The 60948-nt window shown below is 36.8% G+C and overlaps 3 protein-coding genes across 6 annotated transcripts; 2 read left to right on the forward strand and 1 right to left on the reverse strand.

Moving 5' to 3' along the window:
• Window positions 1-11999: 11999 nt before the first annotated feature.
• Window positions 12000-23692, reverse strand: slc26a2 (solute carrier family 26 member 2). The gene is made up of 4 exons (XM_065266513.2): window positions 23551-23692; window positions 15885-16490; window positions 15071-15810; window positions 12000-13895 (listed from the first exon to the last, which is right to left on the reverse strand). The coding sequence occupies exons 2-4, from the start codon at window positions 16470-16472 to the stop codon at window positions 13121-13123; spliced, it is 2103 nt and encodes a 700-aa protein (XP_065122585.1). The 5' UTR covers window positions 16473-16490; window positions 23551-23692; the 3' UTR covers window positions 12000-13120.
• A 4523-nt stretch (window positions 23693-28215) lies between these two features.
• Window positions 28216-52148, forward strand: shtn3 (shootin 3). Of its 4 annotated transcripts, none has more exons than XM_065266637.2 (18): window positions 28216-28313; window positions 28438-28496; window positions 29350-29410; window positions 35505-35599; window positions 36682-36844; window positions 38321-38418; window positions 40570-40651; window positions 41179-41273; window positions 41891-42037; window positions 43991-44144; window positions 46023-46182; window positions 46285-46355; window positions 46449-46552; window positions 46672-46686; window positions 47115-47180; window positions 47419-47539; window positions 50116-50401; window positions 50484-52148. In XM_065266637.2, the coding sequence occupies exons 1-18, from the start codon at window positions 28280-28282 to the stop codon at window positions 50626-50628; spliced, it is 1956 nt and encodes a 651-aa protein (XP_065122709.1). In that variant the 5' UTR covers window positions 28216-28279; the 3' UTR covers window positions 50629-52148. The 4 variants fall into 4 exon arrangements, with proteins under 4 accessions (XP_065122709.1, XP_065122708.1, XP_065122710.1 ...); XM_065266636.1 differs by having other exon boundaries at window positions 28239-28313; window positions 28435-28496; XM_065266638.1 differs by having other exon boundaries at window positions 28239-28313; window positions 28435-28496; window positions 47118-47180.
• Window positions 52149-53455: 1307 nt separating this feature from the next.
• Window positions 53456-56994, forward strand: thoc3 (THO complex 3). The gene is made up of 6 exons (XM_065271526.2): window positions 53456-53669; window positions 54183-54339; window positions 54416-54620; window positions 54819-54980; window positions 56046-56146; window positions 56229-56994. The coding sequence occupies exons 1-6, from the start codon at window positions 53490-53492 to the stop codon at window positions 56390-56392; spliced, it is 969 nt and encodes a 322-aa protein (XP_065127598.1). The 5' UTR covers window positions 53456-53489; the 3' UTR covers window positions 56393-56994.
• The last annotated feature ends 3954 nt before the right edge of the window (window positions 56995-60948 follow it).

The raw sequence follows: 60948 nt of genomic DNA on the forward strand, positions 1-60948 counted from the left end.
ACTGCTAACGTTAGCATAATTCTTGCTGTTGTTTTAAATAGGCTACAGACGAATGATTGCTGGCTGTCAACAAAATAAATATGCCTGTCTTATCAAAAATCGTGTGTCAAATTTATTTTTGTTCATATCTTTAATATTGATTGTATAAGGTCACGTCAAAGATTGAAATCATAATGAAATGAATGGCTAAAATCAGACTTTGATGCTCATTATCTCAGAATTTGATTTTTAAACTGTAATATGGTTATTACAGACTGGGTCACATATAAAAAAATTGTCATAATTGTGCTGCTTTTTCTCACATATTTAGACATTTGTATTCATTTATAATTGAACTATTGTTAAAAAAGGGCTGGATGAAGGAATACAGTGTGGATACCTGTCTATTATAGACACATATATATAAACAATATCCACTTCAAGTATATAGACAAAATAGTATTGAAATATTTGCCAACTTTTTGCAAATATTTTGCACACTTAATTTTTAGCAAGTGTTACAACTATAGAAACACACTTCAAATGTTCATTTGTAGCAAAGATTTGTGTGTTGCTTGTGTAAAAATATAATTAATCAAAGTCAAATATTTTTTGAATGATTGGGCCAAAACCAAAAAGCGTTAGGTTGTGCCCCGCTCTCCCCTACTTAAGTATTTCTCTATTTATGCAGTAATCTTTACAGAAAACACAATACTAGATGCCTTGGGGGCCAAATGTTTCCGAGAATTTCACGGGTGGGCGAAATAAACTTTTATTTCACGAAAAGCGTGTTGGGACATAGTATCCCGAATTGGTCACATGAATTCTCATTACTGGAATCCAGAGTGATACCAGTAAATAGTTAGTAATGGGATGATAATAAATTGCCCAACAGCTGCAGCCGAACATCTCCACACAATGATAATAGCTAAAACATCAAGACTTTCCAAGCCAAAGCATTCTGGCCCAATCTTCAGCCTGTGTGGATATGCGTGCATGACTTTTCCAAGAAGAAATGTGATGTGCAAAACTGCTGGATCATGACCGTTATAATAAATTCAATCTCTCATCGTGATATGAGATCAGCCAATACCCATCAGACCATCTGCATTTTACCAAAAGCTCACTGCGCTTTTAAAGGTGTAGCAAAGCCTTAGAAGAACCAGTGTTGGTTCCTTAAGGACCAATCAGTCAAAGGTTCTTCAAAGAGACATTTCTTTCTTTACATTAAACCTTTATTCACTACCAAAACCTTTTGTGAAACAGAAAGGATTTTTATGGAACCGTTTCATCCAAAAAAGGTTCTTGTAAGGCATCATGAAGCACCTTTATTTTTAATAGTGCACAGTATCTAGATCATAGAGGGGCATTCCTGGTCTTGGAGGGCCACTGCTCCAACCCTGATCAAACACACCTGAACATCATTTGTAAGTAATACTTAAGACTTTGGCTGTTTCTTTATATGCGTTCTTGTTTGTACTTGTGTTCTTGTGGACTTGTTAAATGTCATCAGTCAAGGCCCAAGTACTGTTTCAATTCCAAGTTCGCATCAAGCCAAGTTTACATAACATCCCCGGATGTGTTCTTGAACTGTCCATTTTATCGAGAATGCATCAGGAGGTGACTTGTGTGAACTTATGACAAGCCAAGTTTCCCAAAATGCATTTTGCGTCAACGGCAATAGAGCTTATTACTCTTTCTGTGTCATAAAATGTAGTTTTAAGAGCTGTTTAATTTGAGAATATAGATGAATAGACTTTAAATTAGTGCTGGGCAAAGATTAATCGCGATTAATCGCATACAAAATAAAAGTGATTTTTGGCATAATATATGAGTATGTGCTGTGTGTAATTATTATGTATAAATAAATACACACACATTCATGTATGTATTTAAGAAAAATTTACATGTTTATATATATTTATTTATATTTTTATATATTCTATATTAAAAATAAATAAAAAAAAATTATATATAAGTAAAACAATTCTAAAAAGAATATATGAATGTGAGTGTGGTTAAATATACACAATAATTAGACACAGTACACGCACATATATTATGCAAAAAAATCACTTTTATTTTGTATGCGATTAATCGCAATTAATCTTTGCCCAGCACTACTTTAAATCTGTGGTCAGTTAGTAAAGATAGTGCCTAAATATTTCCTCCGATGATATGTGAGTTCCAGTTGATCAGCGGGCAATCAGCTACATGTACACTGCAGAGGGACGCCTCATCTCGGGGCTGCTGCTCTGCCCGTCAGAGTCTGATGAATGAACATAAAATATTCCCATTGGATATATCTAACTAGCATTTTTTGGTCTCATCAATTTATTTCTCTTTTTTCATGTGAAGTTTGTTATTTGTTATTATCGTTTTAAGTACAGTTTCATAAATCACACATTTTCTATATAATCTTAACACTGAATCACTGCCTTTGTACTTTAACTAGATTTTTTTCTTTTTTTTTTTGTATTAAAATAAATGTTTTTTATATCATATTTCATTTTGTAATAAATACATTAAAGCTATTCAGAATATGCGCCTGTCGCCTGCCCTGAACCCCATATTCATATTTCAAAAACAAACAGGGCTTTTGCATTTTATATATTAAATTTTTTGGCAAAAATACATTAAAATAAGAATAGCCAGGGCTGCACGTATTGGTTGGACTGAATAACGACCTCAAGTAATCTGCTGTTCCATTTGCAATATAACCCGACTCCCGAGTTTGTTCTTCTGAGTCTGAACTTGCAAGGCCGAACTATGTATAGGACACAAGTCCAATTTGGTATTCTTGGTATTGAAAAACGACTTTTGATTAGATTTTTTTAGGTGTGTTTGATTAGGGTTGGGGCTAAACTTTGCAGGACTTTGGCCCTCCAGGACCAGAAATGCCCACCCTGATCTAGATTAGTGGTTCTGAAATGTTTCAACGTGCGGCCTCCCTTGTGCACGGTAGTCCGCACTTGTGCCCTTCGTACAAAGAAAATATGACTTCAAACAATGTAATTAAACAAAACTTATTAAAATATACAACAAAGTGCTGTTGGTTAGTAGCTGTATTTTTCTGAAATTTAATTAAACAATTTCATAATAAATTAATGTATATTATAAAATGTCATAAAACTGGGGCTTCGAGATTGTGCCAAGGGGTCCCAGTTTTATGACATTTTATAAAATACATTAATTTATCATGCACGGCCCCCAGTTCGAGAACCACTGATCTAGATCATTTAAAAAACACCTGCAGCATTTGTTGACTATAATGACTATCTCACCCTTTCTTTCATAAAATATTTTTTTTTAACCAGCTTACTTTATTTGTATGTTTCTGTCATTACTCACCCCATGTCCTCTCCAGCAGCTGTTTTCAAAAGCATGCCAGCTGTAGACCTCAGAGGTCACATGAGACCCACGGGGCTGAGCCTGGTCACAGCCTTCCTCATCTGATAGAGAGAAACATAGGGAATAGAATGAGATCTCAAATTTGGCCATACTGAACTCTTTGACACTGACAGTCGGTGGGAGATCCCAAAAGGAAGCTGGCCAAGAGAAACTAGTTCATCAGCTGGCCCTCACCGGAGAGATGAACACAATAATTGGCAGAGGGGTGGTCACTTGGCATCTGTCACCATGAGCTCACCCAGACTGCATGAAGAGAGAAGAGTTTTGCGGTCAATTGCTCAAGAGGGAGCAGGCTGGATTTCAGACATTTGCGCCAATGAAATTTGCACTGTGCATCTTTGCTCTGTGACATGTATAGGGTCATTAATCCTGTGCAGCTTATTTTCATGTGCCCATAATGAGATAAACATCTTAATATATGAGGTAAGATATTTAACCATTTTTAATGACATTAGTTGGTTTTATTTTAGCGCAATATCACAATTAATTGAACTACTCTTTGAATTTTAACTCATTGTAGCGCTTTGATATCTTTTAAAATTAAAAATGTTATAGTTTTATGACTCAGAACCGTCTGCAGCACTGCAATAGTCCAAAACCCCTGTTTTTTTGCAAAAAGCATGACCTTTTTATGCATAAAAATAGTACAAAAATATCTGTGTGTATTGTGCAGAAAAAGTTTTCCACATAGCTCTCTCATGAAAATAAATTGCAGTCTTGCTACTTACAAAAAGGCTTCTGGATAGTCTTTTTCCAAGGAGGATTATGCATATACAGCATTTTACAAAGGGAGATAAATGGAGATGCCAATAAGCTCTGCTTATGTCAACAACCTGCTTCAAAGCTTTATTTCTATTCAAGCCTATGTACACCGGCAATGCATACAGAATGACAAAATACTGTTGCATGCATAGTTTTAAACAGCAGGATCTACTTTTGTTAATTTAGTAGGATATTTTTGAGACAGTTTTCATATTGATTGGATGTAATGAGGCTTAGAGCAGCAGATCTTTTGTATAAGTAAACGTGAGATGATCTCAAATAGAGACGAAGATGCTTTCACTCACTGCCGTGAAGAGGAAGATCTGTAGGGATGCACAACTGATGACCAATAATTAACAACACAATTACACATCATTAAAGGGATGAAACTCCCAGCACTCCAAATCCCAATCAATACAGAGACAAAGATGCAGAGACAGCTCTTCAACACACAGTCTGTCTTTCTTTTCTTAAACATTTTGGTCATGATTGTCGAAGCAATATTCTGTTACATTTTATTCTGTTATCAAAGTATACCAATACTGTGTGTGGTAACACTTTCCATAAATATGTAAGCTTATAATGCACTGTACTTTAAATATATCTGTAATGCTGTGTAATGTGTTATTTAATCCAATATATATTTTTATAAAACACTGTTATGTGTTAATGCATTAAATTATATTGTACAGAACCAATGGGTTATACATAAATCAGAGTTGTTGTTACCCAACCAAACAACATTATTATAATAACTATATAATCATTACTTGTGGCATGAGGTTTGATATTAATTAATGCGCTACATACATAACAACACAATCTCACAGCAAATCGTGTTATAGTCACAACATATTTGATTAATTTATTCGTGTTCATAGACACGATCATCCGCTTTTTTATGCCATTGAGCACAAATGTCTTTTTCGTGTCAGTCAACACAAATTTCTATAAATAGTTTTTTGTGTTCGTGGCACAACTTTCTTTTTCGTGTCATTTTATGTATTGTTTCTCATTGTTTTTTTATTTATTTTTAAATCATTGTCACTTGGGGTTGGGGTTAGATTTATGGTTTGGGTTAGGATGTAATTTTATGTATTGGTTTTTTACATGTTTTTCTTCCAATTTTAAAACTACTTTCACTTGGGGTTTGGGTTGAGATGTAATTTCATGTATTGGTTTCTACATGTTTTTTTTTGTTTTGTTTTTTAAACCTATTTTTCGCTTGGGTTGGGGTTAGAGTTGGGGTTTGGTTTAGGATGTCTGAAATGTAACAAAAAGTCATTCTAACCCCAACCCCAAGCAACAAATGGTAAAAAATAGGAGGAAAAACTATAAGAAAACAATACATAAAATGACACGAAAAAGAAAGTCGTGCTACGGACACAAAAAACTATTTATAAAAATTTGTGTTGACTGACACGAAAAAGACATTCATGCTCATTGGCATGAAAAAAGCATATTTTCAATCAAATAGTTTCGTGACTATAACACGACTTGCCGTGAGATTGGGTTGAACCTAACCATAACTAGGTAAGTATTAACATGCTTAAGCAAGAACATACAACTGAATAAAGTATAATGCTTATTAAAATCAATCAAAATGCCTACAGATTTTCTGCAGTGGTCTTTATTTTCATACATTATATTTAGAGGCATGGTACTGTAAGAAATTGCAGACATTTTCTGCTATCTTGACAACTGTTTGTCTTGAGGCATCATTTATCTCTTATTATTACACGGCTCTCTGGAATGCTTGATTCTGATTGGTCAGTTGAGACATTTGCAGGTTCGTTCTTTTCAAATAATAACCGCTCCAAAATAATAACGCATGGCCGGACTACTTGCACGAGTAAAATCGCTCCGCGCCAATAAAGATCAATAAAGATTACTGTCTGTTTGAGATGGGTCTGTCTGCGGACCGCAAGAGAGGGGCGTGCCGTTAAGAGGCGTAACTTTTAGCAGGGGGCGTAACTTTAAGTTGTCCAAGTTACACAGAACCACGCGAGACGTCAGGACGAGATGTTGTCATTCTGTCTTCTCTTCTGCCCGCATAGAGATACGGCGGCTAAATGCGTTATTAAAGTTGCTCATCCAAGCGCCTTCATGTTTGTTCGTACCAATTTTAATGGACGGGAAGCCGACTGACGAACATCCTTTTCCCGAGAAATGGTTCGGCTACGACACATGTTAAGAAGTCACGCCAGGGGCTGAATTAAGGTCGACCGTTTCAGGTAAGCTCGCTAACGTTAGCTATGTGTTGTTAGCCTAATGTTAGATTTGTGAAGTCCGTTCTATGATTACACTTATGATCAGTAACGAGTAGTTAACAAAATGCAACAAATCTTGCATGAGTTTCATTGCTCACCTATATATTTTCCTGTTTACGATAGTAACGTTAGATATTAGTACATTAGAATCTTACAGTTATTCCTGTAAGTTGTCGACATTTCAAATGACAGTAATTCATTAATGACCTATTAAACGTCATAATAACACTGGAGTTAAAGGATGTGTGTACTACTGTCTCGTTTTTAATGTATCTCTCTCAAACCCTATTCTGTTTAAGTATGGGTGCCATTGTATATTCTCATAATGTAAGCTTATTTTAAGTACAAATGTAAAATATGTTTGTTTATGGTTATTATTTTCACAGCTGCATTGATGTGAAGTGATGCAGTGGACAACTTGTGAGGGTGATACCATCCACATGCACCTTAACTGTGATGCAGAAATACAATAGGATGATCCATCTGTCTACACTTCAAAATCACAACTCAACCTTAAACAACCCATATCTGTTATGGTAAAACAATGTGGCGGTTTTCCAGACAGGGCTTATACTGTTCCCGGGCTAAAATGCATGTTTGAGCTACTGTAATTAAGAACACACCTTGTACTGACACATCTCAACATATCAGTGCCATTGTTTTGTTTCAAGGTGCACACCAGTCTTGTTTTTGTAAGGTTTGTTTGTAAAAACTAAAATGTCCTAATATAAGTGCCCAGTCCTGGTTTAATCGAAACCATTGGTGACCAAACCTGTGTCTTGAGATCTACTGTCCTGCAGAGTTCAGCTCCAACCCCAATCAAACACACCTGAACCTGCCAATCAAGCATTTCAGGGCAACCTTAAAATTATAGTCAGGTGTGTTTGTTAAAGCTGGGTTAGAACTAAAATATGCAGGAGGGTAGATCTCCAGGAACAGGGTGGGTCACCCCTGATCTAAACAAAGGGTTTCCAAACTGTGTCCTGCAAAGTTTAGCTCTAACCCTAATCAAACACACCTGAAGCAGCCAATTAATGTCCTACTAAGCATACTAGAAACTTACTGGCAGGTGCTCTGATGCAAGTAAAAGCTAAACTCTGCAGGACACCGGCCCTCCAGGACTGATTTTGGGCACCCCTGACTAAGCCCTGTCTGGGAAACTGCACCAATGTGTTAAGCTGGCACCATTGGACATTACTGCTGCTGAGAAACAACCACATTTCTCAGCTCTACACAGGGTTGACATTGGATGCATTATTATTATAAAATGCATTCATGTGCACTTTACCAATACTGTACATACATCAACAGCTTCCAGCTATACACTTGGGATCAGCTCCTGATGCCTCTCATAATGCTGTGTTATAATTTATTGTAGGGTGATCTTGCTAAAATGATATTTTTATAAACCTTTACAATGTCACCAGATGTTACCTGTTGTGAATTATTATTTTATAAACCTTTACAATCTCACTAGTTGTTACATGTTGTGGATATTTATTTTTATAAACCTTTTCAATGTCACCAGATGTTACCTGTTGTGAATAGTTATTTTTATACACATTTACAATGTTACCTGTTGTGAATAGTTATTTTTATAAACCTTTACAATGTCACCAGATGTTACCTGTTGTGAATTATTATTTTATAAACCTTTACAATCTCACTAGTTGTTACATGTTGTGGATATTTATTTTTATAAACCTTTTCAATGTCACCAGATGTTACCTGTTGTGAATAGTTATTTTTATACACATTTACAATGTTACCTGTTGTGAATAGTTATTTTTATAAACCTTCACAATATCACCAGATGTTACATGTTGTGCATAGTTATTTTTATACACCTTTACAATGTTACCTGTGTGAATAGTTATTTTTATAAACCTTCACAATGTCACCAGATGTTACCTGTTGTGAATAATTATTTTATAAACCTTTACAATGTCACCAGTTGTTACATGTTGTGCATAGTTATTTTATAAACCTTTACAATGTCACCAGATGTTACCTGTTGTGAATAGTTATTTTTATACACCTTTACAATGTTACCTGTTGTGAATAGTTATTTTTATAAACCTTCACAATATCACCAGATGTTATCTGTTAGTAGCCATTTCTTATAAAACCACGTGAGCTCTGTAGATTCCTCTTAAATCTTAAAAAGAATTAAGTTTGCAAGTGAATTTCATCTTGGTTTAATACATATTAAACTGTCTGAGGTGCACATTTACTTAAAAAAAAAGACGAAATCACCCTCACTGTGTAACAGTTCACGATTTAAATATTGGTATGCCTCGGTACTTTAATAATTTTAGGATGGTAAATATGTCCATATATGCCGTATATGGCCATATTGTCTACCCACGTTAACAATGACGATGAATGAGACAATAGGCTATAAGACCATCCGAGCGTCTTATGAAGCGTACAATATTCCAATAGTCCCTAAAGAATATTGTATAGTGTTCGATGCTATACCATCTGGTTTAAAATGTCTGTTTAAAGGATATGTGTATAATGAGAATGTGAGTTTTAAACCTGATATTGCACTTGAAGGAGTGATCATTACTGATAAAAGATGGAATAATTATTTTATTAGGAAGTTACTTACAGAATATAGCCCAATATCTTCTAGAACATTTTGGCATTCTAAATTTGAGTGCATTGAATGGAAATATGCATGGTTGCTGCCGAAAAAATATTGTATAACAAATAAGGTGAGAGAAGTACATTTTAAAATACTTCATTTGGTGTACCCTGTTAAAACACTTTTTCTTAGGTTTAATGATGATGCTGATGTCAGATGTGATTTTTGTGGGACAGAAAAGGAGGATGTTGTACACTTATTTTTCAATTGTATATATAGCAAAATGTTTTGGATAGAATTGGAAGGCCTCCTTTATAAGTGTTTTGGTATTAAAGTTTACCTTTTTGAGAAAGATGTATTTTTTTATTTTAATAGAGAAAAATTGCCACCAAATGAGACTTTTGTTGTTAATCTTTTATTGATTATGGGAAAATACCATATACATAAACAAAAATGGGCTAAAGGAAAACCTAACTTTTTGTTATTTCAGATAGATATGAAACATTATGTAGAGTTACCTCTTGGATTGAAAAATAATAAAGCAAAACGCACTAGGTCCTTATGTGAAGCTTTTATGTTATTTGTATGATGATCTCATGCCCTTATTTTATTTTTATTTTTTTATACTTAATTTGTATGTTTATACTTTTTTATTTGTTTGTTTGTATTGTCTGATTGTAATTTCTATTTTGTATGTTATTATGAGTATTGATGTAATTTCAAGTTAATAAAAAAAAAAAAGAGCGTCTTATGAAGCTTCCTCCGTGCCCTCAATTTAAAACATTTACGGCAGTAACGTTATTTGTCATTACGCTAAAGTTGAAAGAGAGCTATAAACAATCGTCTTACTATTACTAGCGTCAGTTTAGCGGAAGTCGGACATCTCGCGGGATTCTGTGTGACTTGGACAACTTAAATTTCCGCCCCCTGCTAAAAGTTACGCCGCTTAACGGCACGCCCCTCTCTTGCACTCCGCAGACAGACACTATTGGTCTGTTTGGCGCCATCTTGTGACTTACACTCGACAACCACGACAAGACACAGAGAGCTTACTGAGACTGAACTTGACAAAATAGAGCATGACAGCTACGAAGCCAACACACAAAAAAATTCAGAATGGGGATTAAAACTTCTCAAAGACTGGCTAAAAGAGAAAAAATGGAGACAGACAAGTATGAAGCAGAGGATCTTAATAAGGTATTACGATCATTTTATGCATCTGTGCAAAGTGTCGCGGAAGGATAAAAATGTTAATTTAAAACAAATATGCCAATTAATGTTTCAAATTCATATTCATGTCCAGTTTTTTTTCTTATGTGGCAAGTAGCCGTGTAATAAGCGGGATAATGTAGAGGCAGCCGGTAGTTATTGGGAAATAAGCCCCTTCAGTGTGATACAAGACCCTCCGCTTCGCGTCGGGTCCTGATCACACTGTCGGGGCTTATTTCCCAATAACTACCGGCTGCCTCTACATTATCCCTTACCTGTCTTACCAATGTGACATACATAAAATGTTTTTTGACATTAGACATACCTGTACTGTCAAAAGAGTCTAAAATAGCCTTTAGGCATTGGTCTGTGCTTTAACCTTATGTGAGATCTGGGATTGTCTGTTTTCTACATCCAGGGTTTGCAGAAGATCAGATGCTCTGGATGTGTCTATTGCGAGTGATCATATACAGGGCTGACAACTTTTGAGTTCAGCTTAGTGCTGAGTGCAAGTTTTTGGGGCACCCCACCCCATTTAGGGTGCATCCCTTTGCGGCCCCCCAAGAAAATGAATGACATAAAACAATCTCAAACTTAGAATTTGAACAAAACATATCAAATGATACAATGTGGTGCTGTTGGTTAGTAGTAGCCTTATTATTCTGAGGTTTATTTACACATAATTTATAATAATTAATATGATATAAAATTTACGATATTAAATCCCATAAAACCAGGGCCCCAGCTGGCAACATTTTGCACCCCCAAAGTGTGCCCTCACCCTAGTTTCAGAACCACAGGGTAAGAGTGAGTTTTCCAGGATCCAGGATGAAGGGAGTGAATGAATAGTTGGCATCTTAATTGGGGTGGTTGTTAAAATATTATTATTTCCCAAACAACGTAGTTGATATACTAGTGTGGCCTTTTTTGCTACTTGTTGTTTATTAGTGTATTGCAAATTTGTTTACAATTTTTATGAAAATTATACTGTAAACAAGTCATTAATGAGGTGATCAAACCCAACGTAATGTTTAAACCGTTAAAAATATTTATTTTAACGTTTTATTTAGTTTATTAAAATTACTTTTTATGAAAAAAATTAAAACAAGCACGTTTTATAGAACAAGCTGGTTATAATAAACCTGCTGATATAAACGAGACTTAAATAATTGCATCGCTACGTTATTTAGTTTAGTGGATAAATAAGGTGAATTTCTTACCTGACATAGTGAACATCTGGCTGTAGACTTCTAGACAAATTATTTGTAGACAAATAAAAAATGCGCGCGTTTTGGTTTCTACGGTATTTAACGTGGACCAAACTTATGAGGAAAAAGCGCTTTGAAAATCACGAGATTGGATCATTGAGACAGACTTGGCAAATAAGAACAGATAAGTTCAGTGTTGCCAATATATAAATCTTGTTATCAGCTCTAATTAATCATTTTGGTACATTTTATTTGCATCATGGTACGGTGTTGTTTCGATAAGGTAATCCATGTATGTAATCTGCTGCAAGACAATGCTGCACCCTTGTGGTAGTTTAAAGTTAATGCAGCTTAACCAAAGGCATAGCACCATGCATACAGTACATGTACTGTTAATGTTAACACAAAAATGGATTTGATCATGGGCCAGCTTAAAAATTCCAGCATATTTTAATTACAAAAATGACTTAAAGCACATAATAAAATATAGTGCTGGTTAAAGACTAAATGTCAGAGTGAATGTGTAATGTAAAAATTAAAATGGATCCCCAAAAAATTGACAGTTCTGTAAATACTTTATTTTGAACATGTAATAATAAATACAAACCATATTTCTCTAACTAGAAGCAAAAACTCACATCTGTAATAGAATATACACAAGTTATTGATTGAAAAATACAAGTACTTAATACAAGTACTTTACATGTTGACAAAAGTTGCACACATACAAGAATACCTGAATTCGTATGTAGCCTTTTTTTAAATAGTAACAAATCTGTAACAAAGTAAAGCTGATTCTGTTACAACAATTAAGATGCATAGAAACAATCTTTCTTTTAAAGCATTAAGATCATTTACAAAAAGTTTTAATAAATATGATGAAGTCTCAGACTATCACCATTTGCAATGTAAACTACTTCCTAATATCTAATATGCACTACAAGGCATACACAATATATGTGTGTCAAAACTTTATTAAGGCATTCCAGAATGCTCATCTGTATTTATAACCCTTACCCTGCTGTAATTCACCCTACTCCCTGACCTTTAACAATTTGACACGTCCCTTCTGAACATCCTGCTGTGTTTCCTGTTCCTTCAGACCTGTTTAACCAGTCAGACATAAATGCCAAAAATCTTACTCTATAAAAAGAAAATCTCACCAGACTTTATTTGGCTCCTTAACAAAAATCTTTAGTTGAGAAACAAGTGCTGCACATGTTCAAAAACTGCCCCGTGGCATCAATGCCAATGTGTCAAGATTGACACATCAGCAGTACAATCTTTGGTGCTTCTGTCACTGAGGTAAATATCAGGTGACTGGGTGAAAGTGTTGAGCTTTCAACCAGACACGCAACAGTTTTGTGTACTCAGGCTTTATGGTTATTTCAGTATGCACAATTACCCATAAAGCTGTGTAAATGTCACAGTTGTGACTGTATATAAGCAACAAACTGAAAGGATATCAATAAATATAAATATCTAAAAGCTAGTTATTATGAAAAGCCAGCTCATTTATATCAAAAAATACAACCTTGATATCTTTAATATTGACTGAGTATCAAACTTTGATGCTCATAATCTCATAATTAGATTTCTGAGACATAGCAATCATATAGAAATATTTGCATAGTGTCAAAAAAGACTAATGTTCATTGCAAACCGTTTATAAATTCAAACATTATAGAGCATCACAAAACAGTGTCACAATCACCATTCTGTAAATTTAAGCTTTGGGCATATGAGATGGCATCACCAACAGTGTAAAACTGTATTTCTTTGGCTCCGGTCTTCGGGTCATAGTAGCCTCCCCTCCGCAAAGAATCAATAACAGAGGTGCTGCATTGTGCCAAAAGTACACACACACCTAGATCGTTGTAGTCCTTGCATACTTCCTTCAAAGCGTTAACTCCGGCGGTATCTAGAAACATCACTGGGCCGCAGTCTATGATTAATGTGTGAAAGGTCGAATGCTGTAGCAGATACACATCGGTGGATACTTCCATCTTTTGCTTCTGTTCTTCTCGACCCTGTTTCTGCTTCTTCTGCTTATCGAGTTTCTTACGCCTGGCTTTTTCTTTGAGCGGATCCAGGCCCACGTTGCGGTACAGTGACTTCTTAAACAAAGCTTGGTTGGCGTAGTAGATTGGAGCACTGTACCGGAAAACAGCTACTCCTGGTGAGGTCTGAAGGCCCTTATATGATGCAAGGTCCTCAAAGACCTCACGATCTCCTGCTTGGCCAAGCTGCAGGACCTGAGCACCCTGCGTTCGGCCTAACACACAGAATGCAGAAACCAGGACTCCAACCAGTAGGCCCAACTCAGTGTTGATTAAGGCCGAGGTAGCCATTGTTACCAGCCAGATGATAGTGTCCACGCGATTTACACGCCACATTTTGGGAATGTCTCCGAACTTTCGCAGTGCTCCACGGAGGTTGACGATAATGATGACGGCTAAAACACATCTTTAGAGACAAATAACACTGGTTAGAACAAACATTCAACACTGTATGAATGTTAAAGGTCACCTAATGTGGCAATTTTTCAAGTTGTAATATTAGTCTCAGGTGTGTCCCCAGAATGTTTCAGGTCAAAATACCCTATAGATCATTTATAATATCATTTTGAGTGTACAGAAGAAAGTATGTTTTTTGTGTGTGTCTCTTTAAATGCAAATGAGCTGCTGCTTCCCTCCCTGTTACTGTTATCTATACGTTAAAAAACCATACACTGAAAAATATGGGGATTTTTTGACATTATGGGACAAACTGTAGGCATTTTCTGAACAAACTGACATTACTTTGCGCAGGCCCCGCCCACAACCGTCCAAAGACCACAGTTATGTCATAATTATTAACAATAAAGTAAGGTAATACACCGAAAAGCACACACTGTTTTTAATATGCCCGCTTTTATTTTGTAATAATGAACGTAAATAAGATTGCAAATAGAAATTATGACATGGTCTTTGGACAGTTGTGGGTGTGGCCTGCGCAAAGTAATGTCAATTTGTCCAGAAAATGCCAACAGCTTGTCCCATGAGATTGTTAAAGGGAAACACCACCGTTTTTCTACATTTTACTATGTTCTTACCCCAACTCAGATAAATTAATACATACCTATCTTTTTTCAATGTGTGCAGTTTAATCTTTGTACAGCACCTCATGAATGTGTTAGCATTTAGCCTAGCCCCATTCATTCTGTAGGATCCAAACAAAAGTTTTATTTTGTGCCACCATGCTTACTCGTGTAACTACTCATGTAAGAGTCTTTAAATAGGGAAAACATGGAAGTGTTTGGTGGCTTCTAAATTCATCCCTGTTTGGATCCTAAGGAATGAATGGGGCTAAGCTAAATGCTAACACATTCATGAGGTGCTGTACAAAGATTAAAAGTGCACGCATTGAAAAAAATAGGTATGTTTTAATTCGTCTAAGTTGAGGTAAGAACATAGTAAAATATTGAAAACCGGTGGTGTTTTCCTTTAAGGTTTTATGGGAATTTAAACAAGCAAAAAAGTTTTGTATAATTCCAGTGTAACTCTCACAGTGAATCTCTCACATTAGGTGACCTTTAATGATATTTTATACTGTTGTAAAGATACTGTTTGTGCAAGCAAAATGACATGATTCATACATACTTCTGCAATGAGTAGAAAAGAGGGGCAATGACAAGCAGGACAAGCAGCAGCACCAGAGCAGTCACTAACGCTGAGAGCTGAGTCTGGCAACCAGTCGACTCCTTCACAAGAGTCTTGGTCAAGGCAGCACTGGTCGTAAAACAACGGAAGAAGGATGGAATAATATTACAAAATCCAATAGCATACATCTCCTGGTTAGCGTCCACTACATAACCATGCTTCTTGGCAAACATCTCAGACAGAGATACAGTAATGGCAAAACCAACGATGGCTATTGAGAAGGCATCAAGAGCGATGTTGGGTATGAGAGACCAGTTTGGTAGCTGTGGAGCCATAAATCCAGTGGGAATTTCTCCAGCCACATCTGACATATAAGTTTCCTTGAACTGACCAAAATGGGAGGCTAGAGTAGCTATAATGACCACAAAGAGCTCAAAGGGAATTGGAGCCTTGAGCTTTGCCTTGAAACGGTCGTTAAGCTCCTTGGTCGGTACAAGCACGAGCAAGCAGACAATGCTGGTGATGAGATCACATACGTTGGTCTTGCCCAGATTTGTGAACAGGCTGATCCAAGTTCTTATGAGTGAGCCCCAGCCTTGGACCCTGGGAAAACGTAGGCCCAATAAATACTTGACCTGGGATGTGAGGATGGTGAGAGAAGCGCCGGTAGCAAAACCACTCAACAGAGAGTCCGAGAGGAAGACTGACACGAATCCAACTTGTAGGAGACCCATCAACACCTGCAAGACATTTCAGTATATTAACACACTGATGCATTTTGGCAGATCTATGCTATACTATGCCACAGACTGACCTGGTAGACACCTGCTGTGAAAGTCAGTGTTGCTCCCACCATGATTGCATAGCAGCTTCGGTCACAGACTGGACCGGTGCTGTTGTCCATGAGTACCAGAGTCGTCAGATTGGTGCCTGAGTTGTATCCAGCTAGAGTAAGTTCCTTGTCCACTACCTGCCCCACCAGCAGACACAATACACCAAACATCCCCACTGAAATGTGCCTAGAGGAGCCAAGCAAGGCATAAATAATGCTGGAGAAGAAGGACGTATAGAGGCCATAAATAGGGTCTTGTTCTGCCAGTAATGAATAAGCGATGGACTGAGGAACCAGCAAGATGCCCACGATTAGGCCTGACATGGAATCTCCGATAATCCAGTCTTTGAAACGATAGCGTGGGAGCCATTTCAATATTGGGAAAGAATCTTTAATTAGGGCTTTGGCTCGTTCAGTACTGCAGGCACACTTTTTTCGCACCTTCCTTTTTATTACTGATTTCCAGGGCTCCTTCTGTTTATCACACTTTTCTAACATGAAGAGACTGTCTGGCCCCGTCCAAACACCATCCTCTTCTGAAACACCTTCACAGACCTTCTTAAGTGGCATAGTGTCCAGAAGCTTGTGCTGAAAAATACCAAAAAGTATTAATTAATCGAGAATACAAGAAAGGAGAATTAATTATTTGGGATCGGGGAGGCTCGGATGTGAACGGAAGTGGTAAAATAATGGTAATGAACTTGGGCGCACACCAGTCATCAGCTTGAAAAGGTTCATGTGAACTCTGGTAAAGCTTGCAAGGTTAAAAGAAATCCATTCAGCTCACAGAAGTAAACTAGTTATGATGTAAAACTTGCATTTTTGTTTCTCCAGTCATGCTTATAAAATTGTTCTTTTGCTGCTTGTAAATAAATTGCATTTAAAGAACAGCTCACATAATTAGCAATGCATGCACAACACACAAATTTGTTTTGTGACACTAAACTTTTGGTAGTTAATCCATAGACAAACAAATCAGGGTTTCCCGCAGCACTTTTCAGTTTGGGTGGCCCACCTAAGCTGGGATACCCTACCACCTTAACTAGGTCATCCAAAAAAAATTCGCTGCACAAAAGGCTGTCAATTGCATCTCGGAGAATAGCGTGGACGCACTTCACACCGCGAGCGGGCACGCGCAACATGGCCGAAATGAGAGAAAGACATGATCTCACTGTCTGGAGGATAACCAGCCTGTTGATAAAACATTTACTTAATTAATAATCTAGTATGTTTTCATTTTCTGTCATAGTTTCTTCAAAATTGAGTTTAATTTGAGTGTTTTAAATAAAAATATTTTCATCATGACGCGTACGCCCCGCCCCTTTGATTGCCACGCCCCCGGCCCGCCCACCGACACAACCCTACCACCTTAACTAACACATTTTCTGCGGAAACTCTGCAAATGCATGACACCATGAGGCTGACCACTTCTCTAAAGTTGTTATCTAGTTGTTAACAGCTGCTGCTAAAACTTATCTTTGCTTGGCTAACTCAGCTGTGCCTTTTCTTATCCCACTTGAGTTTTTGATCAGAAAGATCTGAATTATTGCCAGTTAAATATATTGGAATGAGGCTGACCTTTGTTTATAAAGAGAAATACAACCCGATATTTTACCACATTAATGTGTAAAGCGGGGTCTAATGCTACTTCATCCTTTCTGACTTTTTTACATTGTTGAGGGCGTGTACACCAAATACAGCTGGGGGAAAAATTGCCTGTGATTCTCCGATTCTCATGCGTTTCTCATCAGTAAATACGGTTCGGGATTAGTAGTAAATCACCATCACCTGCTCTCAGATGAAAAGGTATTTACTACACAGAGCCGTATTTCACTGAGAAGGTAAAAAAAAAGTGTGTTTGACGTGATCATGGGAAATCGCCTCCGATATTGTATGCGATTTTGCATATTTTCTCTGGGAAATATGGCTCTGCGTGAGACATGCATGAGAGTCACAGGCGATTTTTTTTTTGCCCAGCTCTAACACCATAGCGATTAAACGTGGCTGAAAATGCCAGGCGGATATCGACTGTAGGCACTTTTAGTTGAGCGCTTTGGTGTCTAAGATATCAGCCATTGAACAATGCGCTGTTAGGTTGTTGTGATATTTGTCCCGCCCCTCCTCCACTGTGATTGAATGGCCAAGTGAGAAGTGAGATTGACGAGCTGAATGTTCACCCAAAGTTGAAAATTTTTCAACTCTCTGCACTCAGTGCTGAGCACGTTAAAGCGCAAAGTGCCGGCACTAGGCGCGGACAAAATCCACCAGCACCTGGCATTTTTTAAAAGCACGGCGCTTTCATTGGAAACTAGGCTTGGGTATCGAGTATCGATTGGAACCGGGACTAGCTTTGCGATTTTCCTGGAATCGTTCAAAAGTTTAAATTTCGATTCCCAGTTTCGATTCACAGTCCACCAACCGGAAAAACAAACAGCTGAACACCAACGAAGAAGCGTCTACCAGAAGTGTTGACATAACCTAGCGAGTCGAACATGGATAGCGTGCATCGGCGGTCCAAAGTGCGACTTCAATTTCCTAAACAGACACGAAATCTCGACAAAATGCAACATTTGCGGCAAGATTGTTTCGTGCATAGGAGGGTGCAGGGCGAACATGATGACGCACTGCGCCGACTGTCCTCCGCTGCCTCTTCCTCTGGCTCCGATCCCCAGCCTAGCACCGCAGTGACTGCACTGCAGCCCAAATCTGGTATGTAAAACAATACATATACAATAAATAATATGTCTTGCGGCAACATTGAGGCAGCTAACAAATTAGCAAACGTATTTTTTCATAGACAATTTACGAACTGAGATTGCGTTAGCCAGGCTGGTGACTCCACAACTCCGCGATGTGCTGAGCGAACGTGTTTTCTCCAGAACAGGAGATACTATCTGTCTAAAATGCTCACGCATACTGCCTGAGAATGCAAATATTTTTTCTAAACCATAACCGTTTCTGATTTTATAATGTACCTGCTACAAATCTGGACTGGTTTTGTTTCTTATTGTTTATATTCTGCACAAGGTTAGCAAGTATTTCTGTGCCGAATACTCTTTGTTAGGGTTCGTACAAGTTTGTGAAAGTTTTTTCGACTACTCAATATGTTATGTCACTCACGGGTGTACAATGGAAGTCCTTGTATGGGCATTTCTCATTGAAAAATCAGAGCAAGAGCACGCACATCAACTTCGGAACTGCAGGCGGTAAGTAAAACTGCATCAAATGTCTGGGTTTTGTTGGCAATCATAATAGCATATAATGTAAAAAACACGAAAGTATAGTTAATCAAAAGTTATCCAGGGATAATGTAATAATGAGATGTGTATGTTGCGTGCTCGTAACTCACTCCGCCTCCAGCAGCTCGGCTGTGTTCGGAAAGAAACGGGAGAGTTGATATTTCTTCAATAATTCTGAAAAAACTAAAGACTTTGGGGTTTATGAGGGAAGGAATACTTCTCTATAGGTTCCCAAGATTAACATAAGATTGGACGAAACTATGTGGGTTTTGTGTCCTTTAATATTGAGACCTAAATTAGATGTGTGAATAAAATTCCTAAAGATGTTGTTCACAAATCATTTAAAAGAGAAAATACCACATTAACAACCATGATAAAACACCTATTACAATACCTTACATAATCCCTACAGTTATGTGTCACCCAGACTATCAAGAAATATCGGTAAGATTCCTTACTGACAACTCAGACAGCCGACAATCTATAGTAAACATGTGCAGAAGTATTTAAGCACTGTAGTGTTATAACAATGTAGTTAGCATTTTAGCACTTCCAATTCTCTCATCCTTAAATCAATGTTTTGTTTTTAATGGGGTTTTGGTTAAACACCTTAAAGAAGATCTTGGGTTAACACAAGCTCACGTTTTACATAAAACACCAATAACCCCACTCGTGAAGTTTTCAAAAGTCGTTTCACGGAGATGTCTGGGCCTAAACGTCATCATGTATAAAAATCTCAAAAACAATGCAACGTTGGCACAATTCCTCCAAAAGAACTTCATTTTCAGGTTTAACATGTTTTTTTTTGTGAAGTTTAAAAAGAGTTCGATGGTGATGTTGGAGTCAAGAGACCATGGTGTCCCAGATAGCATTGGAAAATGTCTGTAAAACATCTGCTGTGTTAAAACATCTGATAAACGTCTTAGATGTCTTTTCAATTATAATCATCTTAAAGACATCTTTTAAACATCTGACAACGTCCCTTAGATGTAATGCAGATCAGCAAAAAAGTAAATCTTGCAGATGTAAATGCAGACATCAAATAGACGTCTCCGAGATGTGTGCTATCTGGGGAACTACAGGTGTACCTGTGCTGTCTGGGTCGCTTATAGGTTAGCTTTTCATCTCTAGTAAATGCTTTTAGACTTGATAAATTGATAAAAGTGTTTGTTTGTGAATATTATCTTGATGGACAAAATGTGTAAGCATTACAACATTTTGTTGATGACAGAGGTTATTTTTTGCAATACAAAAGCCTAAAAAACAAGAGGGAACCCATGTGAAGCTAACTTCCAGGTAAGCCTACAAAAATGTGTCATCCCTGCAGTTCTCTATATGATTGTGACCTTATGATCTTATTGGTTGGAGGGTGACGGCCATTTAATTGTGTCACACTTTGACTTTCGGTCTGGGAAGCAATTGTGCTCAACACTGTATTAGAGGATTCATTTTTGTCAATACAAGAACTTAATGGAATGGAAGACTTAGTTAAAAATTATGCCAGGAAACTTTAAAATCGTTATGCTGCGAACTCCTGAGTGAAATATGATACCACTATACTACTGAATACCTTTTTTTCCCTTAAAATTTCAAGTCTGGTTAATGTCACATACTGTTTTTTATTATTTTTTAAAAATAATATACTTTTTTTCTTATTTTTTGAAAAAGTTAACTGGAAAAGTAAAGTTTGGAAACAACAAGAGCATCTTCATAGCTTTCTAACTGGATGCACCTCATTGATTCCATCTCATTCAGACCACAGATTATGTATGGAAGGATGCTCATTATAGCTGGACATGTAAGGAAAGCCTACTGATGTGTACAGAGAGAGTATAGCAACCAGAAAAAACATTATCTGTCCCCTTAACTGATTAGTTATTCTAAGACATGGGACCGGTTGCGTAAACATAGCCCACAAGATAAGACTGTTTTTAAAAACTAGTCTGACCAACTAGCAATTAGTGAGGGATAATCAGTCAAATTGATGACCAACTCTAAGACTAGTCTAAACAATTTATGCAACCATTTATGCAATTTCTTTATGCAAATTTTTTATGACCTGCTCTTTGAGGTCCTGCATTGGTTTAGAAGGCCACATCTTATGTATGAAAACACAACTTGTTCTCACCAAAGTACAGTATATTTCGATTTTAGAGGTAATTAAAGTGTTTAAAATAGAAACTTACTATCTAACCTAGCAAAACTACTTAGCACCCAGATATCACCCTGTCATTGAGCAGCGTCTCTTTCATCAACATCGTTTTTTCTTAACCAATCCCTGATTTAAGCAATGGTGGCCATAGAATTAGCAAAATTGAGAAGCGCTTAAATTCTTTTCTGCTTAAAGAGTAACTAAACCCTAAACCAACTTTTTTTAGTTACTGATCTGTAAGAATGATGCTTTATTAGTGCTGTTCATTGATTTTAGTAAGTTTTTTGACATTTGGATATAAAGTGTTTCAATACTGTAATATATGTTGTAAAAACGTCTGAGTGCTGCCCTCTTCAGGTTGAACGGTGGCTACTGCAGTTGAATTTTCCTATTGGATGTTGGGTCCAAAAAATGACTCGTGACGTAAGCAGATTCAAGCTCACCACGCCCTTGTTACGATCTCACCACACACTTGGTACCAGCTTAGTTCGTCCCCTCTATCTCCATTGGGATCTGCCCACTTTTCTTGCATTTTTCAAATATTGCCAGTGGGCGGAGTCAGGCTCTGACCAGGGGTTTAGTTACGCTTTAAAGATGTCACATAGAGATTTAAGTACTAGATTCAACAAGGACATTCAAAACTTAAAGCTGCAATCCATAACTTGTGCCTCTATATCACCATGTCTGTTTGAAACATAAAACAGAGGGTTACTTTATGTACTTCTCCTTACGTTTGTTGAGAAACAACTGACATTTTCCTCGAAACTTCACCACAACTCAACTTATAATTCATTAAAAAAGCTTACCGTTGTTCATTCATTTAACAGATGCTTTTATGCATTAAGTGACTTGCAATGAATGTATCCAAAATGTCAAATGCTCTCTTGGTTTAAGCCCATTTTAAAACTTCCCTGCTTAAACCAAGGATGTGTTGTACATGTGCTAAAAATCTAGCATCAATTTTTAATTTTGCAATTTGTTACAGAGGCCCTTTGAGTGTTACCCTGCCATCTGCTTGGTTAGAGGGGAAAGTAAACTTGCATCAGAACTGTACACAAGGACTTTCAGTCTTGGTCAGCAAAAGCAATCAATACGGACACACAGGACCCTTTGAAAAAAGCACTTCAGTTGAACAGAAAGCAAGGTTTTGAGATAAATGTACTCAATAGTCAAATTGCCACCACTTGCCTCACAGAACTTAAACCTTTAAAATCAGATAGAAGATGTTATAAAGAAAAGTTGTTTTTAAATATGTTTAAGTTTATGTTGTAAAGTAAATAAAATATATTTGTATAATGACTATACAGACTGAGGAAGAACATTTGAAACATATGCATAGAATAAATCATATATAGATAGATGATAGATAGATAGATAGATAGATAGATAGATAGATAGATAGATAGATAGATAGATAGATAGATAGATAGATAGATAGATAGATAGATAGATAGATAAATACATTTCTGACACAAGACAAAACTTGTATGTGACAGTAGTTTATATATATATATATATATATATATATATATATATATATATATATATATATATATGGATTTTGGACAATATCTTTATCAGCACATCAATATCTGAACAAATGAGACATCAGTATCAAGAGATAAAAAGCTAAGTCCACTTTAGTTCATTCATCTTTCAATTATTAGCTTCCATCATTAATTCCACAATATTTTGTACTTTGATAAAAGTTAGTACCTAGCTAAACAATTCAAAACATTTTATCTTTATACGCTTAAAAAAGCATTTTAATTTTATATTGTGTATAGACTTGAGGCACTGAGACAGTTGCTCACCTACAATTCTCAGTCCATGTTAAAATCGCAATATTCACAAATGTGAATCATGATAAAAGCAAGGTTTTATTTTACAATACATAAAAAACACTTCACTGCAATTAAGAATGTTTACAGATGCATTTTCTCTTAATCAAATGAGCAATAGTCATTTAAACAAATGATAAAATACATTTCTGACACAAGAAAAAACTTTACAGTAGTTACATTTTTAAGCAGACGTCTATTGACGATTAATCATAACTCAGTAAAACTGATTAACAGCGATCTCCCACCGTATCATAATAAAAGTGATTCATACAGTACGTTACTTTATGAATGGCACTATTGATAATACAGTACGACTAACGTTACTAAACTGCAACGTGTACAAACGAGCCAATCCATCTGCTGAAAGAAACACAACTGCACAAAGTTGCGCAGATTCAGTGTTGAAAACTTACCTGAGACCGGCGGCGGAGTGAGATCGTTTCATTTAGTCATGCCAATTCACAAGAACAAATAACTACCGGAGAGATTTGCTGCATGTACACACCTATTACCTCATTCCAGGATCTAATGCGTCATACATACAAAGCCATGCTAAGTTTAGGCGTACTCGACAAAAGACGGCGCTGCGCAGACCGATAGAAGTATGACACCAAAATACCGCGAGAGCGGTGCTATAAGACACGCCCATTAAGGTCATGTGACATAAGCGTTTTCTGTTTTTGGCTGTATGCAACATAGATATGTATATAAAGGCTAGATGGCTCGTCCGCGCTGATGGCCAATTGAGTGGAACGTCCGCATTTTGGCGGCCATCTTAGGACAGGGCGCTCGCTCACTCGTAGCATTGAGTTTTAATGATGCAGGTACTTTTAAATGACCATAACTTGCTTAATTTTTTACCGATTTTCAAACGGATTGGTTTGTTATAAACGTCAAAGATGTACCTATGACACTGAATACGTATACTAAAAATAAATAAAAAATTCATGAAACATGTTAAAGCATCCAGAATTATAGCCACGTTAATAACGTTTGTAAAAAACCAAACCGTTTGTAAATCCGTCAAGAATTCAGCAAGTTACGAGCATTTTAGTTGGCGTATGTCACTCACCTTCCGTCCACAGCAGCAGGGAGCAGCACTATGGCAGCACTGACCTAAGATGGCCGCCAAGTGACGACACAGCTGACTCCGCCTTGAGCCATCTAGCCTTTATATGCATATCTATGGTATGCAAAACCTGTCTATGTGCAAAACACACAAAGGGTACGAACGAGTGTGCCTATCTCAGTGGCAAAATTACAAATAGTTCTATGGCAAAAGGTTGATTTTTTTAATTATTATATTTTCCGTTAGGTACGCTTACCTGATTAGCTTAAAGCATATCGTGCCTTGACTAGACCCTTGACTATTTAATATTTATTGCCAGATCCTTTACTATAGTATTCGTAAATTTGGGTAGTTTGGGAAACCTCTGATGTAAGCTATTTTTTAAATTTATTTAATTTATTGTCAACAGGGACGTACTTGTCTCCAGCCAGCTATGTACTTACTGATCAAAAATTCATGTAAAAACCTTAATGAATGTTGCCATAAAGACCTAATCTTAAACTAATAAATAGATTTTCTTGTTTTCTTCTGTTTCTTATTATTTTCTAAAAGAAATACCTGCCTATGTCTTACAGTCTTCTGCTGAATCAGTGTTACAAAACAGTGAATTAACACTAACATGTCAAATCCCACAGTCAAAGGGTAATCAATCATATCTTGTGTTAACAAACCACATTGACATTTCTGAAAGGGAAAAACAACACAATTAGGAAATTAAATACATCAATGTCAGAAATAGCAGAACATTTAGGGTTACTTTGTTACAAAATCTTGACAAATGCAAATACAAAAGCAAAACAAAAACGCATATAACTCATAGCCTTAAATACAATCCTGATTAAAAGTGTTTACATAGAAGGCCAAAATCACTGTCAGAAGTACCTGAAAAGTCTAAAGGTCCAAACACAACAACCTGGGTTTTTCTCTCATTAAGAAGTGAGAATTTTATGGAAAACCATGACTTAACATTAGACAAACATGAGCCTATAGCTTACATCTTAACTTTCATTGTGCTTAAGGGCACTTAAATGTGGGTGAACAAAAATCAGCAAAAATCCAACAAGCTTTGCAATTTCCTAGAAATATTTTTTGTGTAATTGAGTGAAGTAGACCATGTTTGCTTAGCAACAAGTGGATGCTATGAGACCACATGTTAAATCCATGACCTTCACATTCTACACAGGCTTAAGGTAACTAAGCCACGCTCCCATGTGAAGAAACAAAGAATTCAGTGTATGAAAGTTCCTAGAACACAGAGAGGGATTTAATACGGTGCATTTCTAAGTAAGCTTTTTATTCCTGTGACATCACTTAGTTCAGCATTTTATTACCAAAATCATTTTAGATAAATACAATTTAAAATGCATTACATACATTCTACACATATGGCTATATTCTATTTAGCCTGTTAATTGTTGTATATAATGAAAACTACATTTCGATTAATTACATAACTGATCCTAATGGTGTCATCAAACAATACAAATGTATTTTTTACTACATCAAAACAAATTCCAGAAATTGGTTTTCTTGTGTCATTGATGACAACACATTTTGCATAATTAACTTCTGATGTCATGCATGGCAACAGTGTCGTTTGGACACATGCATATTCCTATAAGATGATCACAGAGCTAAGAAGCTTTAGTATTCATGGCACAGCATTGCTCTTTAATGTGACCCGTTTGTGAAATCCAGGTTAAAGTCTCATAACTGTGAGATTAGGAGCATCAAAGTTTAATTTCACTCATTGATTTCCTATTGATTTCCATCTTTGACATGACCTGACTCTGTCAATATTAAAGATATCAAGGTTATATTTTCACAGGTTATTCTTTACCTTATAATCACAAAAACATGACTTTAGCTTGGATTTTACAGGCAGGGTCACAAATATTTACAGTACAATGTATGTTATTGCATGTATAGGCCATGATCGGCTCACAAAACATTTAAAAAAAAAAATTGTTTACAACTTGTTTCAGAACAACCCGAAACGAGAGGGTAAGGTAGGTTAAAAGCGCTTCTCTCTAAGCTTTATTCTGCTGGGACTGATGTGTATAAAGGAGTATAGTTAACATCTCTGCTTTGGAAAAAAATGTCCATGGTGTGGGGGTTATGCAGTACTGTGGTGCTTAGACTTCATGAATGGTGCTATTGAATGCAGGATGGCTACTGCAATGTGTACTGAGTCAATTTCCTTTCCTTACAGAAGAGAAAAGCTGCACAGATTCACCTCTCATACAGATGAACTGAAATCTCCCTGTCTATAAACCAACATTGATTGACATTATCAAAGAGCTGCTGTTGACATAGACAAAGGCAGACTCATCATGATAACATAAAGGATGTCTAATCAGAAATACACAGTAACATCGACTCTTGAATGGCCATTGAGATGAAGGTCAGATAATAGGTAATATAAGTTACAACAGGGGAGGATGTATAAAAAATGAAATTATATGAATAAAGTTGAGTTAATTATGCAAATTTACTGTGCAAACATAAAACAGCTGCCATCTGAAATGAATTTAATGTCAAGGATCTGTTTTAAAATGCCATATTTAAGGTAAAATTAAGCTTTTACTGTAAGAATTTTTATTATTTAAAGGTGACATGTCATGAAAATCTGATTTTTTCCATCTTTAAGTGCTATGATTGGGCCCCCAGTGCTTTTATCAACATAGAAAATGTAAAAAAAATAAAATAACAGTAACTTAGTTTTGGTAAACCATTCTTAACAAGCATGTGAAAAAAATAGGTGAAATTTGGCTCCCCTTGTGATGTCAGAAGGGGATAATACCGCCCCTTAATCTGCACTATTCAACCACGGCACTGCCATTTTGTGCAGAGATCAGCTCATTTGCATTTAAAGGGACACACCCAAAACGGCAAATTTTTTGCCCCAACCTACAAAGTGGCAATTTTAACATGTTACAATAAATTATCTATATGGTATTTTGAGTTAAAACTTCACATACGTACTCTGGGGACACCAAAAATTAATTTCACATCTTAAAAAAGTCTGGTGAATTGTCCCCTTTAATGTTTCCTGGCCCCTAGTGGCCAGTATGCTGGACTGCAGCTCATGCTAACCCAACTTATTTTATGGCACCATAACAAAAATCGTCCAAGCTGTGCCTGACTATCTGCATTTGCTCTTACAGCACAAGAACAGCAGAGAACGAACTGAAAATCTGTCTCTGTTAAGCCACGAGGAAGGTGTATCTTATGCATTTATTGTGTCAAACTTTGATGCTTTTGTGAGTTTGACACTAGGTGGCACTATTGGGTAAGCACGATAGAAGTCATGCTAGACAGTAAATTACTGTACCAAGTTCCAAGCATGATATAATCAAGCAAGGATATAATTTACCTTCAAATGTCTGATTGTAAACTACACAAAAGCTATTTGTTACAGCTTCTAGCTCACATCCTGCTCTACCTCACTCTCACGCTAACTTACTTCCAATGATAAACAAGGACGTCGTCCGTGTTTTTAAGGGTCTTCCTGGGGAAGATAGGCTCCATAAAAGTTGCATCACGTGAGCTATAATATTCATATGCCTTCCAGCAAATCAACTTATGCTACATATGCACAGAAAGAATGTACCGTTTTTTTAAATAAACATTTAGTGTTTATATAGTAGCCTAATATGCATAACGCGTAATGGGATCAGACTGTTGTTACGTCGACATGGTGTTAACAATGTTTCCTAATTTTACTTTATAATTCAGTTAAGCATCACTTATTAATTTAGTGCTTCATAAACTCCTCCCTCTTTTTTTAATGAACTGTGGGTCAATCGTAAAAGTGTGCATGGATTTGCACTAAAATGTGTACCGGAACTATATTATCCCCTCATCCAACAAACTACCATGCTATTCGAATACTATTAAGGACGGATCTGTAAATTGGGCGGCAGGGAAAACATATTAGACAAACGTCACTGAACTTGATTAATATTCATGAGCCAGCTCTTCGCCATAGTATAATTCGTAATGTGGGTTAAGAGGGGGAGGCTGCTGGAGTCCGCCGGGTGGTACACTCGCAGAGGCTGCCGTGTGGAGGGATGGATGCTGCTGGGCGGCTGTCTACCGGCTGTGGTACTGATTTCTTTAGCGTTAACACTTTTTTCATTGCAATTTTACCAAAGAAATAGCATTTATGATTATTTCGAAGCATTTAATTTATTGTTGTATGAATGGTCACTTTGTTCATTGTAAGCAGTGAGTGAGATGGAGGCCGGTAGAACGGAAGAGGGAGAGGCTCGTGAGGAGAGCACCGAGGTGAGAAGATGATAATGCACGCGTAAAAGATCAAATCTTTACTGCCCGTTTAAACCTTAAGCTCTCGCTGTTAGCCTATAACGATCTATATTCATGAATAAAAAATACAGTTTGGTATAAGAGAGAAACAGGGGGAATTGCAGATTAAAATGTGTGAGTTAACCGGCTCTTTTTTCATTCACGCGAAGGTTGACACCCATTTCATCTGACAGCGTCTGAGCATCTTTTGTATTTCGGATGAGAGTTTAAACAGATCGTGCATTTATGACCTTGAATGAAGGATTTTTGTTGACATTCGCCAACACCATTTGTGCTTGTCCTTGATTATGTCTTTTTTAATTGTATTCATTTTTAATTCTTCAATAAACTTTTTATAATTCTTTATGTATGTTCACATTAAATAAAAGAGAATCGGGCGTTTTAAGTCTAGTCACTGACTAAAATAATACATATCTTAACATATAGCCTATCAATGCTATTGTTTTGTCTCAAGATGCACACCAGTATTGTTTTTTGTGTGTAAAATACTTAAATATCCTAATATAAGTAAGACCTAGTCCTGGATTAATCTAAAACCTGTCCTGGAAACTGTCCTTATAAATGCCCACATTCTTCACTGTAAGTTGGCTTAAAATATGATGAAAGCATTTTAGTTTCATGTCATATAAAGATCCAGAACACAAATGAAAATTAGGTTATGCATTGGATTATGCATTTCTGACTGTTATTTGCAGACTGGATGGTAGTTGTTATGAAGTTTGTATGCATTTCTCATGCAATTTCTTGTTTTTTTCTTATAAGATCACGTAAGCTTTGCTTTTATGCCTGATATCAACATCTTTCTGTTTTTTAGTGTCAGAGACTGACAGCAGAGAGAGATGAAGCTGAAAGACAACTCAAGCACATTAAACGAGGTAAACTTATCATTACTGACCATTGTGATTCCATTGCTATTTTCTGGATTTCTATTGATCAGGAATGCTTGTCATTTAAAATGGAAAGGATGACATATCAATTCACAATGGTCGATCTAGATAAGATGTATTTTTTTTGGCATTCTGTTCAGTCACTTGAATCACATTAATGAAACTGCAGCAATTTCACCCATTTTGTGAACTCTGTATAGACCACAGTTAGCAGATAACAGATCGTATCACAATTTAATGCAGCAATGTGAATATATGGGATTATTTAGGCCTGCAGGAAATACTGACTATAGGATGCATAAATTTTACTGTCACAGTTTTGGATAGTGTATTATTCACATTAAATAAACATTTATTTAATCGCATATCCAAGATTTTGGACAATATAAACATTATAAATAACCATTTTTCAGTACTTTTTTGGGGGGGGGATTTGAGACTGTACACAAAAAGGGATGAACCTAACCAGTTAGGTTATAATTTAATCTGTGTTGGGTTGTTTCTTCTTCTTTTATTTCTTTACGCCATTCATCTACAGCCATATTCGTGGCGAGAACAAGTTAATCCATTCACAAGTTTTATTCAGACAACTTGATCCATACACAGGTTGGAGGAGGGACAATTTGGCATTGTTGGGTTGTTTTAACCCAAATTGCTGGGTTGTTTTAACCCATTGTTGGATCAAATCTAAACTTTTATTGGTTAATTTAACACAAGGGATAGGTTTGTCCTCTTTCTGACCCAACACTATTTTACAGTCATTGATTCTACCCTTAACAATGTCTGTCTTCTTATTTATTATCATTTACTTTAAAGTTTGTTAGAACAATTTAACATTGCTGTAACAAACCTAACCCCGCACAATACCTTTTAACACACACACATATATACATATATATATATATACATACATATATATATATATATATATATATATATATATATATATATATATATAGAGAGAGATGTAAAGATGACCTCGCCTGGCTCATCCCACTGAATTGAAGCTTGGTGTTGTCTTATCTCATTTCCTGTAACCTCACTTACCCATATCATCATGACATTACAAAGGGGCTCCTCTGAATGGCCCATTATTCCCAGGTGTTAGCAGGTATTCAGTCTCCATGGCTACTCGGGAGCCAACCATTAAAATGCGTTAGTGTTAAAGTGACCTTCCCTGCTTCCTCTTTGTGATATGTAAGGAAACCCGACAGCAGTTACTTACTAATGTGTTAGCACTCTGACAACACTAGCAGTTGCCAGCTTAAGGAAAATAATCTGGAAACTGAGGTGAGAAAATGTTCATTCATATTCACAATAGCGAAGTGTTTTTTCACCTATACTCTGCATTTAATATATGGTATATCTTTCCTGTATATATAGTGTATGCATTAATGCAGTCCGAATTTAGTGATGCAATGTAAATATTGTAGTATTGAAATAATGAGTATTTTTTATAGAAAATGACTCTGAATGTGTTGATATGCATGTAGATAGTTATAAAATACATGCATTTGTATATCCTAGGAATAGTTTTACAATTTTACATTACATAGGTTTTCTTGTATTGACTCTGTATATTTCTAATATATATTGACTGATATCTATCGTTATATCTATATATCTATATCTATATATCTATATCTATATATATATCTATATATATATCTATATATATATATATATATATATATATATATATATATATATATATATATATATATATATATATATATATATATATATATATATACATTTTTATTTATTTATATTATTTGCTCATAAAGTCATCAAAAACTTTTAATTAGGTAAGGTTAGTGATAAAGTCTTGTAGGATTTCATATATTTACCTAGAAACTCTTTAGATAATTTATTTGGCTTTCCACATAATCAAACACATTTGTTTTAATTTGGTTTAACGTCTTACATTGTGTTTCTCGCTGCTTTTAGGATGTGTGTGTGCAGTCCTTTTTTATTAGTGTCGTGGAATTGTGAGACATTCCATAGGGATTGTAGACCACGCTAAATTCAGCTCTCATTGCTGTGTTGTTATATCACTAAATTATTAAAAATCACCAATTGTGAATTATTTATAAGTAGAAGAAAATTAATATGTCTTTCAACCTTCTATTGTCGTTTATGCCAAACACATCTTGCACTCTGATATCATTTTCGAAATGCAGGTCACTCCAAATTTGATTCAATTGTAATATATTGTGTAGTAACTTAAATAGGAATTGCAAAAAAAAAAAAACTAGACATGCAAAAGCCTAATTTACACAATGTGCATGCTCAATTATATTGATTGGTCCTCTGTATTGTGTTTTGTAAAGTTTTGTATTCAAAATGGCAGTGTGTTTTTGAAATCAATATGTGGCACACATTTTTGCTGCAGTTAACATGACACAGCACATATCACTATAGTTTGGCCTAGTTGCTGCCATACAGGACAATAGTCTTGTGCTGGTGGCACGTGATTGGTCCGTGTTCCATTTGACAATTGGCTGCTCCAGGGGAACTGCTGTTGAGTATCTGGGAGGTACTGGATCTGTGTCTGGCAAAGCATCTGTCTCCCACCTCCTTTTTGGGACGCCCGAGTGAGCTTCATTAGGAATGGCCTCTGCACTTATGCAAATTAAAACACAGACTGTGTATTAAGCTGTCAGGCCCATTACTCAGCTTATTTACCCCTATGTTTTACATGTCTAAAGGCTTGTGTGTGAAAAGAGTTTTATATTAGTTTATTTGTATATATTTTCTCGCCGATTACATTTTAATGAAGTCTGCACATCCGTCTTTGGTTTGAGAAAGATTATGGGTTACAAGCACAGGCGGAATTAGTACTTGAGTTGAAACCCAAATTGCTGGGTGATTAAACCTGCACGCTTACGGTTTATTAAAAGAGCTTAATCGCTGTGATAAAAATTGGGATGGAAGTGCTTTAGACTTTAGAAAGTGGCAGTCGAAATGCTTGTTTCCTGCTTCAGATGCTCGACTTTTGACTTTGGCCCTTTCCAGAGCCATATTTTGCTCATGCAGCATTAAGCACAGTGTTCTTGCTGACCTAGAATCCACAGACAGAAGAAAGGCCAGAAGCAGAGCTGAGCAGATGAGTGTTTGAGATACACCCCTTTTCATTGTCCTGCTTTATTTTTATGGGGAGCACGTGCAACCCTGCACACCCTGACTCATCCTTAGAAACTGGGTTTGTGAATGACATAGACATACAATGTACATATAGGCGTAGTATGAGCTAAATTTCTGATGAAAGAGTTAATAGACATATTTCAGTGACCTGTGTCCATTTTGTGTCTATCAACACTGGTTGTGATCATAAATGGAAAAATAAATATGCTATTTTATAAATGCATTGGATTCGTATATGTTCAGTTTTGTGATTCAGGTTACAAACAGTTAATAAAACCGTAGGTCTGATAGTTGCAGTAAACCTCAACTAAATATGTGCACACATTTTTCTTTGTCATTGGTTTTTTGGCTGTGGTGCAGTGCTGCTCTCTGCAACATAGTCCCCCATCCTGCATATTTAACATAGGTAATGAAGAATTCAGCATCTTAAACCTGCTGAATTTGGCATAATGGGATGCTGTCATCATGGGCGTCGGAACCATTATACAGTATGTGGGTGGGACAAGACCAGTGTTATTAGACCCACTCACTTTTTCTCTAAAAAAAAAGAGTGCATATGTCTGTTTACTTGTCAGAGTGCCGTCAGTCAAATCCCTTAGACTTAAGGAATGCCCCAATAAATTAAACTCTTGTTTCAGTTACAGCCTTGACTTCTACGCTGCTGCTTCCTCAAATCCATTTCACTTGGCTCATTTAGAGTCCATATAATTTAAACTCCATTTCGTGTTTTCATTACTGTCGCATGCTGCACTCCCGAGACCAAATGTTCGGTTTTGCTTATTTTCATTTATTTGAAATTTTTTCAAAAACTCAACAGTATACTGTGGGCAAATTCACATCTCTTTCTTTATGTCTGTGAAGAAAACATCCACTAAATTAAACTGCTGTAAAAATCAGATAAATATTTGGTTTCAATTGTTTTTTGTTTTTTGCATAAATCTGTTAATCAACCTCAGTCCTGATTAAAACTGCTAAATGTTTTAACAAAACATTTACTCAAAACTGATTTGGGTAAACACACATACAATAACTTATTTTCAATATAAAAGTGATTGTGGACTGGATTTTTTTTACCTTTTATCACAGACTTGGGCATGTGAAAGATTAGTAACAACATTGGCTTTGATGCATTGCTAGTTTTTGTGCAGCATCAGATAAAAAAAATTCTCCCTAATTTACTGTTCGTGGCTGTTTTTGACCCATTGACTTATTCTCTATTGATTTGTGTTCTCTGTTTTCCATCTTCATTTCTGAGTTTTTTTTTTTTTATAAAACTTTGTAAAAACTTTTATAGATTGGATAGGGGGGCCCCATACATACTTTCGCCTTGGGCCCCCAATTTGCAAAATCAGCCACTGGTCCCACAGGTATGCATTATTTTTCAATAAACGCACACCTAACCTGTCAAATGTCTTAAATAACCACCAGGGCTGCATTCCCCGAAACCTTCTTAGCTCTACGTCGTTCTCAAGTTGTACCTTAAGCTGTACCTTATCGTTAATACGTGTTTCCCGAAACGGTGTTAGTTACGTTTTTCCCTTCTGTAAGTCATTCGTTCGGAAGGTTGGTCTGGAGCACTCTTAGCTATACCTTATCCCACTTGACTCCGCTAGGGGCCATGACTGTGAAAAAAAGCTTGTGTAGATTGCAGTCTATATAACTAAATATCCAAAAAAAGTTGAAGTACACTCTGTGTTAAATTAGGCATTTTTTTTATTTAAAGAATAAAACATAGACATTATTACACTGTTGGTTTTTTTTTGGATTTTTAATATTTTTTTCCAAAGGAACATCAGCTTTTCTTACATTTATACATGTATTATAATATATTATGCAAACACAAACTTTTATTTTGTATGCGATTAATTGTGATGAATCTTTTGACAGCCCTATAGTGCTAACATTTGACCAATGACTGTCCAGTACTGCTTTCATTCAGCAAGCCTCTGTTGGTCAAAAATTTTGCCAACAGTTAAAAGAGCACCAAACCAACAAAAAACAATAAAAAAAATAACAGGTTTAAAATGAGTCTGTGCATTGACAAAATCCAACTTATTGTACAGTATGTTAGCACATAAAGAGAAAATGAGTGGGAATATTTATTCCAGGACTGTGCTCCAGGGCAGACCGATGATGTACTCCAGGGTGACTGCATGCTGAGAGAAGCATCATTCCTGCATAATTCAACAGCCTTTCATGGAGACATGCATAATATAGATGAACTTCCTCCCTAGTTTAATGGAAAAGAAAACCACAGATGAAGCATATTTTGTCACACACAAAAATGTGTTTATCTGGGATTTGATAAAACAGTATTTTTTTATTTTCTATGCGTCACTCACATCATAGCTGCTTTGCTTTTTTTCGGCCTCAATCTTTTATTCACCTAGGGTTTAAAGATGTCGCTATGGACATTGCAGTGCACTAAACGCTTTGACATGAAGGGCTCTGACACCCAATCCTCTATTGGACCAGTCTAATGTCTAGAGTTACCGTCCTGGTGTAACAACAATGCATCAATGAGACCCTAATGGTTGGGAAATGATTCCTATTGTGAACATGTAACCCATAACTGACTGGCCATCTCATTAAACTCACTGTGTCATTGATCACATCTCATCATATACAGTACAGTAGTCATGATATATTTATGTGATATATACTGTATATGTTAAGCACTCCAAGCTAGTGTTCGTGAGTAATTGTTGGACGTCACAAGTTGACAGGCACTTTCACTGAACTATGTGAGAGGTAATGTGATGTTCAATACAGGAAAACATTATAATACTCCCACCATCATTGCCATGAGAACGACTTACAGTATAGCCCCATTGCTGATGCTTATATTGTATTTAAATATGCAGGAAAATTGGGTTGTAAATATGATCTGCTGTGCATTCATGAAATCATTTCTGTATTTTATTGCCCTGCATAGTTTCCCAAATGGTCATCGAGGAGGTAAACGTACTACAGACCCAGCTGGAGATTGAGAAATCTTGCCGGGAAAATGCAGAGGCTCTGGCTACCAAGGTGCTTTTTTCAGTGACTTTATTAAAGAAATAGTTCACACAAATATAAAACATCATTCCCATCAGCCATGCCTTTATGACTTTGTGAATACTTTGCTTCATTTTGTGTAATAAAAGTAAATAGCAACCATGCCGGGACTCCAGAAATGATAAAACAGTAGTAAAAGTGTCATGTGATCTATATTCCAAGTCTTCTAAAGCCATACAATAAATTTGTGGATAAAAGACCAACATCTAGGTTCATATTTTGTTTTTGGAGGAACTATTACTGTAATTTATTCCATTTGTTAAAGAGAAACTCCACTTTTTTTGAAAATATGCTAATTTTCCAGCTCCCGTAGAGTTAAACATTTGATTTTTACCATTTTGAAATCAATTCAGCCAATCTCTGGGTCTGGTGTTAAAACTTTTAGCATAGCTTAGCATAATCCATTTAATCAGATTAGACCATTAGCATCGCGCTAAAAATAACCAAATAGTTTTGATATTTTTTCTATTTAAAACTTGACTCTTCTGTAGTTACATCGTGTACTAAGACCGAGGGAAAATTAAAAGTTGCGATTTTCAAGGCCGATATGGCTAGGAACTATACTCTCATTCTGGCGTAATAATCAAGGACTTTGCTGCTGTAACATGGCTGCAGGAGGCGCAATGATATTACGCAGCACCTGAAAATAGTCCCCTGCTATTGAAAGTAACCAAGGGGACTATTTTCAGGCAGTGCTTAATATCACTACGCCTGCTGCAGCCATGTTACAGCAGCAAAGTCCTTGATTATTACGCCAGAATGAGAGTATAGTTTTTTCGAGGCAGAATTTTAACCAAACCGATTAGAGGCCCCATTGGCTTCCATAGTCGGAAAAATAATACTATAGAAGTCAGTGTGGCCTCTGATCGGTTTGATTACAAACATTCCTCTTCCTTTGTGTCCATCAGAACACACAAATGTTTACAAATTTCATTTTTGAGGTAACATCTCTTTAATAACAGTTATGTTATTTAGAGATTATTAAACGTTTCAGTCATGTGCTATCTTGATGCTGTATGTTGTTTTAATGTAGGTTACGTTGTGTTTACTCTTAGTTGAACTGTGAGAACAGAAAGCTTAAGTATTTGAGTCTGTCATCACGGCCATGTCTGGATGAGTTGTTGCCCAGTATTTCTGACTGTATATCTCTAGAAGAGGAGACTGACACACAGGAGCCCAGCTCTGACCCCTTTGCACAATACAAACAGCAGGTCAAAGGTAATTATAGCAATACAATCTTATCTCAATGCTTGTAAAAGAAATAAAGCAAACATATTCATTCACTTTCAGACTGTATCATACCAGTGGCGGCGTTTCACGAAAACCTAGGGTATGGCAAAAATTCTTCATACAAGAAGGCCATTCAAATAACGAATCTATGAAACCACATTATATCCATATGTGTACATACTCCACCAACCTGTATAAAATCATACTATTATTGCACGGATGTACACTTACTGACAACAATACGGAAGCAATACAAATGAAAAACAAAAATAGAAATCATGGTTGTTTAAAATGATTTTCAAATGTTGTCATTCTTAACTAAGTGCAACTCCAGCAACAGATAAACTAAAACAAGATAATATCAAAACATACTGTAACATCCCTTCACAAATCTTGTCATTACAGCCGCCAATAAACACTTATAAAAACACAATAAAGACTTTTAATGATGTGATAGAGCACACGTAGTTAACCCAGCCAACCAACTAAGACTAAAACACTAAATAAAACTTAGTAAAACAGGGCTAAATGCAAAAACAAGTCTTACCTTTTGTCGTCGTGCAGTTTTTATTCCACAAGTCGCCATATTCAAAAACGCGCGCAAATAATTAATACAATTCACTTCGACTGCGCTACACTTTCCCAGTGTAAGAGAACATGTTTATTTATCCACAGAGAACAAATCATTTTACTTCTGGAATAATGTATGCAATATGCATTGCGCGAGTGTGGGGGAGAACCATGAGTCTGTTTGAATGTTAAAAAAAAAGGAGTTTACTTGCGAAAATAAAGATTATAACAACAGCGTTCATTATGAGACCTCCTGCACAATTCAAGCTGCGCTGCAAGAACGACAGGCTGATGACATCAAAGTACCGCGAGGGTGAGGCGAGAAATCATCGGAAGAGTTTGCTTTCAAACCGCTCTCGCGGCACGTTGATGTCATGCACATGTCGGTTCCTATATTATAGCATGAAGTCGCGTACACGCGTAAATTATCCATATTAGTGATGTACCAATGTTCAGATATGTTCTACTGAAAATATTTAACATTATTTTTAATGAGCTTCATTATAGCCTGTTGATTTCTGGTGTTTTGTCTGAATGCTAGGGTATGGCAACTGCCATACCCTGCCATACGCAAACGCCGCCCCTGTATCATACACTAACCCTAAGTAATCCAAACTGTTTAGTGTACAGATGCCAAACTTTGTGCTAATCTGATATCTTATATCTGTTTGCATACTGAATTGTATTCCAACCATGTGCACTTACTGCACTCATTGAGTGAAAACAGGATGAAATCTGAGCATCATGCAGACAGGAATATGGCTCTAATACAAACATTCTATCTAATCTTAAATGAAAATAAACACTTACTGGACATAAATAATATAATTTCCTGAACTAAAGAAACTACGATCACATGCAACCACAGATCCATCACTTCTGATTATTATACAGATCTTCAAGAAACAGTGGACTCTTTGCTGGAGGAGAAGAAACAGTTGGCGTGTCAGCTTCAAGAGCAGCAGAGACAGATAGATGAGCTGACAGCACAGGTGAGTACCAATCCACAATAAAGAGAGATATTGCTTTCTTAAAGGAACACACCCACATTTTGGGAATTTAGCTTATTCACCGTTTCCCCCAGAGTAAACTTCGTGCGTGCTATAACTCTGTCTGACGCAGCCCCCGCTAGCTTAGCTTACCACAAAGACTGGAAGTGAATGGCTCCAGACAGCCATGTTTTAACAGTATACATACTGGGAACTATATTCTCAGAACTGCTACTTGGGCGGAGTGATTTGCTCGTAGCACCCGAGAAGCCCCCTGGTGAGGAGCAGAGAGTTCGGTCAGAGTTGTGCAAATCACTCCGCCCAAGTAGCAGTGCTTCGCTTCAGAGAATATAGTTCTCAGTATGTATACTGTTAAAAGATGGCTGTGTCTCATATCACCTTGTTATTTGTACACGGTGTGACTATTCAAATCACAACACATAAATAGGAAAATGTTTGCGTTATTTTGTCACTTATTGGGAGCAGTTTGCTAGCTGGATCCATTCACTTCCAGTCTTTGTGCTAAGCTAAGCTAGCGGGGGCTGCGTCAGACAGATTTACAGCACGCACGGAGATGAGAAAGGTATGTATGGACTTATCTAACTCTGGGGGATACGGTGAATAAGCTAAATTCCCAAAATGTGGGCGTGTTCCTTTAAAGTAAAACATCAGTCTACACAAAGAATGGCAACCTCAACTTTGTACAGCGCATCATAAATGTGTTAGCATTTATCCTAGCCCTATTCATTCCTTCCTTAGGAACCAAACAGGGATGAATTTAGAAGCCACCAAACACTTCCATGTTTTCCTCATTTAAAGACATGAGTAGTTATGGTAGCACAAAATAAAACATGGCGATTTTTTAAGCGGATAACTCGGCGTGGTCGAAGTGCTGCAAACTAAGTGCTCTTACAATATAGTTCACATTTTTTATCTGCTTAAAAAATCGCCACGTTTTATTTTGTTCCACCATACTTACTCGTGTAAGCGATTCGTGTATTGATTTTTCATTATGTAAACATCATGTTCCATGAAGATATTTCATAAATTTTCTATTGTGTAAATATATATAAAAATTGTATTTGTCTTTAGTAATATGTGTTGCTGCAAACTTCATTTTGACAACTTTAAAGGCACTTTCTCTTAATATTAAAATTTTTTGCACCCTCAGATTTTTTAAATAGTTGGGCAAAAAAGCACCTTATGACTTGTTTTGTGGTCCAGAGTCACATATAGCAACACACTTGGCATCACAATGTCCGTATTTGCCATACCGTGTAAACCTATAGACGGTTTCATCGGACGCACGTGACACGTCTGGATCCGAACTTTACTTCCGGTTTTGTTTTTTTTAATGGTCTGACTAGTTGCTAAACTGATCTCTTGAACAAATTCCTCGTCGAAAAAAACACAAGTTTTGGTCTCCTAGGTAATCTGTGTGTTGTTTTTTTGCTTGTTATAGAAATAAACTACGTTTAAAGAACTTTGTTGTTATTTATTATTAGCAGAGTTTACCGGAAGTTACGTGCGGACCGCGACAGCGGCTTGTTTATGTTGTTACTGCTGAAACCGTCTATACATTATTATATACAAAATTTATTTAGTATGTAGTTGTACACTGTAAGTGCACATAAATATCTGTAAGCGCAACCAAAATAATTTTGGTAAGAAGCCTCAAACAAATAAGATACTTGTTCACAAACAGTAATATGCGTTTAGATCTATACAATCCATGTGAGTAGCATAATTTAGTCTTGTAATATTATCGAAAATCTTTGACGGTTGATTTCACTGTTTAGATCTCGTATTCAAATCTCGAGAGCAGACACGTGTGCAAATACTAAAGTCACTGTCTCAAACAGATATCTGTAAAGCAGGACGAAGCAATTACACAAAACAATAGGATGAAAGCCATTCTTTAATTTATTTTCAGTCGAATATAAAAACAAGCGTAGTCAAGCGTAGTCAAGCTTAGCAGCGTTGACAGGGGCTTGAACTCTAAAGAGTCTTGCAGTATTTTCCCCTTTCATGAATAATAAATCAGCTTGTAATGCAGCCTTAGTAACCTGCGGTAACCTAAATGCCTATCAGTGTAACAATATCTAAATGAGTTTCTTTTGCCTGATATAATACTTACAGCGTTATCTTTTGTAGACCGAAAAGGAGCAGGCAGAGATGAAGGAGCTTTATAAAACCATCGAGCAGCAAAGCAAAACCATTAAGAGGTTCAACAGGGGTAAGTACAATGTTTATGATCGGAGAGCCATACGCATACATTCACAAGCATTAGCATGACATCATCTCAGATGTCTGGAGTTCATCTGCCTCCTAGAAGATTCATGATGCCTGCACCCTGCAGCCCACTCACTACCGGCCTATAGTCGAAGACCCAGATCAAATTATCTGTAAAAGATGGACCACAGGAAGTCCTGGTGTTCCTGCTGAAAGAGTGATGCACTTTGATTTGACTTCCTCTATCTGCTTCCACTTAGCTCATCTGTGTTGTTGCTGGTTAGGTTCTGGTTACGTCTGCATGCTAACCAGATAAATTTCAGTTCATTAAACAGACAATTGTGCTTTTAAAATCTGATACACGTTGTAAAATACTCTACCTTTCAATCTCATGTTAATCTTGAGTACGTATATCATCCTTTATATATCCAAGGAGTCTTAAGCTTCACTTGGTGAAATCACATTCACCCCGTAAATCGATATATAGTTTTATTATAATTCACAATCGGGTTATATTTTATGTGTCCTCAGTGTCTATGTTGGCCACTCATGAGTATGGGAACATGAAGGAGCAGCTGGATTTGGAGCAGAGCCTCAGGCAGAAAGCAGAGACCTATGCACATGAGGTACATTCACTAGAAACAGTTTAAACAATATCGCTGTTGCATCAAACGTCCACAGTTTCTCCACCTCTACGTGTCTATTTTTTATTTTGGCCAATTAAAGGTGACATAGAATGATTGAACGGGGTATTTATCCTTGTTCTGTGATGTGACATGTAGACAATTATTTTTTTTTTGGGTCTGTAATGCCTTAGAAGCCTCCTAAAAACCTCTCTCAGATAGTTCTATTAGGGTGAGGGATTTTAAACAAGTGGTTTTGCACCTATTTGGCTCCCCCTACTGGCTTAACTTGCAATCTCATTACTGATTGGCTCACTTTGCTGCCACTCAAAAAATGTAGCCAATTATTTTAAAGTGGAGGGGCAGTGAGATGCCTGTGATGTCATAAGCATCAGTTTTTCAGATTGGGCCGTTTTCTGGCTGACATTTCCAAAAGAGGAATTTCTATGAGACTGAGATGTTTAGCATGTCTAGCACTTTTTGTATGTTTGTGAATGTGGGTAGACTACCATTATTCAACAAAGACAAGGTAGAAATGGTTTTTCATTCTCTGTCCCCTTTAAGCATTCAGTAAGAGTGTAATAATCCCGAAACCTATTTGATTTTCTCCTCTACTGTAGATGCTGGTAAAGCAAAAAGAAGCAAACAGGCAGAGCATGATTTTGTTACAGCAAGCCGATCCCAGCGTTCAGCTGCTCAAAGCTTTAGAAGATGTGACCAATGTGACCAGAACATTGGAAGAGGAAAGACAACAGCACCAAGAGAAGGTAGACCCTTTCATCATTTCATTAAAAAATAAAGAGGGAAATTATACCCCTTAGTCCACTGAACACAATAGGCCTTATTGGTAATGCTGGATTACATGACAGGATTAGACAATAGGATTAAATCGACTAAATCTTATTTCAATATTGTCAACAGGAGCTTGTCATACTGTACATAAATCCATTTCATTAATACTTTAATTTTCTGCCATGGTCTTACGTATGTGGAAAATCTGTTCCACATATTTGCAGTCTCATCAAATACTCCTCAACCACATTTAATAATATGAGTGGGTGCTACTGTATATTAAACTACATCGGAGACATCTGGACTCCTGACAGCTGTCATAATAACATCAGGGTTCATTCAACAGCCGTCTATTAAACATACATTTGTTTGTGGTTGCAGTGGAGAACTCCCCAATCATCAGATGCATATTTACACAGTTGTTACTGCATTCCCAATGTGCTCTTCAGATTTGATCCGTTCGCTGGTCGGATTGAATGAGCAAGTAGGCTGTAATCGATATTCTGTCCATGTGGTGGTAAAATGCTGAGGTTGTCTGGACGATCGCAGCATCATTAGCAAAACTGCTTTGGCACGATTTACTGTTTGTGAATCAGCTGCACCGATGCATCATCAGTCAATAAAACAGACACGATATAAATACAGAGCAAGAATCGTAACATTCGTAATGTTTTTAACTGAAATGTTAGTACCTCTATGACGTATGTGGTCTTCCAAAGGACACACCCGAAATCCTGGCCAGGATGTGTCCGGGGAAAATGGCATGTATGGTCACCTCATATGTCTCATTAAGGCCTGAAGCAAACATATGCGAATGTATGCGCACCGTCAAATGCATAGCCTTGCAAAGTATAGTTTATTTGACTCATACTTGTACACAGATGTTCGACGCATGCGCATTGCAACAAAATGCAATGCATCTCCTGGACCTACATTAAAATCTGACGGTGTGCGTACAGTACTTGCACACTCTTGATGATGAAAATTGCATCTCGCACACTTTTCACGAACCCTTACGTATGCATAAAAATTGACCATACTTCAGCCTTAAAGGCCAGAGTGTAGTCTGTTTTTACGTGTAAGACGTTCAACGCATGTGCATTGCAACAACAAAATGCAAAGCATCTCCTGGGCTACTAAATACAAATTTGTCTGTTTCAAAAATACGACGGTGTGCGTACAGTACGTACACACTCTTCTGATGACGACAATTGTGTCACGCAATTGTAGTACGTGGACCGTCGGATACGTTTAAAATGTACCATATTTTAGCCTTAAAGCCTATATAAAGCTTTAAAGCCTTATAGTCTATTTTTATAGGTGTAGGCGAACGTACTTGAACGGTCGAATGCACAGCCTTGCAAAGTATTGTTTATTTGACTCGTGCGAATAGTTTATTTGACTTGTGTGTGTACACTACACATACAATGTACGCTGGGTTTTAAAAATCCATCCTCTTCTGATGATAAAAATTGCGTCACGTCACACTATACAAGGACCCTAGCGTACATAAAAAAGCAGACCATCCTTCGGCCTTAAGAGGTAAAGATAGCCCACTGCAGTTACTGTTGTAGGATATCACATAATCACAGATTTTTTAAGGGTACAGAGATGATATGTTGCCCGCCTAAATGGAGTCTAGTACTACCTGACTAACTTTATGGGGCAGTTTCCTGGACAGGGTTTATCTTAGTCCCAGACTAAAATGCATGTTTGAGCTGCTTTAATTTAAAATCACCTTGTCCTGATTGATTGTAACATATTTTGTCGACATTGTTTTGTCTTGAGATGCACACCTGTAGTGTTTTTTGTAGGGTATGTTTGTAAAAACTTCTTAAATTACCTAATATTAGTAAGGCCTAGTCCTGGATTAACCTAAACCCTGTCTGGGAAACCGCCCCTAAAACTTTATTTCCTGTGGCCTGCAGGTTAAGGCTTTAGAAAGCGAATTGGAAGAATGTGCTTTGCGTAAGCAGCTTGTACAGCTTCAGAGACAACTGGAGATTTTAGAGGAGGAAAAGAAGGAGACAGAAGGGCGACTGCAGAATGAGGAGAAGAAAAGCAGCATTTTGGAGAAGAAAGGTAAGAAAATGGCATGCCGGTAAATCACATTCGTTGCTTATCTTAGTTTAAAATGCTTAAACTACAAAGCTTGCACTGTTTTTCAGATACTATTTTAGAAGCTGTGTTTCCATTCACTGTCAAATTTCAAACTGAAATAGCAAATTGAAAATGCACCCAATGGAAACAATGCAATTTTGCATAATCTCCCATATGTCGCAAAAAAGTTTTTACACTTGGGTTAGGTGTCTTTTTAGGCCCTTCGAACAATATATCGCAAAACTGCAGTGGAAACATTAGGTGTGTTCGAGATCATCCGGCGCTGCGCAGACCGATCGGCGAGGTTTGCCGCTTGCAGTCGAGGGAGGAACTGAAGACGGAGCCATCATGCCGGACACCTGCTGCTTGCCGTAGTGACGTGTGCGCCGTGTTTCCTTGTTTTTAATCGCAAACTAAGTGAATTAGATGCTGAATTTGATAAAAACAAACCTTTTAATAAAACGTTGCAACCAGAAACATTTTATATCGAATATTTTAATTGCTGCATATACTGTATACCCGAAAATAACGGGAAACAAGCCTATATAATTAAAATACCAATGGTTATTTAAATGTTTATTTTATTACACGACACAATATAACATATTTAAGCATATTAAAGTGTTTTTTCCTGTTTTAAAACATGAATTTATAATGGAACTAAAGGTTGGATTAAACTTGAAACGCACGTGATCGTTGTCATCAGTGAGGCGACCAATCACGTAAAGCTGTTACGTCATCACGACTCCGTGCAGCCGCTCTGGAGAAGCTGTACTGGCTGAGCTAGCCGGCTACTCTCGAAACGTTCTCGCGGTACCATATGACACAGTCACGTGCCTGCAGCACCAGCTGAAGTCGGACAAAATTACTAACCGGAATGCACTGCTTCAAGTCAGCCGCCGATCGGTCTGCGCAGCGCCGCATGAAGTCGAACACACCTATTTACAGGTCACCTGACGTGTGTACAAGTCACATGATCATTCTTCAAATATGTTGTGGTATGTTTGATTGGAGGACAATACAGAGGAGGTGTGGTCGACTTCAAAATACAGCTATAGAGCGATTCGGGAGTCGACTGCTCTGTATGCTTTCCAGTTGCTCTCACTGTATTTTGATTTCATTCATATGCCGGTCTGTGTGGCGCCGTACGAAGTCGAACACACCCAACACCATGGCTTTTGTAAGAACAAAATGGAAACGTCGTCATTTCACAATAGTTTTTGTCGACATTTAAAGTGGTCAAAATAAGACATGTTTCATGTTTTAGTGCTATAATTGGGTCCCTAGTGCTTCTATCAATCTAGAAAACGTGAAAAAACAACCCAGACACTTTGTTTAGGTAAATCATTCTCTGCAAGCATCTAGGTTGTTCAGATTTCGCTTGTTTTGCAATATAGCAAGTCTAATTAAAATAATACCGCCCCTTAATCTGCACTAGCCAACCACGGCACTGCCATTTAGGGCAGAGAGAAAAAAATTATTGATAGCACAATTGAGTTTCAATTTCAACAAACCACCATCATGGCGATCAGTGTTTGCATTTTATCAGCTCATTTGCATTTTAAAGGACACACCCAAAAACGAAATTTTTGCAGGCACCTACAAAGTGGCATTTTTAACATGCTATAATAAATTATCTATGGTGTATTTTGAGAAAAAAATCACATGCACACTCTGGGAAAAACAAATATTTATTTTACATCTTTAAAAATCTAATTATATGACCCCTTTAAAAAATAACGCAAAAGTTTTGCGCAAATCTTTAATGGAAATGCAGCAAATTTAATTAAATGTAAATGAATCTCTTAGACACAAGCCACAGCGATCTACAGCTTCAAATTCTCATGTCATTTGTCACAGTTAAAGATCTGCAGGAGCTGAGGCGGAGCTTTGATTCAGCATCGGGCCCCTCCCCTGGGACTGCTCCTCCACCTGCTCCTCTTCCTCAACCACCGCCACCTCCACCACCCCCTCCTCCTCCTCCACCCCCGCCTCCTCCCTCCCGCTGCAACCCCCTCAGGTAACTGCATCAAAAATGATCTATTTCCTTATAAAAATGATATTGTTGTGTAGCTATCCCAGCCATTCCTTTATAACAAAAGCATCTCTCTTTGTACTGCAGCTCTCTCATTGCAATAATGAGAAAATCTTCCAAAGGAGGCAAAGGATCCCCTAAACCAGAGCAAGCCCCAGGTGACTTTTCCCTGCAGTCAGCACAGTTCCTCTTTATTTCACTTTATTATTGGCCATAGCTACAGTAACAAATAAAATCTGTTCTGGGTGCAGTGGCGGCCGAAGCAGATGATGTCAAAGTGAAAGCTGTGAATGAAATGATGGAGAGAATCAAACACGGGGTGGTTCTCAGGCCTGTCAAAGGGCAGGACACTAAGGTATTTTTTATTTAATGTGAATTAAAAAATAACAAAGTTATTGTAAGATTGTGTGTCTTGTGGTCATTGGTTTGTAATGTTTTCTTTTTACCCTGTGGCCTCTGATCCCATTGCCGCAGAGGTTTGGCACAAAGGTACGCTTTCGCACAGATTTAAAAACAATGTTTACTAACAATTCAAACTAGACACTGATTTCATAACGGCCCAAATCGAAGGAAGTCCCATCTTTTTGTCCCTCTTACTATTTGATAGTCCTCCCTAAGGAATAGTCAGGTCATTAACGCATTTTGTGTACAATAGGTGTTGTATCCATCTTATTTAAGTTATTGATGGACCGAGTAACCGTGATTATTCTGAGGCTCAGAAGAGCTGTATAACTTCAGATCAATAGCTTTGCCTGCAGTCATGGTTTTATGCTGTAAAAGCAGATTATCTTTCTTTTAGATATTGCTTATCTAAAACGTAGATGATTAAACTGAAAAACAACAAGAGATACTAAGTAATTGAATTTTAAGTGTATAAATTTCATGTACAGTAGCTCATCCCTGTTTGTGATCCACAGCAGCAAAGCCCGGCAGCAGAGGAGAAACCCCAGGAGAGCGCAATGGAAGAGCTGAAAGGCATTCTGGTACGTTTACCGGTTAACTTCTGCGTGCCATTCAGTCAATAACCACACATGTGCCCTTATTACATTATGTCACCAGCAACATTTACCATCTTATATATGATCTCACACTTTATATGTGTAGTAAACATTCTGAAATCATGAATAGGGTTTTTAGTAGCTTCTTAGCTATGACAGTGAAACCTACGAAGAGTAAAATGTTGAAACAGCAGATGAATGTGTTGTGTCTGTGAACCTGTAGGAGACGGTGAAGAAGAGTCCAAGTCGTGGCTTTCAGGAGACGGTCCATGCTAAAAAGGACAGTGAATTGGAAGTGATTCTCAGGAGGAGACGGAAACAGGCCTGTGATCCCGACACTGGAGGTCAAGTGTCACACACGTCTCACATGTGTTAATGTAGTTGTGTTTATTTGTATGCATGCATGCATTTTGCCTCAACTTCAGACGAGACTCACATATCTGTCGCGATAATGACTATGTCAACTAGGGATGCACCGATCCGATATTTTGGATCGATATCGGGGCTGATCCAGGCTTTTTGGGCTGGATCGGATATCGGACTAACAGGACCGATCCAGTTCCGATACTGTGCGTTACCTGTGGTTGTTACTGACAAGCTATATAGACCACTTTCGTGTTTGCATACAGAGATGATGGTTTTTGTGGGCGGAGCCAAAGTGGTTGCAGAAAGTGACAGCTCCGCAGTAGCTGTGAGAAGTGTTTTTAGGATTAAAATGTGATTTTTATGGATCCGGTGTTCTTTTTTGCTAAATCAATTACGTATTTTTACAGTCTGAATCGCTAAAGTATATAAAAGCGATACTATCATGTATTATATATAATAACCTTTATTAAATATTTTGTAATTTTCCTGTTTTCTATTATTTCTTCCTTATATTTATAGCTTACATGTTTGTTCTAAAACTATTATAAAAGTATAATGTTTACACATAAATTAAAAAGGCCTGTTTATATATTAATAACACTTTACATCGTGTGTGTGCATGGGCTATATTTATATATTTATTAAGTATGTAAACATAATTTTAGAACAAACAGGAAGAAGACACAAGCTAAGATATAAGGAAATAAAAAGAAATAATAGAAAACGAAAAAAATGTAAATATTTTTAAAAATGTTGATATTATTGCTTTTTCAGTATAAAAAAAACATTTATTCTGAATAAATTATAGTGTAACGTGATAAAAACGCTATAAGAAACATATAGAGAGAACAGACTTCGACATTACACCAGACATCTTCTCTACTTATTTTCTATTCTATTTATTAATAGATTTCCAGATGATTTCATCGCTCCACTCTGTCCGTTTAAGAGCTTATTGCAAACATAAAAACCTACATTTATCTTCAAATAAGGGTGTCACGATTTCGATTTTAAATCGATAGAAATTAAGTCACAACCTCGAACTTCGAATTAAAAAATGGAATCGTCGATTCTGCCACGCCCCCATGTCACGTCCGGTCGGCTTGCCAAGCAGGGGAAAATAAACCTCTCAGAAGTGCCTTTAAAAACATCGGTCCAGCGGAACGCGATTTATATTTGAAAGACGTGGGATGTATTGCTACAACTCCTTGAAATGCATATCATAAACAGGATTACTACCTAGTAATCTGACTTTGGACAGAGCCCAGCTTTCTGCACGTGCGCAAAGTGCTGCCAAGATGCACCAGGTTATATTTTTAACAAAAGGGATAGCTCGCATGAAACGCATAAAACTGAACAAATACGTAAGGATTACTACTTTAGTCTATGTTTAGACTTTGGACAGATGCGAGAGCGTGTGCACGTGACCCAGAGAGAAGCACAGCTATGACGCACTGGTTTTATTTCAGATGCTAGGAGGAGTCCAAGACGCGCGCAATAAGTCCATGTGCGTGCAAGAAGGAATCCTCTCTCTACAAGCTCTCTTGTGTAAAGTGAAGCCCACAAACCCCCATGCAAGGAAAAGCACGCAATGTGCATGTAAATTTGAAACTATAATAATAATAAATAATAATGGCATATCATTTTTTGTCTTTCAAAAAAAAAAGTCAAAATTGAGAATCGAATCGTGACATTAGAATCGGAAAATGTAATCGAATCGAGGATTTGGAGAATCGTGACACCCCTATCTTCAAATGGTGTCTTCGACGATGGTATTCTATAAAAATGAAAGCCATCTTTTTTGGAATTCCTATTCTGACAGCACAACGAGACATTTTCTAGTGAGTTATCTTGCTCGTTTCACTCGTGTCTAATTCATTTCCACAGTTTTTGTGCAACCACATTGCGCGCGCAGCTTGCAGTGACGTAACTGTGACGTCTACTCCATAATGGTCTATTCAAAGTCCTTAATACACTTGACAGCTCATTTAAAGATATTTAAGTTAAGTGCACGGAAACTTACAACTGGGTTAATCCACTGGTGAATTGGACGGATGCAACGCAACGCATCATTCACATACGCACTCACACTTAAAATATTGTGCCCTTAATTCCAAAACCAATCATTTGGCTGTTACTCAAAAGCTAGTCCTAAAGATCCATAGTGCCATTTGTAGTGCATAATGTTTTTATAACCTTTATTTTGAGGTTTAAAGTAGCATTTGCCTAAAGGCATTAGGAACAGAAGTACTGAAATTAAATATAGCAAACCATTTTACCTGGGTGAAAAAGTCTAACACACACTCTCAGAAATAAAGGTACAAAAGTTGTCACTGGGACAGTACCCTTTCAAAAAGGTACACCTTTTTACCCAAAGAGTGGATATTAGTACTTCAAAGGTACATATTGGCAGTTCAAAGATACATATTTGTACCTAAATGGCACATATTAGGACCTTTTTTAAAGCGTACTGCTCCAGTAACAGATTTGTACCTTTATTTTTGACAGTGCAAGAAATGAGTATTAATATAGTCATTCATCTTTTGCACTGTAGATGATGGACACCTAAGTAAAGTCTCCTCGTCCAGCAGTCTGAACGCTCGGCACAGTTCTGACTCCGGCAAAGACACGGATGTGGCGGGCAGCAGCTCTCTCTCAGGCAGCGAGCGTGGATCCAGAACCAGCTCAGACTCGGGCCGAGAACCAGCCATGGCCAGACAGATCTCAGATTCTGGCACGGAGACAAAAGGAGCCAGTCAGCCCAACACTGTCCGCAAGTCTCTCGGTGAAAAAGAGCCCCCTGAGCCCCCCATGCCCATCATTAACGGATGCTGTTCAGGGTAAGGCCACATTTACCGACCGACAGTAAATTGGTTCAAAGAATTTGCTAAATGCTAAATATACTTACCCTATACGTTGCAGTGAAACAAAAGATGGAGATCCAGCGAAGTGGGAGGGGTCTAATGGGATTGGTCATCCTGCTGCAAGTGGCGAACTGCACACCACCTTCAGCTCTTCTGCACAAAGCCCCGATGCAGCAAACGGTAGCACAGATGCTGACTGTTAACAGCAAGTTGCACAGCAAAAAACAGCTCAATTATTTGCACAAAACCATGATTTCTAAATTTATTTATTCCAAATTTTAAAACAAATCATTCATAATAAACTTAAAAAAGTTCATAGTTCTGAAGCAGAAATCAGATAAACATGTGATCAGGAGACAGATTTGCCTTTTTTCTTTTCTCCATAAATGTACTGTATCCGCCCTTTAATCCTTAACAGGGTGCTTAGACGTTAGGTACATTTGTCATATACGTTTATAGGTCAATATCACCATAACTACAATTTTGGATTAATCTTAGTCACACTTACTTCAAAAAATGCAAGCACGTAAACTTAAAAAGTGAAGTATGCAAATATTTGTTGTAACTAAACTGAATCTGCTTGTTTAATCGGCCATAACCACACTGGCTCAAAGTGATAACTGAAACTGTATAAAGGACTCAAAGACTCTTCTTTATTCTGAAAGTATCCATGATTCTTTAAATTCTGTATGGCGCCCCTAGTGGCACAGAAAGGAGACTTCACTTTTAATACAATGCAACAAAACAATCCTGAGAGAATGACTGCACTGCACATTCTCATCGTGACACATTTGCTGTTGCAAATAAAGGTCTTTATGCCCTGAACTATCTAAATTAACTGAAAGATGCCATGCAAGCCTTTCTTCTTAACAAGAACTTCACATAAAGAGTGGTGGTCTGCTCTCTCTACCTCTTAAGACGCACTCACCTGTGGGATGTTAGGAAAATAGGAATATTATCACATCATGGAGGGCTACCAACACATGTCTTCCATCTGTCTCCAAAATGTTGCACTGCATGAATAAATTCACAGTTTGGCTTTGAATTAAAGTTGCATTGTCATGATTAAAACTGAGCTGCAATATGAGCAGTTCAAATGCAATATCACCTGCAAATTGTAATATTGAAATTATTATAAGGCTGCCTTTAACTGCAAGAATAATGCTTTGTGGTTCCTTTTGACTCGGTGGATTGGTGGTTTTAAATTCTGGGAAATAGACATGATACTAGAGTTCTGGTCATCTTCAGTTTTGATAATAACATATACTTGTATGATATTTATCGTCAACATAGCTTTTGGATATTGTTTGACATGACTGACAAATGCAATTGTTGAATTAAATGTCACTTGGTTTGGTTTATGATTTATTTTTCACACTGTCATCATGTAAGAATCTTTTAAAATAATACATTTACACTTCTCTTTATTATGGAGATGTGATGACTTCTTTAGTTCTTGAATTTAAATTTGCTCCTCAATGTCTCACCACCTCTGGAATGTGTTTTTGCCTTATTACTGTATGCACCATTTCTCCTTTTCCAGCCTTTTTGGAGTGTAGGCTTGATTTTATATAAGGTATTTGAAAGGTAACTGATGTGATCTTGAAATGCGTGTGTTTTGAAGCTTAAAACCTGAGTGTACCTGTTTTTATCTGAATTGGTCGAATTCTACCTGTTTAACAAACCTTTTCAACTCAACTGAATAAAGTTATAAAAACAGTCATTTTGGCTCTGCATTCCTATATGAATATAAATGCATGTCGGCGTCATATCTTTTACAATGAACACCAAGAACACAAGGGGGCAGTTTTCCAGACTGGCTTTAGATTAAGCCAAGACTAGGCCTTAGTTATATTAGGACAATTTAGAAACATTTAGAAATTAGGATTTTTACAAACATACCTTGCCAAAAATATGATTAATATTATTTAAACCAGTGATCCTCCAACTTTTTTGGCGTGCGGCCCCCCTTGTATACAGTGCATCCCTACATGGCCCCCCAAAGAAAATGTATGACATAAAACATTTCAAAACTTAATATTTGAATGTAACGAAGCATATTAAATTGTACAATGTAGTGCTGTTGGTTAGTAACATTATTTTTCTGAGATTTAATTACACATAATTTACGATAAATTAATTTATTTTATAAAATGTCATAAAACCGGGGCAACATCTCAGGGCCTCCCAGGGTGTCACAGCCCCCAGTTTGAGAACCACTGATTTAAACAATGGCACTGATACATTTTAAGATATGTCAGTGCAAGACAACGTGCATTGACAAGCACACAAAAGTGAATTAAATAAGCACAAGTTTATTTGTTACAAGTAGTTGATAGGCAAAACGTAGTTGGGGTCCAGATAAACAGAGTGCTTGAACAAAAGAGAGTGCAAAACATTACAAAGAGTGACATGAAATATAAATGAGAACATTAACAGGTAATGCAACTGGATCTGTCAGTGGGAAATAAAGCCTTTATGTGCAATGACAAAAGTACTTTGGTGTGAAAGTGCACTGCAGGAGGTGAATAAATAGGGAAAGAACATACTGCACTCATTTATCCAGTAGTAATAGCACTGGTCCCTAAAAGGACTCCTCATCCTCCTCATCTGCAGGCTGAGATCGGGAATTAAACTGAATTAGGAATCACATGAACTGGAATTGGTCTGCTAGCATTTCACAGCATGATAACCTCATTGAACATCTCTGAATGCTTGTACAACAAAGCAAGACACATACAGTAGTGATGATGACAGTAATGATGATGACAGCTATATGGAGCAGAGCATTGATATAAATCATATTAAGACTGAAAATCAAAAAAAAAAAAATATCAAGATATTTCTAGTTGTTTGGTTATTTTAATAACAAATATACAAATATTAAAATTCACATTTCCAGCCCTGGTACTTCTTAGTAAATATTAACAATACCATTTACTGTAAACCGAGACATTATTCCATTATTATTGCTGTGTAGTTCCACTACCACACACTAGGATGCGGTAGCGGTTACTCGTACCGGTAATGAAGCCGTTAAATAGGCGACGAGCAAACAGCAGTCATGGCGTCCTCGTACTATCAAGAGATGCAGGATATTTTTAAGAACAACAATAAAAGCAGAGAGTTCCCGGCACACAGTGCTAAAGTGCATTCGGTGGCCTGGAGCTGTGATGGCAGACGACTGGCATCCGGCTCGTTTGATAAAACCGCGAGCGTGTTTGTCCTGGAAAAAGATCGACTGGTGAGATTCATGGTGGCCATCAAATCATAAATGCTCATCATAACATTTTTATACAAGCCAGACGCTTTTATCTAAATCGACTTACAGTGCATTCTTAGGCAATCAATCCTTTGCTGTGCCACTTGAAAAATACTGGCATTTATTGTAGTACATACTTAAGTATTCAATATAGTAAGCTGCATTCGATACCATACTTCTTTCGTGTCTTAGCTTAGTGAATACTAAAAATGTAATACAGTACTTACTACAGTATATTATAGTGTGCTGTACAATGCTACAATGTACTTTTTAGTACATACTATGAAGTATGCTACAGAACGGTTTATCAATTCCCTTTAATTACTACAGTTTACTATAGTACAGCTTTAAACCATTTGGCAGACGCTTTTATCCACGTCATTTTTGGTTTGTTTATATTTTAAAGTTTAATATATAAGTTAAAAAATCTCTATATCCTTCTAGTCAAAGTCATACATTATCATTTACTGTTTTACTATGTTGTTGATCATATAGGTGAAGGAAAACAACTACAGAGGTCATGGAGACAGTGTGGATCAGCTGTGCTGGCATCCCACCAGCCCTGATCTGTTCGTCACTGCATCAGGAGACAAGACCATCCGCATTTGGGACGTGCGGACCACCAAGTGCATGGCCACAGTGAGCACGAAAGGTGTCACATTTAACACGATCACTTTATTATGCGTTTGCCATATCATGTTATTTGACCAGTGATTACTGTCTGTTAGGGGAGAATATCAACATCTGTTGGAGTCCTGATGGTCAGACCATTGCTGTGGGAAACAAGGATGATGTTGTAACTTTCATTGACGCCAAGACACATCGTCCACGTGCTGAGGAGCAGTTTAAGTTTGAGGTCAATGAGATATCCTGGAATAATGACAACGACATGTTCTTCTTAACAAACGGCAATGGCTGCATCAACATATTGAGGTAACGGTCGTTTGACTTGAAATCTTTTTATAGAATCCAATTTATAGTTAGTTTTTGGTTTTCCTAAATGCATCAGGTGCATTTATCCAAAGTGACTTGCAATCCAGTTTTTCAGTATGTGTAAGGGAATCAAACCCACGACTGTAGCATCATGCACTACCAGGAAAAAAATCCTTAAAATCCTGATGTCTCTTTCAGTTACCCTGATCTCAAGCTCATTCAGTCAATCAATGCCCATCCATCCAACTGTATCTGCATTAAGTTTGATCCCACTGGGAAGTATTTTGCCACAGGAAGTGCAGATGCCCTGGTCAGTCTGTGGGATGTGGAGGAGCTGGTGTGTGTCCGCTGCTTTTCAAGGTCAGTTAATGTATACATGAAAGCAAAACTCAACCTATTTATGCGTGCATGACAATCCACAACAAAATGTTATTTTGGCTTTGTAATATTTAATCAAAGTCTGTAAATGTACATCCCACCTGGAACGGCGGTCTTTCTTTGATGATGTCAGTTTAATGGCTTGGGCATAACAAAGTCGCAACTTCTGTATCACATATTTTAAGTGTATCTGGACTTTAAGCGTTACCTTGGGTTTGAGTTATTTTTTTTGTGCGATTTGCAACATAAAACCATCCTATGTAACGTAAATATAGCCTTGATATCTTTAATATTGACTGAGTAAGGGGTGCATCACATTTCTGGTCTTGTGCGCACGCAAATACGTTATTTCAAATGTAGACGCGCTGCGAGCACAGTCAAATCGAGAGCAATGATCTTGAGCTATTTTTCCATGGGCGTCGGCACCCCAGCCACTTGAAAATACTTCACAGGGTTCCCACAGGGCATGGAATTTCTGGAATATCATGGAATTTTAAAAGGTCTTTTCGAAACATTTAAAAGGGCAAGTCATATAATCTCCTTGTTAACTTGTGACATAAGGAATACCATTTCCGGGTGCAAGCCTCCACTGACTACAATTTAAACCGCTGTTTATTGGCACTGTTTATTCATTTAAGCTACATTTTTATAAACTCTGTTTACACAACATTATCCAGGCTCACCGCATCCTGAACATAGGTCATGGAAATTCAGCTTATTAGTCAGGGAATTTGACTTTGAGTGGGAACCCTATTTTCAGAATGCCACGTCGGATAGGAGAAAAGCAGCGCAGGCGTGTTTTTTGCATGGTTTTAGCTTGCGAAATGTGAACTTCCCCTGAGGTCATGTCAAAGATTGAAATTAATGTGAAATAAGGATATCAAATTTTGATGCTTCAAATCTCATAAATAGATTTTTAATAAAAAGACTTTAACATGGATTTCATAAAGATGCACACTAAGTTTCTCTGATTAAGTTGAAATAAAAAAAAAATGTACGACTTTGGTTAATTATGAAGACACTTTTATAATGTTTTTAATTTCACAGACTAGACTGGCCTGTGCGAACTCTTAGTTTCAGTCATGATGGTAAAATGTTGGCATCTGCCTCTGAGGATCATTTTATTGACATCGCTGAAGTCGAGACAGGTGAGCAGATAGATATTTAAAAATTGTATGTGTTGTATGTGTGTGTGCCTGTTTTACTGATTCATATTTGTTCTGTCTATAGGTGAGAAGCTCTGGGAGATTCAGTGCGAGTCTCCGACCTTCACTGTAGCGTGGCATCCAAAGAGACCGCTGCTGGCGTATGCCTGCGATGATAAAGAGGGCAAATATGACAGCAACAGAGAGGCAGGAACTGTCAAACTCTTCGGGCTTCCTAATGACTCCTGAGGACCAGTATTATAATGATGTGTTTGACCTGTTTTCACCTGTTCTGTGCCTCATTCTGGATAGTTTGACTATACTACGAGGATAGTTTATGAATAGATTTCTCAACAACGCAGTGTTGTAAATAGCTGAAATGTATTTTGATCAACAGATAACGACATTAAAAGTGCAGCTACTCTGCAGCCGTAAACATTGAATAGTTTTATTGTTGGATTGATCCAACAAAGGTGACATTGCTATGTAAATGATTGACCATTTGTAGATGTGAAATGTGGATTAGGGATTCTTTGGGTCTCCTCTCAGAAAATACCAGCAGAGGGCAGCAGACAATTTCTTAAATGAGTGAAGCTTTAGCATGTGTTTATATTGGCAATCCTTGAATGTTTTTTTTATAATACATTATTTTGTACTGTATTTTATTAAATGGAAACTGTTTAATAATTTAAAAGCCTTATAAAGCTGTTAGCTGGTTTATTTCACCATTAGCATGAAAACACCTAAAGGGTAGTACATCATAATTGATGTGGGAGAAAAAAGGTACAGTAACCCAGTGGTTCCCAAACTTTTTCAGCATGTGGCCCCCCTTGTGTACAGTGCATTTTTTCGCGGCCCCCGAAAGAAAATTTATGACAAAACAGTTTTAAAATGTAATATTTTAATTAAACAAAACATATAAAATTTTACCTAGTACTGCTGTTGGTTAGTTGGCTTATTATTTTTTAGGTTTAATTACACAGAATTCATGATAAATTAATGTATTTTATAAAATGCCATAAAAACTGGGGCCCCCCTGGCACCATCTCGCGGCCCCCCGGGGCCCCCAGTTTGAAAACCACTGCAGTAACCAACAAAATGCTTTGTTGTTTTCTCAGTTAAACGGGCAGGAGAATGATTTTGTTATTAAAAATGGTTAGTTATATTTTTTAATGGATGGTGGCCTGAACCAGCCATAAAAATCTGGTGATTTTTCAGTAACACTTTACAATAAGGTTGTAGTAAACATTAGTAAATGCATTAACTAACATGAACAAGCAATAAACAATATAGTTTTTCAGCATTTATTATTTCTTGTTAATGTTTGTTTAATGCCAATATAGTTATTTATGTTAGTACATGGTGCATTGTTAACAGATACAACGTTTGATTCAAAAAAGTTATTCGTAAATGCTGAAATTAATAAATCCTGCAGAAGTATTCTTAGCTAATGCATTTACTAATTGTTAACAAATACGACCTTACTGTAAACTTACTGTAAAGCCATATTTATTTATGTATGATTAAAACTGAAAGGTAATCTAGAATGATGCTTTCTTTAGAAATAATTTAAAAACCAGCTGTGGGTTTTACAGATGATAGGTTACAGTAATTTATTATATCCATCATGTTGTAATATTATCTGTATCGCAACACGATGCCCTAATGTAACACATGTACAGTGAAATACAAGCAGGCTGAATTTGTAGCTAAAAACTGTGCAATAGCTTGTATTACATTTAATAATCTTTATAATATTCATTTTAATTAAATGTAACGACCAACCCCTTTGTCATGGTCAATTGTAACACTTGCTTGATCTAATTTAAAATACAAAAACAACATTTTCAGCAACAACACATCATGCGATGCGATTTATTCTGTTTTTTTCCCAAATGGAAATGCCTGCTGATGTCAGCAACATTGTATTGTGATTATTCCAGTAGCAGGATGGTGAATAAGGGTCACTGTAGGTAAGCACCTGTAGATTTGGAGCAGTCAGCAGGAAATAGTTTGTAAGTGAAACGAGATACGGTCTGACCGTTAATCTTACTCTGTTGTGACAGACTTGCACAGCTTGACCCGTCCTCCATGCCCACTTTAGGAACTTCCAGCCTGGCCGGTGGCAGCTGTCCTTACTCTTCTCTGGTGATTATCCGGCATGTCTCGCTTTGCCTTCCAACATACCACACAGAGCTACAGTCATCCTTCAAAAGCTTTTTAATGTCATTTCTGTCTTGTGTTGTCCGATTTTCAGTAGGAGCTACTCAAGCTTATTTTTATGTCTTAAAGCCCTTACTAACCTAAAAATGCACTTTTAAATGTTTTTCTAGCATCTTTAACTTTTTGAGTTAAAACTACAGGCACATTTTTATATTGCTAAAAAACACCTAGGTTAGGGGCCCTTTAAAGATAAGATGCTGTCTTTTCAATAGTTTATTTAAACACAAATCTGTGCTATTCTACCTTATTGTCACTTTATACGACACATCTAAAATAGAGGTTTTGTTGAAGGTCAGATAGTCCAGCACCTTATGACCCAGTGGACAATGGGCTCGCTCAGAGTAATAAATTGGAGGGTCCCAGATGGGAGGGGATTGATTGGATCTACCCCCTTTCCACCTTCTACAGTTAAAACAAATTTGCTTCTTAAAGCCCTCTTCTGTTTATCTGTAAAGAGAATACCTGATGACTGTACATTGATTGTTTGTATTGTATGTTGTATTGTATATCCATGTTGTTTATACAAAACCATAAGGATGGCCTTATGTTTAAAGTTCTTATGTTTTCTTTTGGACCGATGTGTACTGCATTTATCTACAATTCTGTTACATTTTATCAGAAAGTATCTTTGAAGCCATAATGTAATACTTGTGTTAAATGGCACGAGGGGCCACTGTCAATACAAATTAACAGTTTAACTTTTAAAAATAATATTTGTTTAAGTTATTAAAAATTATAATTATATGTGTCAGGTGGTACAACCAATGTAAAACTAGGAAAATGCTGTTTTATCAAACATATTTTAATTCTAATTATAATATAGGATATTGTGAACTTGGTGTCAGAGGAAACAGTTTATAAAGTCATCCAAGCAGAAGCCTGTTCAATGTAAATCAGTTTCAAAAGTCAGGCGGAGCAACCAGGAAGTGAAAGGGTGTAACTGCTATGAATGTCCCTATGAAATAAGAAAAAACATTTAGATAAATCATTTTAATAATCATTTAATTTAATAATGTAGCTAATCATTTAAAATGTATAAAATTAAGCTAAGATTGTTATTATACTTTTATTATTATTTTTAAAATTATTATTTTATTATAATAAAATGTATCCAAATGTTAGTTTTATGTCAAAGTTGTTTTTCATTTTCAAACCATCCTTGGATTGTAATTTTAAATCCCACTACCAAGCAAATAAACAATCAGCATGACACAGCATTAAAACTAAACTTATCTGGCAAATAGAAAATGAATGGTTGTACCATCTGACATTTTTTTAAATGGGGATATCAAAAATATTGCAAAGAACTGCATTTAAATGCATTGTTTCATTAATACAGTTTTCCAAAACCCAAGCTTCCACCCTAAAATATATGCATTACATCTATCTTAAAAAAAAAAAAAATTTTTAATTGTCCACTTGGTTATAAGGTGCTGGACTATCGGACCTTCAACAAAACCTCTATTTTAGATATGTCATTTAAAGTGAAAATTTAGTTAGAATAGCACAGATTTGTGTGACGGATTTAACGTTTAAATAAACAGTTTGCAAATATAGCATCTATAAGAGATCAAAATTAATGAATAAATAAAAACTTGAGTAGCTCCTGTATAAATAAATAAATAAATAAATATAAATATATATTTTTTATTTATTTACCAGTGATACAATAGCATTTCTGATTTAAACAGTAAGCTCCCTAGATTGGGTGTTCATTTAAAACAGTAGCTAAACAGGAGACAAGCTGTTTTATCAGAAAATGATTAAGATCATGGGAGTGCATGTTGTGTTTAAAATATAGGTAAAGCTATACAAAGCATGTTTTACAGTTATTCTTTCTATTTATTCTTTTTCGTGTTGTTAGTAAAATATGTAACAATGCATTGGTTTGAATGAGTTATATATCATAAAATGACACAGGTCAAACCCCACCACACACGCATGTGCACACACACACAAATAAATGAAGACAGAGGTAAAATGCCTTCTGCTCTTTTGAGTTAAGATGACATGACACGTTTTCGTATCTCTCCTAATTTCCATTTCAATAGATAGAGCTCCCAGGTCCCTTATGAGACTCCCTATGTCTCTCAGGTCTTAATGGATTAGTTTCTTCACCATCCATATTATTGGCTTTCTCTACTCTTCCAATTTGTCTTTGAGTCTTGCCTCGGTAATTTATGGGACTTGATTTGAAACAAAACATTTTTGACATGCAATTTATTAGCAGCCCACAGTAACCTTTGGTCTTCTGACATTCAGACTCTCTGTTGGTTTGAATCTTTTGAACGAATATAATTTGCAATTCACTTTGAAGAATATTTTATACTTGACCACCTGAACCGTTTCTGTTGAAATGTTCAAATTATAGGCTACTGCATTTATTAATATATGTCAGATTGCATGTCTTCTCCTTTTGAATATTTGACCAGTTAGTCCCCATTTTGATAGTTTAGATTTGATATTGGTCATGTTTGCTGCAATTTGGTTTTAGTTGAAAATTTAACTGTCTATAGAAAGTGATTGCCGAATAATGTATGTGAAATTTTACTGATTGCAATTCCATTATAATATACCAAACA

Source organism: Paramisgurnus dabryanus, chromosome 16, assembly GCF_030506205.2.
Source record: "Paramisgurnus dabryanus chromosome 16, PD_genome_1.1, whole genome shotgun sequence".
NCBI classification, from domain to species: Eukaryota; Metazoa; Chordata; class Actinopteri; order Cypriniformes; family Cobitidae; genus Paramisgurnus; species Paramisgurnus dabryanus.

Coding starts and splice junctions, on each gene's coding strand:
- thoc3 (XM_065271526.2), top strand. CDS start 53,490: ATGGCGTCCTCGTACTATCAAGAGATGCAGGATATTTTTAAGAACAAC. Junction 53,670..54,182: donor TCCTGGAAAAAGATCGACTG/GTGAGATTCATG, acceptor TTGATCATATAG/GTGAAGGAAAACAACTACAG. Junction 56,147..56,228: donor CATCGCTGAAGTCGAGACAG/GTGAGCAGATAG, acceptor TTCTGTCTATAG/GTGAGAAGCTCTGGGAGATT.
- slc26a2 (XM_065266513.2), bottom strand. CDS start 16,472: ATGCCACTTAAGAAGGTCTGTGAAGGTGTTTCAGAAGAGGATGGTGTT. Junction 15,811..15,884: donor TCACAGCAGGTGTCTACCAG/GTCAGTCTGTGG, acceptor AATGTCTTGCAG/GTGTTGATGGGTCTCCTACA. Junction 13,896..15,070: donor CTTTTCTACTCATTGCAGAA/GTATGTATGAAT, acceptor TTGTCTCTAAAG/ATGTGTTTTAGCCGTCATCA.
- shtn3 (XM_065266636.1), top strand. CDS start 28,280: ATGGATGCTGCTGGGCGGCTGTCTACCGGCTGTG. Junction 38,419..40,569: donor TAGATGAGCTGACAGCACAG/GTGAGTACCAAT, acceptor TATCTTTTGTAG/ACCGAAAAGGAGCAGGCAGA. Junction 50,402..50,483: donor ATTAACGGATGCTGTTCAGG/GTAAGGCCACAT, acceptor TATACGTTGCAG/TGAAACAAAAGATGGAGATC.